This window comes from Narcine bancroftii, chromosome 2 (assembly GCF_036971445.1).
Source record: "Narcine bancroftii isolate sNarBan1 chromosome 2, sNarBan1.hap1, whole genome shotgun sequence".
In the NCBI taxonomy this organism is placed as follows: domain Eukaryota; kingdom Metazoa; phylum Chordata; class Chondrichthyes; order Torpediniformes; family Narcinidae; genus Narcine; species Narcine bancroftii.
Window position 1 is genome coordinate 42316506 of NC_091470.1, and position 71621 is coordinate 42388126.

At 39.0% G+C, this 71621-nt stretch overlaps 1 protein-coding gene across 1 annotated transcript; it reads right to left on the reverse strand.

The window, feature by feature from the left end:
• Positions 1-15854: 15854 nt before the first annotated feature.
• Positions 15855-44957, reverse strand: LOC138752860 (protein delta homolog 1). The gene is made up of 3 exons (XM_069915478.1): positions 44881-44957; positions 16307-16587; positions 15855-16057 (listed from the first exon to the last, which is right to left on the reverse strand). Exons 1-3 carry the CDS (start codon positions 44955-44957, stop codon positions 15855-15857), a joined length of 561 nt encoding a protein of 186 aa, XP_069771579.1.
• Between the last annotated feature and the right edge of the window lie 26664 nt (positions 44958-71621).

A 71621-nucleotide genomic window follows, 5' to 3' on the forward strand; every position in this document is an offset into this window, starting at 1 on the left:
AAGAACATTCATCTTAACACAATTTACTCTACCCATCAAAGTAATAGGTAATATATTCCATTTTTCCAAATCCTCTTTAATTTTCTTTTATAAAGATAAATAATTTAATTTAAATAATTTTGTATCACGAATATCTAAATACTTTATTCCAAGATCTGGCCATCTAGATTCAATTACTTCCTTACATTTCTGATAATCTCTATTAGCTAAAGACAAAATTTCACTTCTCACCCAATTGATTTTCTATCCTGATATGTCTCCATATTCTTTTATTCTAATTTTGTTGTTGCAAAGAATTTAAAGGGTCTGTTAAATGAATCAAAACATCATCTGCAAATAAATTTATTTTATATTCTTGGTTCACTTTAATACCCATAATCTTTGAATCTTGTCTTACTAATTCAGCCAATAGTTCTAATGCTAAAACAAATAAAGCTGGTGACAATAGTGGCAACCTTGTCTACTTGATCTAGTTAATTCAAAAGATATTGAAATATGTTCATTTGTCACTACTTTTGCAATATTTTTTTTTAATACAGCATTTTAACACAATCTATAAATGTTGAACCCAATTTACATTTCTCTAAAACTTTAAAGAGGAAATCCCATTCTAATCTATCAAATGTCTTTTTAGCATCCAAAATTACTTCTACACTCAGGTCTTCCTTTTTTTTTTGAACCAAATGTATCAAACTAAGAAGCCTTGCTACATTATCTACAAATTTCCAACCTTTAACAAATGCAGTTTGATCTATTTTGCCAGTCTATTTGCTAATATTTTAACATAATTTATAATTAACATTTAATAATGAAATTGGTCTATAAGATGTTGGTTTCATTGGATCTCTATCTATTTTTCAGAATTGCTGTAATAATTGCAATTAAAAAAGGATTCCAGAGGAGAATGTACCTTCAAAGTGTAATCTAACACCTCCATAAATGGAGGTATTAAAAGATCTTTAAATTTCTTATAAAATTCTACAGGAAATCCATCTTCTCATGGTGATATGTTATTTTGCATTGAACTCATTACCTCACTAATTTCCCTTGCCGTAAATACTACATTTAAATATTTCTGTTCCCTATTATTCAGATTAGATAAAGTAATTTGAGATATAATCATGTGTTAAAGATATCTAATTCCAAGACAAGCCAGAATCATGGTAATATTGAGCCCTCAAATCATGCATGAAAGTAGACTCCCCAGCACTGAAAAATGCAACCAACGTTCAGAGCACAATTCTGCACAGGAGCACAGAAGGCTCCAGAAGCTAGCAAGCATAGCCAGATCATCATGGGTTCCATTGAAATCACCAATGTGAGGCAGGGCCTCAAGAAGGCAGCCAACATTGTAAAGGACACCCATCACCCTGGTCACAACCTCTCCTCACTACTGCCTTTGGGCAGAAGATCAGAAGCCTGAAGAACAGGACCTCGAGGTTCAAAATCAGTTTTATTCCAACAGCTATCAGTCTCTTGAACACTAATCATGGTCTGCTTTAACACCACAAAAAGATCTGCACTTATACTGTCACTTTTTTTGAACCAATATAATTAAATATTTATAATCATTTTTTATTTATTGTTCCTTTTTTCCAAATTGTCGTTGTTTTAGTTATTTTTATAGTTTTGAGGTTGAAAGTCAACAGGAGCAGAGCAAAATATTTGCTTACCTTGGCCACTAGATGTCAGCATTTCATTCACCTTTCCATCCAAAGGAGACATTTGACTGTATTAGCATCTTTCAGAATAGGGTAATATTCAAAGTCTCAAGGACAAATGTTTTCAAATTGGTTTTGTCATAAACAAATTTGTAATAAATATTCAAAATCATTATCAACATTGCATTGAAAGCTTGCCCTGTTTGATTTTCTCAGAATAGTTATTGATTACTCTCTGAAAGATCTCTTCTCCTGCCTCTTGTTCATGGGCATTTTCTCAGGATTGAGAAAACTTTTTCACTTTTCCTGTCCTTCCAGTTCTTTCACCAACTCAGAGCCCTACCATCCCCCTCTCCCTCATGGCTGTTGTCCCCTCCCTCCTTTCTCCACCTATTATCTCCTGCTTTGCCACCCCCCTCCCCCCCCACACTCTTTTGTTTGGAAGCTTACTGCTATTTTCTCATACTTTGTTGAAGGGCTCAAGGCTGAAACATCAGTTCTGCATTTTTGTCTTTGCTCCAAGAAAAGTGCAGAGAACAAAACAAAGGACTCTACATCACCTTTGTTGACCTCACCAAAGCCTTCGACACCGTGAGCAGGAAAGGGCTTTGGCAAATACTAGAGCGCATCGGATGTCCCCCAAAGTTCCTCAACATGATTATCCAACTGCACGAAAACCAACAAGGTCGGGTCAGATACAGCAATGAGCTCTCTGAACCCTTCTCCATTAACAATGGCGTGAAGCAAGGCTGTGTTCTGGCACCAATCCTCTTTTCAATCTTCTTCAGCATGATGCTGAACCAAGCCATGAAAGACCCCAACAATGAAGACGCTGTTTACATCCGGTACCGCACGGATGGCAGTCTCTTCAATCTGAGGCGCCTGCAAGCTCACACCAAGACACAAGAGAAACTTGTCCGTGAACTACTCTTTGCAGATGATGCCGCTTTAGTTGCCCATTCAGAGCCAGCTCTTCAGCGCTTGACGTCCTGCTTTGCGGAAACTGCCAAAATGTTTGGCCTGGAAGTCAGCCTGAAGAAAACTGAGGTCCTCCATCAGCCAGCTCCCCACCATGACTACCAGCCCCCCCACATCTCCATCGGGCACACAAAACTCAAAACGGTCAACCAGTTTACCTATCTCGGCTGCACCATTTCATCAGATGCAAGGATCGACAATGAGATAGACAACAGACTCGCCAAGGCAAATAGCGCCTTTGGAAGACTACACAAAAGAGTCTGGAAAAACAACCAACTGAAAAACCTCACAAAGATAAGCGTATACAGAGCCGTTGTCATACCCACACTCCTGTTCGGCTCCGAATCATGGGTCCTCTACCGGCACCACCTACGGCTCCTAGAACGCTTCCACCAGCGTTGTCTCCGCTCCATCCTCAACATCCATTGGAGCGCTTACACCCCTAACGTCGAAGTACTCGAGATGGCAGAGGTCGACAGCATCGAGTCCACGCTTATGAAGATCCAGCTGCGCTGGATGGGTCACGTCTCCAGAATGGAGGACCATCGCCTTCCCAAGATCGTATTATATGGCGAGCTCTCCACTGGCCACCGTGACAGAGGTGCACCAAAGAAAAGGTACAAGGACTGCCTAAAGAAATCTCTTGGTGCCTGCCACATTGACCACCGCCAGTGGGCTGATAACGCCTCAAACCGTGCATCTTGGCGCCTCACAGTTTGGTGGGCAGCAACCTCCTTTGAAGAAGACCGCAGAGCCCACCTCACTGACAAAAGGCAAAGGAGGAAAAACCCAACACCCAACCCCAACCAACCAATTTTCCCTTGCAACCGCTGCAATCGTGTCTGCCTGTCCCGCATCGGACTTGTCAGCCACAAACGAGCCTGCAGCTGACGTGGACTTTTTACCCCCTCCATAAATCTTCGTCCGCGAAGCCAAGCCAAAGAAAAGACATAAAGGACACAGTTTGACCTGCTGAGCTTTTCCAGCATTTTGTGTTTTTACTTACACTAAATTAAACTGTTTAATTTTTTTTCACTTTAAAAACTTTTATATAAACACTTTCTGAACCTATTTCACACCCAATTTAACAAAGAGGATAAGGATCATCCACATCATTGTTCTCAACCTCCTCATATTGTTCCACTGGAAGAGTTTCAGGTCCAAAGACCTCCATTGATAAACTGTCACTCTGTGATGCCTGAAGGCTCTTCTTGGGGAGGTGTTGGCTTCTTCAGGAATATGCCCAGTATTCTTTGCTTTTTCTTTATTTCATACATTTTTTTATATGCAGCAAACACTGCATATCAAAGTGTGTGTGTGTGTGTGTAACTTTTTTTCTTACAAAACAACCCTCCCTCCGTCCTCCTTTTTCATATTATAAATCCACACACCGTCAGGACTCAAACTTATGTTGATCATCAAAAATTCTATTTGGGGAAGTCACTTGCGTTTATACTATAGCAGCATTTATTATTGTTCTTTTATTGTTGTAGTTACAATTATAATTTGGCCCCCATATGATCCAAATATGTAATATTTGTTCTTTAAGTTGTATGTAATTTTTTCCATAGGTATACAACTATTCATTTCAACAGTCCATTGTGCTATATATAGAGGGGAGTTGGATTTCCAAGTAATTGCAATACATTTCTTAGCCACTGCAAAGGCTATTTTAACAAATAAAATTTAGTTAGTTTATTACTTATTTCAATAAAATTGCCCAAAAGATAAAGCTCTGGGTCCATTATCCTTGTTAATATTTCAGTAATATCCTGCCAGAAAGGTCTCACCTTCACAAATGACCATGTGGCATGTAAAAGTGTTCCTATTTCTGTCCCACGCATAAAGCACACCTCCAATATTTTAGATATTGATTTATGCAACTTCTATGGTGTGAGATATAATTAGTGTAGAAAATTATAATGCACTAATCCATATCTTGCATTTATAATTGTCATGCTATCCAAACACCAATCAGATCAACATCTTTCCATTATTGCAATACCTAGATATGACTTCCATCTCTCTCTTGATCTTTGTAAACCTGGTTTTGCACTTACATTCTAGAGAACGTATAAATTTAGGTGTATTCCCCAGCCAAGTCACTCGTTCCATTTCACAAGTTTCAGGTGGGGCCTAGCCCCCATTTTTCTCTTAGGAACAATCTTAACTGGAGAAAACAAAAGGAAGTCCCATTAGCTACTCCACATTTATTTCTTAATTGTTCAAAAGACTTAAGAGAACCCTCCATATTAACAATAATTAATATATCTTATTCCTTTGTCAAACCATGAATTCAATACTTTGTTACCAGATTCATAGGTAACCTCTTTAGTACTCTTTAGCAAGCTGTTAAGGTCTGCAGAGGGTTTGGCTAAACTCAAAACAGTGAACCTCTTCTCCACCTGTTCATCTTCTCCTTCTGCTGTTTCCTTTTCCCTTACCTCTTCTTCAGCTACTTGCTCTTGCTCTAGCAACTATTCATTTGTTAGTTCCTCAGGAACCACCTCTAGGAGTTCTTCAATGTCCTCATCATCTATGTCTAGGTTCAGGTTGTGTTTACCATGTCAGCCACAGCTCATCTAATCATCTTTTTCAAATCCCTTAAAGTCATGCACATATCGCTTCAGCAATTTTTTTCTATCAGCCGTTCATGCACTCTTTGTTCATCATCCCAGGCCCAAGCAAGGTTATTTATGCCGTGGTAAATGATGTGGTGTGTGTGTGTGTATGTATATGTGTGTGTTATATAGTACTTATATATGTGTTTACACCTGCGCTGAATAAAGCACGTGAGCATTATTTGACTAAGGTTACTGTGTCTTATGCTGTGACCTTTTCCCTGTCAGGTCTTTGTGATAGCTGATGTATAACAGCTGCCTGCTATTAAAAAAAAACACATGCACAGGCATCATTTTTATTCCACAAATGAAGTTTCATAACTAGAATTGTCAGAATCTTCATGGATAACCAAAACCAACAGATCTAAATTCTGTTATCACAGCTCAGGGACTCAGTTGCTTTGACGTCAACATCGTCACACTGGGGAGACAATATGGCTAGTGATGGGCAGTTTAAAGGATAAAGTAGTGGATACATCTTCTGGAGGGGCCAAACAGAAGAAAAGGGCGCCTTCAAGAAGTGAGCTTCGCTATTATGAATAAACTAGTCCAGAGTCTCACCAACTCATTGCGGAATTAGTGAATGCTTTAGAACACTTACTCACTGTAACCAACACACTACCATCATTAATGCATAGTCTTGAAATTTTGGTCTTGACTTTAAAGGGAAAATAGTTTCTCTTGAGTAACTTTAACATCAGAGAGAGAGAGAAAGGATGCAATTTCTGGCAAGATGTGATTAGTTAGTAAGGAGTGTAGATGGCTGACTGCAATGTGGTTCTTTTCCTAATGAAATTTTTGGAACACTGCGTTATCAAAACAATTATACCATTTCATCATGGAATTAAACACAAGACATTTTGGTGATACTCCTGGAGCAACCACCAACACCTGCTCGACTATGTGATACAAACATGTCCATATCACCCTTATCTCTATTAACCTGGTTCTGAAGATCAGCGTCAATAGACCACTATCAACGGTCTCAAGGACCTCACAAATCTGTCCTTCCTTGACAAGTCTTGATAAGAAACCATCAGCTCTCCATGTTACTCATTTTTATTTAAAGGCTATTTTACCAATTTTGAAGCTAACTTGCCAGAGATTATAACAAACGAGGGTCTGGAGAAAAGATATTTTTTAATTTCAAAAATAAATATTCTTCTATCATATGTTCAGGAAGTATAAAAATGGAGTTTGGCTTCTTTACATTCATGAAAACAGAAGAGACTGCAGATGCTGGAATCTGAAACAAAAAAAAACTGCTGGAGGAATTCAACGGGCCAAGCAACATCTGTGGGGGTAACAGGAGTTAATGACGTTTTGAGTTGACCCTGCAGTGGGACTGAGTGTGAAGAGGAAAGATAGATGAGTGGGGGAGGAGTGAGACTCATGCTGGTAGACTGAGGAGGGTGAAACTGATGAGCTATGCGATGAAGAAGAAAGGGTGGAGTTAGGAGACAGAGGCAGAGGGGTGATAGATGAAAGCAGACAAGAAAGAAAAAGAAGCAGATGGAGCCAGGTGGGGAAGGGGAGAGTGAAGATGGAAGCAGAGGCTAGGGATGATAAGCAGGGTTATAGTTCCTGGAATCTGATAGGTAAGGAAGGTACTAATGGGAACCAGTCTTCCATTTCTTCAACTGTGACTAACAATGATGCAAATATTTATGCCAGAGCCCCAGCAATTTATTTCCAGCTTCCCACTTGGTCAGTCCCTGGGTACTTAACCATCATAAAATGGTTTAATAATGCTGGCACCTTCTCTTTTGTAATTTGAACAAGGCCCATTACATCACTACTTGTTTGCCACATTTCCTTAGCTTCCATTGACCTTTTCCAGAGTAAATACATATGAAAAATATTCATTTAAGGAGTAGAATGAGTCTATTTGGTGTTTAGTCTATCCATGCAGAGGGAGCTATTGATTTTCTAGTTTGTGTTGGTCCTCACACTGGCAGTGGAGAAAGCCAAGAATGGACAGATTGGTGCGAGAATGAGGAGTTGAAATGGCATGAAAGCAAGAGTTTGGGATGGCTGTTGCAGATGGTGTGCAGGTGTTTTACAAACAGTAATCTAGACTTTTGGCCTTGCCAATGTGGAAGAGACCACACTGGGAGCATGAATTGCAGTAGTTGAGGTTGTAGTAGGTGCATGTGAATCATTGCTTCACCCAGAAAAGGAAATTCCAAATAAGAATAGAAATAACGAAGGATAAGAAACAGGTGTGGCAGGACCTAAAATACATAACCTCCTCGCAAACCAAATCTAGTGCAAAGCTTCACTTCCAGATAAACTCAATGCCTTCTACACCCGATTTAACCACCAGAACAAGGAAGAACCACTGCACACCCCATGTTCCCTGATGATCCTCTACTGACAGTATCTGATGATGATGTGTGAGCTGCTTTCAAGAGAGTGAATCCAGGGAAATCGTTCTCTCTGGACAGAGTACCTGGCCAAGTATTGAAAACCTGTCCTGACTAACAGGCCAAGATATCTTGTTTCACAGATATCGCAGATATATTCAACATCTCACTCTGACAGGATGTGGTACTCACCTGTTTCAAACAGGTCTCATTCATACTGGTGGCCAAGAAGGCTATAGTAACCTTCTGCAATGACTACTGACCAGTGGCACTCACATCCACAGTGAAGTGTTTTGAGAGGTTAGTGTTGAAGCATATCTCCTGTCTGAGCGGCAGCATGGATCCATTCCAATTTTCCTGCAGAAACGGGTCCATCTCACTGGCTTGACACAAAATCCTGGACAGCAAAGGTGCTTATATCAGAATGCTCTTTATTAACTATGATTCAGCATTCAGCTCCAGCATCCCCTCTAAACTAATCAACAAACTCCAAAATATGGGGCTCAATTCTCCACTCTAACTGGATCCTGGATCTCCTTTAGTCTGGCAAGAACAGCTGCACAACCTGCATCAGAATCAGAGCACCACACGGCTGTGTTCCCATCACTTCTTCTACTTGCTTTGCACTGTGTGACTCAGTACACGAAAACACCACCATTTACAAATTTACTGATGATACCACAATAGTGCACTGCATAAAAAGGGCGAAGAGGGAGATTGCACTCCAAAACCAAGGAGCTGATACTTTATGGAGGAAAACCCTGAGGCATATGATCCAGTAATTGGGGAATTGGGGTGGAGAGAGTTAGTAAATTTAAATTCCTGGTAGTCACTACCTTGGAGGACCTTTCCTGGACTAAACATACTAATGTTGGTGTTAAGAAAGCACATCAGTGCCTCTACTTCCTCAGGAGTTTGCAGAGGTTCGGTATGACATCGGAAGCCCTGATAAACTTCTACAGAGGTGTTATGGAAAGTATGCTAACCAGTTGTATCATGGCCTGGTATGGGAGTACCTATACCTTTGAGCAGAAAGCCCTGCAAAGGGTGGTAGATGAAACCCAGTACGTCACAGGAAAAACTCTCCCACCATTGATAAAATCTACAAGGAATGCTGCCATTGCAGAGCGGTACCAATCACCAAGGATCAACACTACCCAGGATATGCTCTGTTCTCACTGCTGTCATCAGGAATGAGGTATAGGTGCCACAAGACTCACACCACTAGGTACAGGACAATTGATACTCCTCTTCCAGTAGTCTGTTAAATAACAGACTCAACCAGAAATTCAATGAAGGACTCTTATACATTATTACTGAATATTTATTTTTTCTGTATTGCACAGTCAGTTTGGATACATTTATTTTTTTCTTGAGTACAGTTTACAGAGACCAATAAGTAAAAATTCTGCCTGTCCCACAGGAAAAAGAATCTCGGTTGTATGTGATGCCATGTATGTACTCTGACAATAAATGTGAACATTGAATGGTTGTTTAGATCCCTGGATGGTGTTGAAGGAGGAAGTGTAAGAATCAAGTGTTGCACCTCTTCTGATTGCAGGGGAAATGCCAGGGATTAGGGAGGGGGTGGGCAAGACCAATTAGCAGACCAGGATCCCTGTTTAAGGTGGAAGGGGTTAAAAGATGAGGACTGGAGTACTCAATCTATTCTGTTTGGAGGGAGGTGAAATGGTGGAAATTCAAGGTGATGTTCAGTCGATAAGTTCATAGTATTATGTATTGGTTTTATATATCTGTAGTGTTAGCTCCTTCTTTGTATAAAGCACCATTGCCACTCATGTTGGCCTTCTTGAACAATACAAACTATGTATTTGAGAGGTACACAAAATCTAGATGCTGGGATCTAGTGTAGTACGCAAAATTGTGCTGGAGAAACTCAGTAAGTCACATAGCATCCAATGGAAGTGAAAGGCGACTGCGTTTACTTCCCGTGGATGCAGCACATTTTTGTACAATTATTTGAGAGGCATTTACACATGCCTGGTTTAATAAACCATTATCTGTATAGTTATCATCAGGGCACACCCTTTGGCTGTCTGCACCTGTGGCTCCATCCACAGACTCCTGAATAAAAGTGACTGTTCCACAGCCCCAATCCTACCTCAGTTTTGCATAACTTCCAGTCTTTTGGAGTTATTGATGGTGCATCAATTTTATTCACAATAAATTTTGACAATGGAGCAGATCCTAAAGCCAGAGAAGCTGGAAAACGACCTTCAATTGCCTGAGGCCTCCACCAACTTCGAACTCTGGCTTTGCTACTTCAAGGCGTTCCTGCAGGCATCATCAACTTTCGTTCAGTCAGAGAACGGCAAACTACAGGTACTGCACTCTTGGGTTGGGCCCCTGGTGTACTCGATGACCAGGGGTACTGCGACGTACCCAGAGGCGATGGACATCTTGAAAGACCAGTACCTGAAAAAAAGTAAATGAAGTCTACGCAAGACACCCCCTGGTGACCCGAAAACAACAACCTGGGGAATCAAGTGCGGAGTATCTACAGGCCCTGTGAACTGTCGGACAGGCCCGCAAATGCATGGCTGTGTTGGTCGCAGAGAACACAGGGGACCTGATTAGAGACACCTATGTAGCAGGCATCAGGTCCAACTACACCAGTCAAAAACTTGTGGAGGGCGGTGGAATTGGCAGGCACACTGGAGGCCTACTTGGCCGACAACACAGCCACCTCATGTTTCCCATGGGTGCTGCCAACTTGAGACACACCGCCACCGTCACGTCCTACTGGCGACCCGACCACAGCAGCCTAACTCCACGAGTACCAAACACCATGTCCTATCAGCGACCCAACTTCAGCCACTGTACTCCATGAGCACCCGAATGCTAATTCTGTGGCCTGGGCAAGCACCTGAGAAAATGCTTCCCAGCAAAAGATGCAGTTTACTCCACCTGTGAGAAGAAGAGATGCTAAGGGAAGGTGTGTAGATCCAAACCACCCCTACTCAGCAGTGCCATGTGCATACCATGGGGGTCACCATCTTGGACACCACCATCTCTGGGAACCAACAGCGCCATGAGTGACTTGTGGGGGCTGCCATTTTGGGTGCCATCTTTGAGACCCAACAGCACCATGTGTGAGCCATGGGGGCTGCCATCTTAGATGCCACCATCCCCCGACCAAACACACAAATGCTCTGCTGCATTGATAAAAAGCAACCCGACACTGGCCATTGGACTAGAGTAGTCCTCATCAAGTTACCAGGTCAATGAAGGACATCAGATAAACAGCTACATGACGAGTTGCCTGTTCAATAGTAAGAGCACGGAGAGCTTCATCCACCCTGGCACGGTACAGCGCTTATCTCTCATGGTAAGGCCAATAAGCCAAAAGGTCTCCTTGACCTCAAAGTTGTATATGGCCAATGTCCATGATTACTGCGTTGTGACCTTGACTGTGCAGGGTACGGACTATAAGGACTTCAAATTCCTAGTGATGTTGCAGCTATGCTCTGCCATTCTACTGGGACTGGACTTTCAATGTCACCTTAAAAACATGATGATGGAATGCAACAGGCCCCATGCCCCCTCACTGTCTGTAACCAGTAGTTTTTAATCGACCTACTGCATTATACCAGCAACTATCCTTCAGCTGTTTCCCCCCTCCCCCCCACTGCCCCTAACTGGCCAGCGCACATGACCTGTGGACTCTTCACCGTCAAAATCATCCCTCCACCACTGTTTGCTAACCTTACCCACAACTGTAAATTCGTCACCACCAAAAATAGATAGTACAGTGCTGGGACACGCCCTTTATTAGGGTGGAGGTGCAGCGGTTGCTCAACAAGGGGATCCTTGAACCCAGCACCAGCCCTTAGAGAACACAATTAATGGTTATGAGGAACGGGGAGAAGAGGTTATCGACTACTGACAGACCATTAATAGGTACACACAACTGGATGCGTACTCTCTCCCCTGTATATCCGACATGGTGAACCAAATCGTGCAATATCGGGTATTCTCCACCATCGACCAAAATTCAGCATTCTGGACCACAAGGTAATCTAGTATGAGCTGAAGGCCACATTCCCTTATATAGACCACATCACCATCTACAGACATGACCTGCAGGATTATTACATCAAACTCCAAAAATTCCTACAGACTGCCAGACTCCTCAAATTCACATACAATAAGGATAAATGCGTATTTCACACTATCCGCCTTGCCATTCATGGTTGTGTCATTGAGAAAGGAGTCATTGGTCCCGATCCTGACCACATGTGCCTGTTTTTGGAACTTCCCCCTCCCCCCACAGCCTTGAAGCCCTGAAAAGGTGCCTGGGCTTTTTTTCTTACTATGTCCAGTGGATCCCCAACTATGCGGATAAGGTCCACCCTCTCATTAAATCCACCTCTTTTCCCCTAACACCAGAGGCCCTTGCATCCTTTAGCTGCATCAAGGCAGACATCACCAAGGCTACTATGAACATTGTGAATGAATCCACCCTATTCCAGGTGGAGATCGATGCATTCGACCACCTTGGCCGCCACTCTTAACTATGTGGGCAGACTTGTCACTTTTTTCTTCCGCAACCTCCAGGGCCCCAAAATTCGACAGTTCTCTGACAAAAAGGAGGCCCAAGCCATTGTTGAGGCAGTACGGCACTTGAAGAACTACCAGGCTGGCAAACAATTTACCTTGCTGACTGATCAATGTGCAGTCCTATTTGTGTTCAATAATCACCAGCGAGGTAAAATTAAAAATGACAAGACATTGAACTTTCAACCTACAATTATGATATCAATGAGCCCCCAGATGTTCTATCCAGTGGAACGTGTGCCAGCACACAAATTGACTACTTACAAGTCCTCCACAATGATCTCTGCATTCTGGAATCACCAGGTTCTTTCACTATATCAAGGCTGGCAACCTGCCTTACTCCATCAAGGAGATCAGATCGATGACCAAATACTGCCAGGTCTCTGCTGAGAGGAAACCGCACTTCTACCAGCCAGACAGAGTGCAGTTAATAAAGGCCAGCCATCAACCTTGAATGACTGAGTATCAATTTCAAAAGACCCCTCCCCTCCTTGGACAGCAATGTGTATTTCCTCATTGTTACTGATGAGTACTCACTTCCCCTGCCCAGAAATGACAGCTGTCACAGTCAAAAAGCCCCTATGCAGTCTCTTCACTCTGTTTGACTTCCCCTGCTATATTCATAGTGACTAGGGGCCTTCCTTTATGGGCACAGAGCTGCTCCAGTACCTGCTGGCCAGAGGCATCACCGCAAGCAGGACAATCAGCTACAACCCCCGAGGGAACAGGCAGGTAGAAAGGGAGAATGCCACAGTGTGAAAGGCCGTCCTCCTAGGCCTGTGGTCTAGAGGCCTTCCTGTCTCCCGCTGGCAAGAGATCCTCCCTGAGGTGCTCCACTCGATAAGGTCACTCCTATGTACTGCCACCAGTGCCATACCACATGAACAAATGTTTTCATTTCCTAGGAAGTCCGCTACAGGGACCAGGCTGCCAACGTGGCTGACATCCCCATGGACGATCCTTCTCTGGAAACGTGAGGAGTCATAAGTCCAACGCACTGTCGAAAGGGTCCATCACCTCCATACCAACCTCCAGTATGCCTATGTTAGGGATTTAGCACCCTCAGGGGCTCCGTAAACCATTATTGATTATCTCGCATCCCTTTCACCTTTCGTCATCCAGTATGCACCAGGGCCGTGGCAGGTTACCCCAGCCCCAAAGGATGGCATGCTAGACTGGACACCACGCACTCACCAAGCCAATGTTGACAACTGCGTACAGGCCCACAAACTGTCCAGGTCTCTATCGCTGCACCACAGTCACAGTTGGTACTATGAGAGTTGCAGTGACAAATCAGACTGTCTGAGAGACTTAACTTGTGATTGTATCTGATGCACTTCACCCCACCGGACTCTTTAAAATGAGGGGTGAATGTGGTAAATCACTATCAGTATATTTATCTGTTGGGGCACACCCATTGGATGGCTGCACCTATGGCTCCACCCACAGACTCCTGAATAAAGGTGACTGTTCCATAGCTCCCTCCCCAGTTCAAGACAGTTGACCAGCATGGATGTGCCTCCAGACTTTTGGAGTTTTTGATGGTGCATCACCTAGAGCTGATATTAATCACACACAACCTGCTGACTAGAACCTTGCTGTGGTAGATGTGACGTGCATATGTATTTCTTACTTGAAGTCTCTATTGGTAAAGTGGCGGCCTTAGAGTTGGTATTGCAACTCTGTTATTTAAAGGATAGGATAATGTTATTTAAATGATGGATGGATTATTTGCAGGCCTTGGTTTCAAATTTTGATTTCCAAGGAGGACACATGCTACCTGATGAATTTGCATTTTATGATGCTGGTGGGCAGAGAGAAAAGCAATAAGACAGCACTCACACTTTGATTGCTAAAGCCTTTGTTGGATTAAAGTGTGTATTTGTCTGGTATGCTTTGTCATTCTTGAAAATGTATTTCGAACAAACATTTATGTATTGTACCCTTTGTGGCTAACTCATTAATATTTTGGCCATAATTGTGAGTGATCAGGGGTTTCCTCAGGGAGTGAAGGATGAAATGTAGGAGCAAGGGATCACAAGAAAGATCGACCACTGAACTTCCACAAATGTTGGAAGCAGGCACCATATAATAAAGAGAGAGCATCTTTTCATTATCAGTTTCACTCAGAAGCAATGTTTAAGGTGTGTTCATTCACTCAGGAGGTTGACGCTTAGCTATGGCATCTTCCATGGTACCAGTAAAGAGCGCTATTTGCATGGCCAAGGTCACACTGGTCTGTAGATTTTCTGCCATGTGCTCCTTTCGGCCTACAGCAGGTAACATTAATGATTGTTCATTCACCATGGTCATAACCTATTCCACCTCCTAGTGATGCTGTTTCAAAGGTATTTTAAAGCAAGTACAAGGTGTTTTAAAACAATTACATTGTTTTAACAGCCAGAATGTTTCTTCTTTATTCAAAGCTCTGTTATATGAAGAGATTCAGCCCAGCAGGCCAATAGGAGTCCCTGGCTCTTGACTGCTCATAGTAGGGAGGATGGCATAGGGTATGCCATTGGAAGAAAACAAAAGGAATGTATAAATATGGAAAAGAGTATACAGCTCATAAAATATCCAAATCCCTGTCCCTTCAAGCATTTCATAGTCCCTCTATAGTAGAGTCTGCACTTCAGGGTCACCTCAGAATCCACAGAAGTGGAACAGAAGTAAGTCAACCTCACTTCTGGGCTGAATTTAATGTACTCCCTTAGAAGATGGGAAGAAAGTTGGGCAGGAAAGCTTAATTTGCTTTGACAAAGGCTATGTTTCATCTCTCTGAGTAAGATGAGATGTTTTGAGCTAAAGGACCTATTTCCATGCCACAGAACTGAAATTATGAGGACCACTTTACTAAAGAAGCTTGATGTGCAGTGAGTGTTTGACTGAGATAGGCCAAATTCATCAGTATAAGTTGTTTCTTTCAAATTTCACCTGTTGCATTTGGAAGCATTTGTGATGTCGTTTTTTTTAGTAGTATTCTTGTCTGGGTTATGAATCAATGGAAAAAAATCCATTAGCCCCTTTCAACAATTCAAAGTGAAGACTTGTTGATATGAACAATTATTTTAAGACTACATTTTGTTTTTTTTTTAATTCAAAGCCACTGCATTTTAGCACATTGTATGATAGGCAAAGATAAATATTTATTTGAGTAACAGGTCTTAATTTAATTCATGTACTAAGGATGCCAAATTAATATTGTCACAACACTGAAATAATGCTGAATTGTAATTAAAAAATCAAATTATATAACTACTTATGTATACAGCTAAATATATTTCATCATCTAATATAAATTATGATTTCAGACTAAAACAGGACACAGTTATGCTGCTTCCAGTAAAATGTAGCAGTTAAAGGGGTTTAATTCTTTCCTATCTCCATTCTGCAGGTCACCAAATGATGAGAATTTAAAAAATAACCTCGTCACATAGTTCCCATTTGCGTTGAAGGCCTTGGACTAGCACTTCACATGTTATAATATAGATCAAACCACTTAGATAATACAGTATATTATTGGAAAAATACTTCATGTTGCTGTAACAATGGCAAATGTAATTAAATAATGCAGCATTACATAGATCTATTCAACTAACAAAAAACAATAACAATGTTTTAAATTTATGTCTAATTCCATGGCTTGTAAATTAATTCATGCTTGGAGATATAATTTTGACTGAAAGGTCTTCAGTTTTGTCCTTAAACAGCTGCTTTCTTTGCTTCAGGAGAAGATGTCGATATTTAGCATTTGCTAGCCATATCTTACACTTGGAGAAGAAGACGATTCCTGTTGTTCCCAAGATCACAAGACAAGTCAATAACCCTAGCACCATAAAACAGATTATTTGACTGCTATTGAGCAGAGAGTTGGATGTGTGGATGGTTTCTTCCATTGCGATCTTGATCATATCTCTTCCTTTCTGTGTTGTTGATTTATGAGAGGCATGAGGCAGTGGATGAAAATGCTTTCCGTGTCTGATCCACTTTGCACTTGCATGCTTGGATACATTTAGCTTCGAGGTATGATTAGAATTCTTAAATGCTTTATGTTGGCAGATTTCTCCTGAATAACCAGGCAAACATGCACAATCAAAGCCACCCTCAAGATAATCATGGCATGTGCCTCCATTTTGACATGGATGGCTAAAGCAAGATTTGAATGAATGTTCACAGGATTTCCCAGTGAATCCCCTAAAGCAAAGGCAACTAAAGCTCGAACCCAGATCTTTGCAAGTTCCTTGGTTGGCACAAGGATTTGGTTGACAGTTATCGATGCTTATTTCACAGAAATCTCCAGTAAAACCAGGCAAACATAAGCAGCATTTCTTTACTGCAGTCCTATTATCCTCAAAGCAACTTCCTCCATTCTGACAAAATGCCCTAGAGTCAAACAAATAAGTGAAAATTATTAATTATCTTTGAAACGCTGACACCAATTCCTTTGGCTAACATCTAAATAATGATGTTTGCAATTTTTAAAAAATGTTAACTGTGACTGGGTTATTTAATCACCCTGATGTAGTGAAAACATGAAAAGGTTAGTGAATGTCCCAACAAATCCAACATTTTCTTTTGTCTATTAATTTATTTGGGTCTCTGTGATTTTGGATTAACTGAAATTAAAGATCTCCACCCTAATGCTTCTGATGCAGGTGAAAATAAATCTATTTATCATTTAGATTATCTGCCAATGTTGCTTTCTTCAGTATTATTACTGTAAATACTGAAGGGTTTCTTAGCCTGTTACATCCTCAGCTGAATGTTAAGTCATACTTTACTGATTAATTGTGGGAAAAAATATTAATTTATTACTTCTACTAGTTCCAGTAATTTCAACACTTCAGACATCACTTTAATATATCTTTAGTCAGTACACAGAGAATGATCTGAATATTGTATAATGAAGCTCTAGATTATGAACAAAAAAAAAGGCTCTTGAATCCATTCCAAAATGGCATATCATTTGAGTATAAATTGCACTAAATTGGGAAGGACATTATTGTGTAAACATCTTATCCCTACAGAAACATGAACAGTAGAAAGATAGCCATTATTTTACCTATGTCACAACAGTGGTACTATCTTTGAGCTTTACATTCCAGACAATGTCCTCAATACTATTTGAAGAGATCATTCTTGATTGGTTGCTTCGTTGTTGATTGTCACTCTGCTCTTGCTGTGATTGTACATGGAGCTGCTACATCCTAGAGTTTGGTAAAGTTGCATTATCTGCAGGGAATGGGATCCCAAATACCATAGGATTTTGCCTTTGTTACAAACTAACAACTCTTTTTTTTGTTGTTTGAGACTAAAGGGACTTTGTTAGCACTAACAAAGGAGCAGCAATGGAAAATTCACCAGACAATGGTAAATTCAAAATAATAGTTTTTATTAAACTATCAATAACATAACATTCCTTACTTAACTCAAAATTTAACCCCACCGTGCACAAATGTAAAATGTGCATGTGTGTGATTGAAGTCCCACTCTGAAAAGTCAATTTTTGAAACACCAGCATCATTTTAGTCTTGCTTGAAGGACTTAAATTCTCATTTCAGAAATAATTAAAAAGTACTTTTAAACATTATATCTTCAGGCCTCTTTACTCACCATTCTTTTGATGAGATGTCTTGAGAGATATTCTTTAAATAGAAATTACCATGTTTAGAGACACCAATGTACGTTCTGTGAAAAAGAAAATACAATTCCTGTCTTCCTAGGATCAAATCTTCTTCTTGTTACTGAAGATTTTGGAATCTGTTTTCCACATGAAGAATCTGCCCTCTTTTCAAAGAGAGAGCAAATGTGGCTATTTTCTTCCACAATTAATTCAAATGAGACAAGTGTTAAACGAAGTGGCCATACAAAAATTTACCCAGTAGAATTCTATCCTCTTTACCAAAGACACAGTGAAGTGGTCCTCCTTATTTCAAAAGCCACTTATTCTGTGTTGCACTTTTCCCAGGAGTAACACACAACAGGAGCTATTCTGGTCCCTGTAATTCAACTCTGTCTTTCACAAGATTCCATCCCTTTGTGTGTCACTAGGTTTTGACTTCTGTACTCTCCAAAACAAACTGATCCAAAAATATCTGAATTCAATAATATATTTCTCCAAATTATGTGACAGTTACATCATCAAAAGGTCAGTCCCAATTCTTGGAAACCACATGACTATCAGTTTTATGTCTACCAAACTTTTCTTCCTTTTTCAAAATCATTCCATAATCTACAACAATCTCTTTCCTCATCTCTGTTCAAGAGGCTTAAGTGGTTTTGTTTAAAAACAGATGGCTTCCTCAGCAGTTCATATTGAGTACATAGATACTTCAATTTTTAATAAAGCAAACACTCCATTGTTCTTGAATAATTAAGAACCACTTCAGATCTATTGGCTCTTGTCTTTCCAATGTGCTGTGACTATGAGAGTGAACTCATTTTTCTGAATACAATAGTTCTCTGTAAATGTGCTGTGACCTGTGTGTGACCCTGTACAAGCACACAACTAACTCACTAAATACACAATATTTTAACTCTGTAATTTACTTTATGAAGACATTTTTATCAGAAGTATAACTTAACCTTAACCTAAATATATTACTATTCTTATGAACCCAGAGGACCCCAAAACCCAGCTGTAATAGATATTCACCGACAAATGGTTACTTAAACAAAAGTTGCTTTTAATTATCTTTAAACATGAAAACAGAATCATTTTAACTTAATCACTATTGTCTTATCTAACCTAACTTAACCCCCTTCTAATTCTAAGTGCATGTGTATGTAATATGTGTGTAAGTTCAGAAATGTTCTTTGATTCACAGTCCAGTCTCACTCTCCAAAGCTTCTGCAAAGTTTCTGGGGCCAATATGTCTAGCATTAGCAGGGCTCCAGTATTTTAAATAAGATCTATTTTAAAGTGTTTGTATGTGACCTACACTAACAAACCTGCCCCAATTTATCTCCCAAAAACATCTATATACTGTCACACTATTAACATAGATCCATAACACCTGATAACTTCTGCTCAAAGCAGCTACAAGGAGAGGGAGGAAAGACCATCGTAGCATTCATCAGGCCAAGTAAAACATTTCCAACAAATTTATAAATTGAAAGTAAAAATAAAAACCTAGAAAGCTAATTGCAGATGTCATTAATGCACAACTAGACGTGCACACTCATTTCTTACTTGAATTCTGCCTTGGGCTGTGTTGGTGAATGTGGCTGCCTGGAATTACAAAATGTTAGTGAGACTACATGGAGTGTCACATGCAGTTCTGCTCACTCAAGTATAGGGAAGATATGAAGCTGGAAGGATGCAGAGAAGATTGATAAGAATGTTACTGGGACTAGTGGGTTTGAATTATAAGGTGAGGCTTTTCTTCCTGGAGTGCAGCAGGCTGAGAGGGATGTTATGGAGGTTTATGAAATCATGAGTAACATAGGCATAAATAAGGTAAAATAGTCATAGGCTTTTTCCAAGGTAGGGGAATCTAAAACTAGAGGGCGTAGAACTAAGGTGAGAAGGGAAATTTTTAAAAGGGCCCTGAGGGGCACTATTTTCAAACAGAGGGTGCTCAATATACGAATAAATTAGCAAGCAGAGGAAATGGTAGAGGCAGGTACATGAATAGGAAAGGTTTAGAGCAGGGGTGTCCAAACTTGCTTAATGTAAGAGCCACACACAATAAACGGATCTTTGAGAGCCAGAACAACCATTTAATCACACCCACTATAACTACCATTGTGAGCAGTGGCTCATACAATTCATGTCTCAGCTGTTGTATAGGACAACTCATGTATAGGACGACGCCCAGAATTTACACCTAAAATGTTGGTTCTGAGCGATACTAATTGAATAAGACTATCCCACCCCACCCCCATACCCCAAAATCTGGCACTTAACGCTGACCAGTGGATGAAGTTAAAAGCAAATCAAAATATTTTAATAACAAATTATCTTTTAACAGTTTCAATTTTATTTGGATATTTTGAAATAAACCACTGTAGGCTCCTGCAACAGGCCGTTTAAAGCCTCTACAGAGCCGACGGCAGTCGAACCAGGCAGATGACCCTACGAAGGAGAACTGAGACGTTGCAAATAACTTATGGGGCATACATGAGATGCATCAGAGAATATAGTGATGGTGTTGTGACTTCGTCGTCAAGGTAAGAATTTTAGACTCGTTGTATAGATTGGCCCTGATTTTAAGGTGAACATTTTAAATTTCGAGGTTCATCCTCTACAACAGCTGTATTTCCGTGAGCAGCACATTATATGTCAAAGAGCCACAAGTGACACACAAGCTGTAGTTTGGCCACCCCTGGTTTACACAGGAGCATTGTTTAAAGTGCTTTCACTCACCTTGCAGGTTAACAGTTCGTTTTATCACCTTCCATGCAAATAACTTGAGCATGGATAGAACTATTTTGAAAGTCAAGGTCACTCTGATCTTTAACCTTTGTGTGATATACTCCTTTCAGGCTGGAACAAATGTCATTAATCATTGCTCCTCCAAAAGAATTATCAGTGGGGAAGGAAATGAGTTATGGTTATTATTTCTTCGGAGGACCAATAACCATAACTCATTTGCTTTCCCCTCTGATACTGCTGTAATTTTGTAAAGTGCCTTTAAAGATCCTGCTATGTTTAAGGTATTTTAAAAAGTTGATGTTGTAAAGATAGTATGTTTCTTCCATGGGGAAGATAATTAGGCCAGTAAACTTATCCTCCTTATATGATACAGATTGCATAAATCAAAGATAGCACATTAGTTACTATCTTCCCATGTGTTGGAAGGGTAGAATGTGGTTAATAAAATTTCTGGCCAGATTCATCATAATCAACCCATCTGACTCATCTCAATTCACCATTCATCACTGGACCTTCCCTCCATTGTTAACCATCGCACCATCACTCCACTTTATCATAGTAAGTAAGCATTAATTAAATATTTCAAACAAATCTATAAGTCAAATTAATAAATTACAGAGTAATGGCGACTTAACACCTTATCACAACATTAAACAGGAGAGATACATGATGATTTTCAATTATATGAGTTTATGTAATTTTGGTATACTTTTGATATCGCCTCAAACCGTGCATCTTGGCGCCTCACAGTTTGGCGGGCAGCAACCTCCTTTGAAGAAGACCGCAGAGCCCACCTCACTGACAAAAGACAAAGGAGGAAAAACCCAACACCCAACTAATTTTCCCTTGCAACCGCTGCAACCGTGTCTGCCTGTCCCGCATTGGACTTGTCAGCCACAAGCGAGCCTGCAGCTGACGTGGACATTACCCCTCCATAAATCTTCGTCCGCGAAGCCAAGCCAAAGAAAAGAATGACAATAACCAGAAGTGCTTTTTACTATGGAAATGAGAAATTACTTGAATGTCATGAACATTTTACCTGAAAAGGTAAAATCTCAATGTGAAATGAATTTTTAATGGACAGAATTTTTTTCTAATATTTATGTATATGCTCTCAAAATTGCTTGCTCAGAACTACATGACAAATAATCAAGCATAACGTAATCTTACAAATAAAATTTATACACCTAAATTGTGTATAAGTCAAACCAAATTATATACGTTTAATATTGAGGTGTACAGCACTGTAAAAGGCCCTTCTGGCCCACAAGCCCATGCCACCCAATTGACCTACCTCTGGTATGTTTTGAAGGGTGGGAGGAAACTGGAGCATGCAGAGGAAACCCACGTAGACACAGGAGAACGTACAAACTTCTTACAGACAGTGCTGGATTTGAACATGGGTGCAACCACCACATGGCACTAACTGCTTCGCTAACTGAGTAAGCAGATATTTTAACCTCAATCAGAATTCTGTGCTTTTGTTGCACATCCTTTGTGGCAAGTATATCCTTTAGCAAGTAAGAAGATTAAAACTGCACATTGTTTTTCCAATCATTGCATATTATTTGTAATTATGAGCCGCACTTGTAAAACTGAGTCCTGTGAGTCAGCATTGGTATGGCACAGGGTAACTACTAGCCTAACACAGCAATCAATGCTTGGCTTCAGCTTGTCACCACATACTTCAATAAATTGGATGAAGGAACAGAAGATATTATTGTGGATGATACGAGACCAGGTGGGAAAGAGGCTTCAAGCTGATTTAGACGAATTGATCAAGTAGATGAATACATGGTTGATGCACTTGAACATGGATAAATTTGAAGTTATCCACTTTCATAGGAGATGTTGATGTATAAAAAAAATCTGTCTTTGTACCAATCACTGAAAGTAAATATGCGGGTGGATCAAGCAGTTGAGTAAAGCAAATGGCATGTTGGTCTTTCATGTAACATATTTTGAGTACAAGAGCAACGATGTACCAAGGGTCCTGAGAAGTTCAGTAAAACAGTGAGCAGTTTTAAACCTTCTTTCCTGAAAAAAGGTACTTGCCATACAGAAAGTGCAACAAAAGCAGCCCTGTCTCATCCCTGTGATAGCAAGATTTTAATACGAGGGGAAGGTAGATTGACTCGACTTGTAGTAACTAGAGTTGAGAACAATGAGAGAACATCTAATTGAAAAATACAAAATGCTGCCTGGAATCCTCAGTCTGGATGCAGGGACAGGCAGGATTGAAGAAGAATGTTTTGCCTTTCCGGTTGGGGGTGGGGGGGAGATGGGGGTTGGTCAATGGGAAAGATGTGTCCAGAGTCAGATGTCACAATCACGGGACAATTAAGGCTGAGATGAGGAGAAATGTCTTCACTTAGAGGAGGTAAACTAACAGAATTCTTTTGCCACAGAAGGCTATGGAAGTCAAGTCACCGAATATATTTAAGGAGGAGATGGGTAGATTTTATAAATACAGAAGATATCAATGGGTACAGGAAGAGAACAGGGGTTTGTATTGAGATCATTGTAAGTATCAATCTTGATCATCACAGAACAGGCTTCAAAGGCTGAACAGTTTATTCCTGCTCCTATTTTTCGATGGGTATAAATATAGATCTAAAAATTTAGGGACAAGAGAAGGGAAAATGCTGTGCTCATCACCTGCAGTAGTTGAAGCTATTATTGGCAGTTGTGGAAGCTGTTCTTCTTGCTTATTATAATTGTGTGTGCAGACAATAGGTGGCACAATATTAGGGACAAGATTGGAATCAGTGCTTAAAGAGAGTATTCACTTCTTAAAAGCTGCAGGGTAGACCTTTGGTACAAGTAAACAAAAATGGCTCACTGAAGCAACTCCTGTTCTTGAAGTTGTGACACCATTTAAAAAGGAATTAGATTGAAAACTTTGAAAGGAACATAAAATAAATTAGTTTGGAGCCACCTCAACACCAATACAATCGGTTGAAAAGGGTTCCTCTGTTTTAGTTCCAGGTTTACACAAACCATCTCTTACCCAATGGCGTAGCAAGGGCTTTTCCTGGTTTGGCATTGAACTCCTGTGAACTCCTGTCCACATGTGCACATAAAGCTACCATCTTCATTCCTTATGCACATAGAGTTATTGACACAAGAATGTTCTATTGAACAATTATGGGACACTGCAATAAAAATATAACTCATTAAAAAATAAACCATTATAAATAGTATGAGATTAATAGTGTACAGTAGGTAAAACACAGAATTCTGTTGACACCGTGATTAAGTGCAAAAACACACAAATGCTGGAGAAACTCAGCATTTATGTAGCTCAAGCCTGAAACATTGGTGATGTATCTTTACCGTTGCCATATAAAGGCACTGTTTGATCTGCTGAGTTTCTCCAGCATTTCTGTGTTTTTTCAACATTGTATCGTAGTTCATTTATATTATTTTTGTGTGAAATATTATTCAGAAATTACAAATACATTGCACTAAAGACACGTGAACACATAATCACAGTTCAATATGAAAATAAAATTGCATACAGGACGATTTTAAACCGTGACAGGTAGGTGACTATCAGACTCTAAATAGAAAAAGCATAGATTGTTGGTGTTCGGAAAGTCAGTAATGATGGCAATTGATTGGGGGATTGTAGATATTAGAGTGTCATAGAGTCTAATTCCAAGAAGTATCCTCCTGGATTTTTTTATTAGCCTGAAGATTAACAGACCCGTATATAGCCACATTCTCAGCAAGAAGTATTTGGGCAACACACTAAACCTGTGAAGATGAAAGAGATTAGGGACTTTCATAATAAAACTAGGCTTCACAGGAATAATCATCTAATGATTGTTTTGGAGTGCCAATTGAGTCATAAACTCAAGATTATCAACAGAATAATAAAAGTAGATAGAAAATGTATTCAAGTAATACTAGAAAGATATATAACCTTCAGGGCGGAATTACATCACTAAAATATATTTGGAGTCATCGGAAAAGGGTAGAGTTGCTCCAGCTAAGGTTTCACAAATATATCTCCATAATTCATAAGTATGTATAATTTGTTGAAAATATGGAGGAAGATATCCAAACATAAAATAAGATAAAACAATTCATCACATAAGTAGTTCAAAATATTTCAGTTGTCAAAATTTTTAAAATACTCTTAATTTAAATTTACTAGTAGGTTTGCAGCACCCACATTATTTCTTAGGCTTGGGTATGCCCCTGCAGTTTATCCAGCTGTTTTTAGCTGATTATCTCAATTTCAGTTTTGCCTTTGAATGTCACTTCATGGATTAACCAACCTGTGCTGCAGAGACTGCCTGTCCAGCATTTTTTACAAACACATTCCCAAGGTTTGATGCACATCCCATGTAAACAGCCAGGAGAAGGGATGCACTTATCACACAGCTCTCCCTGCCAACCAAACTTATACCTGCAAAAAAGAAAAAGAATCATCAGATTCTGGCAATGTGTGGATTTCTGGTTGCCAGCTAAAAAACAGGCAACCAACATTTGTTCTTCAATAGAATTTATCAACATAAGTATTAGTCCCAGAATTACTTCCATTCTTTCCTTATCCATCGGTTGCATCAATTGTGTTTTGCAGGTAAGACAGCGAATTAACATTGTTCCAGATATGTCCTTACTCATGAGTTATGTATACTGCAGTGGCTGTCAACTTTTCCTTTTCACTCACATACCACCTATGGCATATGCCATTGGTGCTCTATGATCAGTAAGGGATTTCATAATGTGGTGTGTGAGTGGAAAGAAAAAGTTGAGAACAAACTATACAAATATCTGGTCAAATTCCTTTGCTGCTTGTTAAATCGTAATTATTTTTCTATATGGTTGTATTCTGCTTGAAGGCAACAATAGGTTTGCTTCCTAACTAGCTATCCCATTTAACCATTTATTTAAACATGTGCTTTTACATTTATTGTTAATTGTTTACTGTTTATTTACTGTGACTAACACTGAGATATAGCAAAACATTTGTCTTATATGCTATCCCAGCAAGTCAACCTATTATTAAACACAACAGATTGAGAAAAAAATAAACAAATTGCAGAGCATTGTGTTACTCTGGTATGAATGAACCTTCACTAGTAAAATTATGTTGCTTTTTTGAATATTTTATTTAGCAATTTTTAAACCACAACCATAAATACATATCTTTCAATAAAAAAACTTCAAAAGTTATACATGTGATATACAAAATCTCCCCACCCCCCAAAAAAGAAAAAGAAAAATCAGAAATAGAAGAAGGAAAAACTGGAGAATGTCAAAAGAATAAACTGTTTAACATACAGTTTTTAACAATGTAATGATGCTGGACTTACCAAGAGATGGGATCTTCAGAGAGTCTGTTAAACATACCCACATTTTGCAAATATGGGTGTCATATTTTCCAAAATATTTGATATTTATTTTGTAAATTATTTAATTTCAAGTGGAATATAGCTATGAAATTCTGCATGCCATCTCTCCATCCCTAAATCTGTATCTGATTTCCAAGTAATAGCTATACACTTCCTAGAAACTGTTAAAGCAATTCATATAAATTCATTTAATTTACATCTTATAGTCATAATTGGATCCTATGGGAACTTAACCCCTGTTATTCATTCCAAAAAATGTCCAACTTCCAACCAGAAGTATTTAATTTTAGGACACTCCCAAGTAGAATTGAGAAATGATCCAACTTCTTGACCACATCTAAAACATAAATCTGATAATATTAGGTTCAATTTTTTTAATTTTGAGGAGTTAAGTATAACTGATGCAGAAATGTAATAACCTTTGTCATATTATCGCTACATAACTGCATCCAATCTTTTTCATCCATTTGCCTATTCATATCTGCTTCCCATCTTAATCTCGATTTATGTACCCCTATGTACTGGGAAAGGTTGTGGCTGTCATGTGATGGTCCTGCTCCCTACCTAGTCAGAGGACACACCAGCTGCTAAGGTTTTATCAAGTTTGGTTCTGCCCCACCCATTAGTGCACACCTTGCTGTTGTGCCACGTAAATTACCTGGACTGAACTCTCCAGCCTGTCTCTTCTTGACCTTGGGCCATTGGCTGTTGTAATTGGATTAACCCTCCTGGCACTGAGCCATTTATTCTTGCTAATGACCTGGGTTGTACCCTCCAGCATTATAAAGGTGCCATGTGTTTTGTTCTCTCTCTTTGCTATGTTGGGACTACCCTGATTCACATCCAGGCCTAGAAATGTGGAAGGGTTCTGGAGAAACTGTTGGTAAGATGTGCACTGTTAAAAGAGTTGGGAGTGTTTAATTAGTGTCCCTTGTAGAAAAGAGCCATGCCTGCACTGAGTTAAGGGGTGGTGGGTCATTATAGTGATTTTTCTTTAATCTTTGTATGTACCAGTTCATTGTATGTGTGTATATTTTTCCCTTTTTCATTATTAATTGTCTGCTATTAATTTCCCATGGCTGCTGTAAACTGTGTGTGCTGCAACTGTTACCATTTCCCAAACTTGCCTTCCGTAAATAAAATCCTTCTCCATCAAAACTGTGTCCAGAGTCCTTACCTTTGAGACCTACCAAACTGTTTTTCACTCACAACATCCTATTTTAGGGGCTTTCTTTTGAAATAAATTATACATTACAGAGATAAATTTATTCACATTACTATTATGAATCAATAATTCTAATTCACCCAGACTAGGTAATGTCAAACAGGACCTATCTTATCTGTCAAAAAAGCCTTAACTTGATAATAACAGAATAAAGTTATATTTGCACATTAAATTTATTCATCATATGGTCAAAAGTAATAAATCTTTCAGCTTCAAAACAATCTTCTATTCTCTCAACACCCATTTGATTCCAACTCCTCAGAAATTGATTATCCATAGAAAATGTCATGTCTATTTTGACATAAAGGCATTTTTTCCTGAAATTAAACCTTTTGCACCCATTTCATAATTATTTCATAATTCAATCAAATGTTTCAAAACATCGGTATCTTTACTTCCCACCAATAATTTTGAATTCCACATAAATAAAATCCTGTATATTAATTTCTCCTATTTCACTAAGTTCTATATTAGCCCAAGCAGCAATGCTTTAATAAATCTCAATTGTGCTGCCTTATAATAATTTTTAAAATGGGGAAGCTGTAAACCTCCCAATTCAAATTTCCAAGCTAATTTTTCAAGAGACCCTCACCATTTTCCCTTTCCACAGAAACTTTTTAATATTCATATTAAAATATTTTTAAAATTTTTGCAGAATTGAAATAGGAATTGACTGGAACAAATATTGAGCACTTGGGAAAATATTCATCTTAATACAATTAACTCTACCTACTAAAGTTATAGGTGAATTATTCCACATATTCAAATCTTATTTAATTTTATTAATTAATGGTAGATAATTCAATTTATATAAATTATTTAAATCAACTCTAATACCTAAATATTTAATTTCAGTATCTGGCCATCTAAATTGAGTAGCCTTTTTACATTGAGTATAGTCACCTTTAACTAAGGGTAAAATTTGACTTTTATCCCTATTAATGTTATACCAAGATACCTCACCATACTTTTCCAATCTTATAAGTAATTGATGTAACAAATGTATCCAGTTTGTCAAATAAACCAAAACATCATCAGCAAACAAATTCATATTATATTCTTCTTTATTAACCATTATTCTGAACCAACTAATCTCCCTCTGAAACTCTGCACATATGTGCTTTACTTGTTGTATTATGTTTGGGATCTCCAACTTGAATGCTTGCACAACAATCTTACTCACTGCATGTTGGTACTTGTGATAATAAATGAACATGAAATTTAGATCAAGAGACCATCTTTTGTAAATGCAAGGTTCATTCAAAAGTCAGATAGTGGAAACAAAACTTTCCCTGAATCTGGTGGTGTGGGTTTTTTTTAAACTCATGTATCTTCTGCTCAATAAGAGGGAGTTGAAGAAAGTGTGATTTGAATAGGAAGGGTCCTTTAATAGGTTACATGGTTTCCTAAGGCAGCTGGAAGTGTAAATGAAGTTGATGGAGGGGAGATTGGTTTCTGTGATGGCCTAAGTTGCATTCATAGTTTTCTGCAGTTTCTTGCGGTCTTGAGTAGAGCAGTTCCCGTACAAAGCTTTGATACATCGGGTCAGAATACTTTCTGTGATGCATCTACAAAATTTGTTAAGAGTCATTGAGGACATGTTGAATTTACTTAGGCTTCTCAGGAAGTAGAAGTAGAGGCATTGGTGCACTTTCTTGGCTGTCGCCAACATGTTAGGACAAGGATAAATCGTTGGTGAGATTTACACCAAAAAACTTAAAGCTTGCTACCATCTCCATTTCAGCACCATTGATATGGGGTTTAGTGTGTGCTGTGTTATGGACCATGGACTGTGGACTGTCATTATAAAGGATGGATTTCTGCTAAGAACTCTGTGCAACTTGTGGTACAGCTGAGTACACCAATTGCTTGGAACTTTTGAAAACAAAGGGAGAATTCAGCTGTGAAGCAGAGCGGCAGTTGGAGCAGCTGAAAGGCAGTTGGAGAGGCAGAGGGCAGCTGGAGAGCTGTGTGAAATGCACATGCCTCCAAAGTGAGGATTCGTAAGTTTACTGCAATGAAATGTCAGTCATTTATCTCTCCAGCGTTCAATTTGACGTCCTTTGTTATCAGTTAAAGAACTGAACTTGGACATTGAACTTTGAGATTGAATTCTGTTGGACTGACTGATCTGGGGTTTTGGGGGATTTTTCCTTGAATATTGGACACAGATTGCATACACACTGTTTCTGAAGATATGCTATCTGTATATTTGCTATAGATGCTTATAGTGGGGTAAATTGTGTTAAGACATTATATTGTTAATAGTCATTAATAAATATAGAAGTTAAATTTAACCCTTTGAATTGTGTCTTCTGTGCTAGTTTGAGATGTAACAGCTGCACCCCACTTCCTGAAGTCGATAACCATTTTTCTTTATTTTGTTGACATTGGGGAAGATCCCTATCTCCTTCCTGAACTCTGCCTGGATATTGTTTGAGATCTGTACTCCTATTGTTGTGCCATCTGCAAAACTTTTAAATTAAGTTAGAGCATTATGTGGTCACATATTGATCAGTGTATGTGCATAGAAAAGGACCAAGTGTGCAGCCATGCAGCATATTGTTGAGGATTATTGTGAAGGAAATATTGTGGCCAATCTTCACTGATTGCAATCTGCAGGTAAGGAAGTTGAGGAAGCACTGAGTCAGTCCTTGGTCCAGAAATTTGGAGATTAAGTTTTTGGAACCATGATGTTGAAAGCAGAGCTATACTGAATAAATAAGCCTGGCATTATTTGCCATGTCAGTAAGATTTTATTTATATTTCCTTTGGAAATTCGTCATATTAACTGGGCAGAAAAGTGAGCATCCAAAACATGCATATTAGGATCAGAACTGTGTCACTTGGGCCCTTTGAGCCTTTTAGTGTGAAAATGACTGATCTGATTGCAAGCTCAACTTCACATTCCCATTTCTCTGCAGTAACCCTAGAGAAAATCTAGCTACCTCTGCTTAAAAATATTCAAAGATGTCTTCCTTTCTCTTTACATTTGATGCCTACCTCTGTGAAATACAAATCTGGAGAGAGGCTGAACCACGAAGGGAGAGAATTGATCGAGGTATGGCACTACATGTTTGGTCAATATCACTAACATGGAAGTTTGCAAGCTCCAGGCAGAGCTAAAATTGTAGATTTAATTTATATTGGAGAGGACAGAGATAGAATTCCTAACAAACAAGGAACGCAAAGAAAAGTGCAGGAGTGAAGAACCATATTAGTTACAGAAGGAAGAACAAGTTCATATACTCAAACCCTCACTCAAGTGGGAAGGCTAATTATAATCAATTTGATTTAGAAGGCAGAAAAATAGGGTCTTTTTAAAAATCTATAAAATTACAAAAAGGTATATGGCTTCACATGAGATAAGACCATAAGACATAGGAGAAGAAATAGTCTATTCAGCCAATTAAATCTGCCCGCCATTTAATCAGGAGCTGATCCATTTTCCCACTCAGCCCTAATGCCTGGCCTTCTCCCCCATAACCATTGATGCCCTGGCTAATCAAGAACCTATTAATTTCTGCCTTAAACATACACAATGACCTGGCCTTCACAACCACCTGTGGCAACAAAAAATTCCTATGCATCTCTTCAAGTGCTTATCATCCACAAACTTGGCTACAAAGCCTTTGTTCCATAATCAAAATCAATATACAACATAAAAAGAAGAGGCACCAACACCAACCCCTGTGAAACATCACAAGCAACCAGAATATAATCCCTGTGTTCTGACTCTATGCTTCCTGCCAATCAGCCAATGCTCTACCCATTGTTCCAATTATACAATGGGGTCTTATCGTGTTAAGTAGCCTGATGTGTAGCTCCTTGTCAAAGGCCTTCTGAGAATCAAAATACACAACATCCATTGCATTTCCTTTATCTAGCCTCTTGTCACTTCTTCAAAGGATTCCAATAGGTTTGTCAAGCAAGATTTTCCCTTAAGGCCTATTTTGTCATGTCCTTCCAAGTACTCCATAACCTCATCCTTGGCAATGAACTTCAACATCTTCACTGATATCATAGGAACATAGGAAGTAGGAACAGGTGTAGGCCAAAAATGGCCCATCGAGCCTGCTCTGCCATTCAATACGATCATGGCTGATCTAATTTATGACCTAACTCCACCTACGTGCCTTCTCCCCATATCCCCTAAATCCTCTATCGTGTAAAAATTTATCGAACCGAATTTTAAATATGTTTAATGAGGCAGCCTCAACCACTTCCCTGGTTAGAGAATTCCAAACATTCACTACTCTCTGGGAAAAACTATTTTTCCTCATCTCTGTCCTAAATCTACTCCCCCAAATCTTGAGACTGTGTCCTCTGGTTTTAGTTTCCTCGGCCAACTCAAAAAACCTTCCTACATCTATCCTATCCATACCCTTCATAATCCTAAATGTTTCTATAAGATCTCCTCTCATTCTTCTGAACTCGAGCGAATACAATCCTAGATGATTTAATCTTTTATCATAAGTCAACCCCTTCATCCCAGGGATCAACCTAGTAAACCTCCTCTGGACCGTCTCCAAAGCCAGTATATCCTTCCTCAAATATGGAGACCAGAACTGGACATAGTACTTCAGGTGCGGTCTCACCAGTACCTTAAACAGAAAGGATCTATAATTTCCTTTCTATTGCCTCCCTTCCTTCTTGAAAATTTGCGATTTTCCAGTCCATCCATATCAGAATCCTATCTTACCAAATATAGAACCGTGTAGCACAGGAACATCCCTTCAGCACACAAGATCTGTGCCACACATGATGCCCACTAAACTAAAACTGTGCTGTTTACACTTGATTCATATGCCTTTATTCCCTGCATATTTATGTGTTGATTTGTAAGCCTCTTAAATGCTATTACTATATCTGCTACCATCATGTAAAGATTACATATAGGAATGACTAATAATGTTATTGCATCTGGCTGTACATGTATGCATAAGTTGAACTAACTAAACAATTTAGGGCTAACTTCTATTCAAGACATTGAAATTAGGAGAGATGAGATCTAAAGAGTGACATGCTAATAATATTTTATTAATTTTTAATCAGTTTTTGGGATGTGGATATTATCCTGAGTTGATGGTGATGAATCTCCTATTTCAACTGCTGTTGTTCTTCAACCAAAGTATTCTCACAGTGCTGTTGACAAGGACTTATAGCGAGGAGAGATGACAATATATTTTGAGGTCAAGATATGTTACTTGGAATGGAATAGTGGTACAAATATTGCAAGCTCAAATATCTTAAAAAGGTTTTCCAGGAACATATGTAAAAAACATGCTAAAGGAATAAAGGAACAAAGATCAAGATGAATTTTCACATCAATTTTCATTCATGTGGCAATGAATTTCTGGCAGATGTACATCTGTTTACATACAGCTTCAGCAGGAGAGCTAAGGAAATGTCAGAGAATCGTGATCAGGAGTAATCTTCCAAAAAGATTTACCTTAAGATTTTGTGAATATTATAATATTGATTATTAATTGTCCTATGTACAAAAAAATAAGTAATGTGCTGAACATCCTGAACTAGCCCCAAATATTTGAACAACTACTTGATATATCTATCATCTTTCAATATCTCAGGACCCCTCAAAATGAAATATTTATTTTAGCATCGCTGTAGTTGGAATGTAGGAAATGCAACAGGCAATTTGCAAGCCACAGACTTCCACTAACAGCAACAAATAAGCGATAAATATCATCTAGTTTACCAGCAAAAACTATCCCAATCTTCAGTAAAGTAACATAATGATCTCTAGTTAGGATTTTATATCTCTCTTGTCTAGGATAGGTGGAGCGGTGAAGAAGCAGGATTGATGATATTCAGGGTTGAACCAAGGTCTTCCACTCACAGCATTGGGTCCGAACAATGAATGAAAGTAAATGGATTACCCTACAAACAAATATTTCAGAAATGGCTCAATAAAGCCTTCTAATCACTACAAAAGTAAAATAATCTTAATATAATAATGAGTTTATTGTTAAATACATTGTACAGTCCCTGAAATTCTTACTTGCTGGATCTGAGCAGGTACTTTGTAAAAAAAACCAGAAAAAGTATACTTAATTGAATTTAAAAGAGACAATAAAAAATCATAAATATTCAGTTATGCCAGTACAAAAAAAAGTGACTGCAACAGGAGCAGACAGTCCTTTCGTGGAGTTGAAAAGTCCCTGATTAGTAAAACAAGGGGAATTTCTTGAGCCTGATAGCTGTTAGAAAGAAACCTAGAGGTACTAATATAATTTTAACATGAGGTTTTAATTATTATTGAGGTATGTTGTAATGAAATCTCATTAGTATTTGACAAAAAATATTTCTCCTTTTTTATTAAAATCTTCTGCTTAGCCAATTCTTCTCCAGCCGAATATATCATCAAATTTCTACCTGCATTTTCCGGTGATCCCACAGAATCCATTTAATGAATGACAGCCGGGTTGGCAGTCAATCCCTAAAGGCACAGAATAAAAATGCCAATTATTAAATAATCTACCATGTAATGTACAATGTTACCTTCTATGTGCAGCAAGCATAATCTTGGCAGTTTTCAATAAATTTTCATTTTCTATCTGGTAATGTAAAAAAGGTATTTGATGGAACAGAGAGTAAAAGTGCAATTATTTCTGGTATACTGGGTGAAGATATATCGCTAAGTAGTATTCCCAACTAGCTCCATTTCCATTTGATTGTATAAATTTCTTGTGAAAAAAAATCATTTTGAATTTAATTGATGGACCCTATTGAAAATACGCTTGCCATGCATAGAAGGTTGATATTCTTATGCCGATGTTTCTTAAAGAAAAAATAAACTTTTATCAATTAATTACTTGCATTGAAGTTTTCTGAGCATTCCTGTACTTCAGAAACAGAAGTTAAAAATACCATTCTAATATAACATGATAAAGGTTGTTAATGAGGAATTCTAACCACATTCACGTTAAAAAAATCATTCCAGCTCAAGTGTCACTAGAGAAAGTGAGATGCAGGACAGAAAATGGAAGAGATGAGGGTATGGCAGATGGTAGGGCAAGCAAGCCTGAAAAGGACAGGAATGGGTAAGTGAGGGACTGAAGTGAATTTATTTTAATGCAAGCAGCATTACGGGTAAGGAAGATTATTTGAGAGCCTGAATCAGTACTGGGAATTGTGGCTATTACATAGACCTGGGTAGATGAGGGACAGGATCAGAGGTACAATGTTCTACAACATTGTTTTAGATGGGATAGCCACCAGGGGCTGAAGGAACAGATATGTAGACAGATTATGATCAATTGCCATAGTCGAAGATTTTAATTTGGCCAATATTGACTGGGACATCCTTAGTGCCAGAGGCTTAGATGGAGCAGAATTTGTTAGTGCATCCAGGAGAGTTTCTTGAAGAAGCATGTAGGTAGCCCAACCAAGAAGGAAACCATAGAAGACCTTGGTAAGTAAGCCCAGCCAGATGATTGGAGTTTCATTGGGGGAAAAAATATTGGAACAGTGATCATACTTCCTTATCTTTCAAAATAGTTATGGACAAGGATACCCTAGGGCATTGTTGAAAAGTACTAAATTTAGGGAGGGTGAATTATGACATGATTAGACAGGAGTGAGGGGGAGTTAATTGGGACCAGCTATTATCTGGCAAGTCCACAGCTGACATGTGGCAGTGGCTTAAGGACCAATTAATAGAATTCAGGACCAGCATGCTCCAGTGCAAAGGAAGGATAAGGATGACAAAGTAAGAGAAACTTGGATGACGAGGGAGGTCATGAATTTAGTCAGGAAGGAAAAAGAGGCATATGCAAAGTTCAGGAAGCTACAATCAGGTAGGGCCCAGAAGGAACATAAAATTACAGGAAAGAGCATGTCAGTATTAGGAAGGCCAAAAGGGGCCATGAGATGTCCTTACTGAGTTGGATTAAAACCCAAGGCATTTTATACTTGCATTAAAAACAATATCGTGTATTGAATACAATATATTTACCTTCTACTCATGCAATGGAATGTGTCCTTTCTCTAGGTTGATCGGATTCAATGGAAATCTTTATTTGCTATATTAAAGAAATTAAATTTTGGTCCAGATTTTATTAACTGGATTGAACTATTGTATTTACATCCTATGGCTTCAATCCATTCTAATTTATAACAGTCGAGAATGTTTAGGCTATTTAGGGGAACATAAGGATGTCCATTAAGTCCTTTAATGTTTGATATAATACTATAACCATTAGCAGTAGCCCTTTAAGAATCTGTAGAATTTAAAGGATTAACTAGAAATGGAATTGAACATGAAGTATCTCTTTACGTGGGTTATTTATTGCCTTTTATTTCAAATCTGGAGGTTTCTGTACCAAATATATTAAATATGTTCACTCAGTTTGGACAATTTTCAGGATATAAAATAAATTTTCATCAGAGTGAACTTTTACCTTCAAAAGGATACTCTTCTATGTATTCTAAATTTCCATTTAAAATAGTTCATGATCAGTTTCAATATTTAGGAATCACTATTACAAAAAGTCATAAGAATCTTCTGAAATTTTTTTATAATATTACTTAATTGGATTAAAATATTATTATCGGGATGGTCACCATTTTCAATTACATAGATTGGACATATTAATTGAATTAAAATGAATATTTTACCTAAATATTTGTATTTTTTCCAAGCCTAACCAATTTTTATTCCTAAATCCTTTTTTAATTTATTAGATTCGGTCATTTCTTCAAATATATATGGCAGGGAAACAATCATTTATAAATAAAGCTCTTCTTTAATATAATCTAAAATTTAGAAATGACATTCCCTCATTCCTAATAGTTTTCTGATTTTATTACTGGGCGATTAATATACACAGTTACTTGTATGATTAAAATTTGATAAATTAGCAAATCACCCTTATTGGGCAGAAATAAAACAGAATTTTTCAAGAAATCGTCTATGTTGGCAATTTTTGGTTCTGCTTTACTTTTTTAATTTTGATACGAGCCCAGAGGACTCCAAAACCCAGCAGCAATAGAAATTCACCAAGACAATGTTTACTTAAAAGTTGCTTTTAATTTTATTTAAACATAATAACAAGATCACTCTTTAACTTATTACTATTAACTTAACCTAACTTAACCCCCTTCTAATTCTAAGGGCACGTGTATGTAATGTGTATATGTTCAGAAAAGTTCTCTGTTTCACTGTCCAATCATTCATGGTCAGATTAGGGATAGCATGGATTTGTGAGGGGAGATGACAAAGATGAGTAATGAGAATAGTGAATGTTGTATGCATGGACTTCAGTAAGGCATTTGACAAGGTCCCTCGTGGTAAAGTGATTCAGAAGGTGCGGATACGTGGGATCCATGGCAAGTTGATGGTCTGGAAACAAAATTGGCTGGCTTATAGGAGACAGAGATAGAAAGGTAATATTTGGGCTGGAGGTGTGTGAATAGTCATGTCCTGCAGGAATCAGTGCTGGGACCTTTGATATTTGTGATATACATAAATAACGGATGAAAACGTAGGTTAAAATAAGTGATCAGATGATGTAAAGACTGGTGGAGCTGTGGACATTATCGAGGGTTATCAAAGAATATAATAGGATACACATTAGTTATAGATATGGGCAGAGAAATGACAGATGGAGTAAAATCTTGACAAGTGGGAGGAGTTGCACTTTGGGAGGTCAAATATGTGGAGAATGTTAATGATAGGGCTCTGAAAGGTATTGATGGACAGATAGATTTGGGGGTCCAGGTTCATAGTTCTAAAGTGAGCATGCAAGTAAATAAGGTGGTATGTTTAGCTTCATTGGGTGGGGTATTCTGTATAATAGTAAGGAGCTGTGCAAAACTTTGATTGGGCTGCACTTGGAATCCTTGTGCAATTCTGGTCACCCATTACAGGAGGCTTTGGAAAGGGAGGAGAAAAGGTTTACCAGGATGTTTCCTGGTTTGGAGGGTTTGAGTTATGGGGAGGGATTGGACAAACTTGGATTGTTTTTTCTGAAGTTCAAGAGATTAAGGGGTAATCTGATATAACATAACATAACATAACATAACATAACAATTACAGCACGGAAACAGGCCATTAGGCCCTTCTAGTCCACACCGAACCAAACACCCCTTTCTAGTCCCACCTCCCTGCACAATGCCCATAACCCTCCATCTTCTTCTCATCCATATACCTGTCCAACCTTTTCTTAAATAATACAATTGACTCCGCCGCCACTATTTCTCCCGGAAGCTCATTCCACACGGCTACCACTCTCTGAGTAAAGAAGTTCCCCCTCATGTTACCTCTAAACCTCTGCCCCTTAATTCTTAACTCATGTCCTCTTGTTTTAATCTTTCCTCCTCTTAACGGAAATAGAGGTGCATAAAATCATGAGAGGCATGGGTAGGGTGGACAATCAAGATATTTTACCCAGGCCAAAAGCTTCAGATACTAGAGGACATGCATTTAATGTGAGGTTGAAGAGGTTTAAAGGAGATGAGCGAGGCAATCATTTTACACTAAGCTGTCAGCGCCTGGAGAAGGCTGCCAATAGTAGTGATGGAAGCAAACACAATAGTAGCTCCTAGAACGCTTCCACCAGCGTTGTCTCCGCTCCATCCTCAACATCCATTGAAGCGCTTTCATCCCTAATGTCGAAGTACTCGAGATGGCAGAGGTCGACAGCATCGAGTCCACGCTGCTGAAGATCCAGCTGCGCTGGGTGGGTCACGTCTCCAGAATGGAGGACCATCGCCTTCCCAAGATCGTGTTATATGGCGAGCTCTCCACTGGCCACCGTGACAGAGGTGCACCAAAGAAGAGGTACAAGGACTGCCTAAAGAAATCTCTTGGTGCCTGCCACATTGACCACCGCCAGTGGGCTGATATCGCCTCAAACCGTGCATCTTGGCGCCTCACAGTTTGGCGGGCAGCAACCTCCTTTGAAGAAGACCGCAGAGCCCATCTCACTGACAAAAGGCAAAGGAGGAAAAACCCAACACCCAACCCCAACCAACCAATTTTCCCCTGCAGCCACTGCAACCATGTCTGCCTGTCCCGCATCGGACTTGTCAGCCACAAACGAGCCTGCAGCTGACGTGGACTTTTTACCCCCTCCATAAATCTTCGTCCGCGAAGCCAAGCCAAAGAAAAGAAAAAAAAAGATAGAGATACATGAAATGAAGAGTATGGAGGGATATCTACCAGGTGTAGGCAGCAGATTCTTAGTTTGTTTGGCACAGGTTGTACTGTGGTAATGCTGTACTGTTCTATTATAGGGTGAATGTAGAAGGGCAAAAAAAAAGGTTAGAATTCTCCAAGTTTAAACACATCAAATTGTCAGAACAAATCTATCACAGGACAAAAAAATCTCAGTCTGCTGGAAAAGAGGCAACTGTGTGAGAATGATATCAGAGCAATGACTCAAAGTTCATCCTTACTGGAGTGCTGCCACTAGATTCACTAGGAGAGAGAGAGAGGGCAGAGGGCCAGAGGAAACAAAGGGTAGGATTTATTTTGGCTCCATACAAAGCCAACCACTCTGATCTTCGAAAGGACCAATTTTGTCCCTTATTATCCTTTTTCTCTTAATATACCTGTAGAAACCCTTAGGATTTTCTTTCACATTACCTGCCAAAGCAACATGTCTTCTTTTAGCCTTCCTGATTTCTTACGAGATTTTTCTTGCATTTTTATACACCTCAAATACCTCTTTTGCCTATACTTGCTATACACCTCTTTCTTCTTCTGAACCAGATCCCCAATATCTCTCAAAAATCAAGGTTCCCTATGCCTGCTAACCTTGTCTTTAATCCTGTCAGGAACATACAAACTCTGTACTCTCAAAATGTCACCTTTGAAGGTCTTCCATTTACCTCACATATCCTTGTCCAAAAAGAACTTTCCCAATCCACACATTCTAGATTCTTTCTCATTTCCTTAAAATTGTCCTTTCTCTAATTTAGAATCTCAACCCAGACCTATCCTTCTCTATAATTAACTTGAAACTAATGGGCATTATGATCACTGGACCCAAATTGTTTCCCCTTTTGTCACCAATCCTGTCACATTCCCTAATAGCAGATCCAGTTTTGAACACTCTATTGATTTAGAAAACGTTCCTGAACACATTTGGCAAACTCCAAGCCATCCAGCCATTTTACAGTATGGGAGACCTGTCAATATGTGGAAAATTAAAATCTCCTGCTATCACATCTTTATGTTTCCTGCAGCTGTCTGCTATCTCTCTACTGATTTGCTCCTCCAATTTTGGTTGACTATTGGGAGGTCTATAATGAGTGTAGACATTATCTTTCCTGTTCCTCAGCTCCAACCATATAGCCTCAGTAGACGAGGCCTCTGTTCTGTCCTACCTGAGCATGGCCCTGATGAGTAATGCCACTCCTCCCCCTTTCATCCCCCCACCCCCATTCTATTGCATCTAAAGCAACAGAAGCCTGGAACATTGAACTACCAGTCTTGCCCCTCCTGCAATCAAGTTTCACTAATGGCCGCAACGTCATAATTCCACGTACCAATCCATGCTCTAAGTTCATCTGCCTTTCCTACAATACTTGCATTGAAATAGATGCACCTGAAAACATTTCCACTATGTGTACAACCTGTTGACTTCTAACAGTGCATGCAATTTTCACATCTCTTTTTCCTCCACTCCTCTATCTGCTCTGGCACTATGGTTCCCATCCCCCTGCAAATCTAGTTTAAACTCACTGGGCAGCATTAGCAAAGAAGGATATTAGTCCCCCTCCAGTTCAGCTGCAAACCATCCCATCTGAACAGGTCCCACCTTCCCTGGAAGAAAGCCCATTGATCCAGAAATCTGCAGCCCTCCTCCTGCACCATGTCTTTAGCCACTTGTTAAGCCACATTATCCTCCTCTTTCTAATCTCACGTGGCAAGGAATCCTGAGATCACCACTCTGGAGGTCCTGTCCTTCAACCTAGTGCACAACTCCCTGAACTCTCCTTGCATGACCTTCTCAGAGAGGCTGTGATGTCTCTGGCATTCTCGGTCCTGAGGGTTGTGGAGGCTGGATCACTGAAGATATTTAAAGTGGAGGAAGCTGGGTGTGATGTGGAAGTAACATCGAAAATAAGTGGAGGGCTGTTCAGATCAGCCATAATTATACAGAACGATCAGGTAGACATGAGGGCAAGGACATCTGGTCTTGTGTTTGCACATGGAGTACCCCTATTACATGAACTGTAGGGTCTGATTTCTTAAAAAAAAAGGCCTTTCTTCCCAATTGCTCCTTGAATCATTTAATTTTTCTATTGCAGCCATCTCGACTGGATTTTGGGAAACTGATGGTAATATTACTCCTTTTTGGAAGTGTGGAAGTTCAGGACCATAATTGTCTTGTGTCAATAGGAGTGTGATCACACCTACAATCCTGTTTGATTCCAGTGAATAATATTATGTTGCAATGAGAGAGAACTATGTTTAATCGCATCCATTTTTAAAATTTATGAAGGAGGGCGTGACCATATTTACAGATAGACATGGGCCAAAATCAAGCGAGGGTTAGGGATTCCAAAGGTTGCAACATTGACACTGAAATATTAGAAAATAATCATCCCGGCGGTGGAACTGCAGCAAGGCGGCACCACATTCCATGGCAGAGACACGAGGCTGCACAGAGCCATTGTACAAGTTCCATCAGCAAATGATCTCACCCATTTGTAGAACAATTCTCTCCCGTGAATGAACATTATCCCCGCGTTTTCTCCACTGATGCCTCCTCCTTGCTTTTTTATAAAAAACACACACACAGTAATGATCAGCAGATTGTTTTTCAGGCAAAATCTTTCATTGGAAAGCTCGTTCTATCGACTCTTGCCCTGTTTAAAAGCTACTCAACTGGGTTCAATTCTTCAAGCAATGCTGGTTTCACTCGCGTCTGCCCGCTGCCCATAATCGTAGGCAGTATTTTAAAAGTTTTTTTTTTAAATAACAATGTCTTAATGAGTCGGTTTTGGCCATGCATAGATTGAATGGTGCATCCTGGAATTCCTCGGATCATCACTGAACGCGAAGGTTTGAACAGACCCAATCTCATCTCTCAACTTCATGGTCAAATCCTTGCTAAAATTATCATCTGTGATCGATGTTCCTTCAGCGATCTCATCAGGTAACGTAAGAAAAGAGCTTGCATCAACTTTAATCCAAGATTTGCTAGGAATGCCTACGTTATTTTTTCCATTTTGCATGCGAACTGTGTAATATATTTCTAGATGTGAACTATGTGCCGAAATGAATCCGAATACAAATACAGTTGGACCGTCTCTAGACTATATATATATATATCCCACGGCCATGGGAAACAAATCGGTGGAAGGGCGACCAACAGCATCGTTAATCAACCACTTCTTGTTTTGTACTGGCTTCTTCCCCCCCCCCCCCAACTGGGTAAAAAATAAATCTCGGTTTTACCTTGGGCAAATCCGCCAAAAGCGAGGAGCAAGATGCAGCCGGTTAATATGGAATAAACGGCGTGGTGATCCATTCTTGTTTCCTCGCCGAGGGGTTCTAGTCTTCTCACAACCGAGGCAGTAGTTAGAAAGATTTATAATTCAGATGGTACCACGTCCACCATCCCGCACCGAGCCGTCTGACCAATTCCGACCGGCTCTTTGAGATAGTAAAGTTATATATTCCTCTGCGAATCGACGGCTCGGTGGCGGGGGGATCACCCTTCAAGACAAATTGTGCTCTATATAGGTGAGGCAAGAGCGCTCGACTATAAATGAGAGGGGAATTGATTCTCAAGGCATTTAGATGCGGTTAAAGAGAACCAGCCATTGAAATGCATTCGTAGTCGCCAGGCGGGTAATATATAGAGATATCCTCCTTTGACCCCAATATTCGGGGGCTCATAAATCAAAGCCAACATCAAAAAATGGTGAAAGGAAGGTTTATCCGAAACTTCATCAGTTCCTCCTGGTATTGGGTTAGAGTGGTGTGACCAGTTGAGTTGTTTTGTTTGACTTCTTGGCTGGATTAAGTTTTACTTACATAGAAACATAGAAGGTAGGAGCAGGAGTAGGTCATTCGGCCCTTCGAGCTTGCTCCGCCATTCAATGAGATCATGGCTGATCTTAAAGTTCAGTACCCCATCCCCGCCTTCTCTCCGTAACCCCTAATTCCCTTATACTTGCCAAGCAATATGTTACATTCCGGAATAGAAAAACCTATTGGCCTTAGCTGCTCAACCTTAGAAGAGGCAAACTGAAAGACGCATGCTTCCACTCCAACTGGAGCTCTCTCTGTATCAAAGCACAAACACCTTCGTCAAGGAGGCTTGGTGTGCGAAATCAGTTATCTTTTCAACAAAGGGAAAAGAGGGCTGGGGGTAGGACTTGATTGTCTTTACAAGTATGGATTTTGGTAGAGGAGATAGAGAGAAATGTTCCTCGTTGTGGAGAAGGGACAGATGACATAATACGGCCATTAGTATCAAATTAATTATGGAGAAGGATAGGTCTGGGCCTCGGGATGAGATTCTAAATTGGAGAAAGGCCAATTTTGAGGAAATGAGGAAAAAATCTAGAATGATTGGGTTGGGATAAATTGTTTTTGGGCCAGGATGTGTGAGGTAAGTGGAGGACTTTCAACGGTGAAATTTTGAGAGTACAGAGTTTGTATGTTCCTGTCAGGATTAAAGGCAAGGTTAGCAGACATAGGGAACTTTGGTTATTGAGGGATATTGGGGATCTGGTACAGAAGAAGAGAGATGTTACGGCAGGTATAAGCAACATGGAGCAAATGAGATACTTGAGGTGTATAAAAAATGCAAGAAAAACCAAGAAAAAAATCAGGAAGGCTAAAATAAGACATGAGGATGCTTTGGTGAACAATGAAAAGGAAAATCCTAAGGGTTTCTACAGGAATATTAAGAGCAAAAGGATAATAAGGGACAAAATTGGTGTCCTTGAACATCAGAGTGGACAGCTTTGTATGGAGCCAAAAGACATGGGGGAGATCTTAAATGGTTTTTTTTCAAGCAGTATTCGCTCAATATACAGGCACAGAGTCATAGGAAGACATGAAAACAAGGAGTGAGGTCATGGAACCTATAGTGTTTAAAGAGGAGGAAGTGAAAGCAAATAAGGGTGGATAAATGCGAGGAGCCTGACAAGATATTCCCTAAGACCTTGAGGGTGGCTGGTGTAGAAATTGCAGGGGATCTGGTAGAATTATTTAAAATGTCTTTAGCCACAGGTGTGGTGCCAGAGGATTGGAGGGTAGCTCACGTTATTCTGTTGTTTAATAAAGGCTCCAAAAATAACCTTGTAAATTATCGGCCAGTGAACCTGACATCAGCAGTAGATAAATTATTGGAAGTGTTCTTAGTGATCAGATGTACAATTATTTGGATAGCCATGGACTGATTAGTGATAATCATCATGGCTTTGTGCGTGGTAGATCACGTTTAACCAATCTTATAGAATTTTTCGAGGAGGTTACCAGGAATGTTGATGAAGGAAAGGCTGTGGATCTTGTCTACGTGGACTTTAGTAAGGCCTTTGTAGTAGTGGATGGTTGTTTCTCAGACTGGAGGCCTGTGACTAGTGGTGTGCCTCAGTGCTGGGACCATTGTTGTTTGTCATATGATCTGGATGATCATATGTTAAACTGGATCAACAAGTTTGCAGATGACACTAAGATTGGAGGAGCTGTGGACATTGAAGAAGGATTTCAAAACTTGCAGAGAGATCTGGATCAGCTGGAAAAGTGGGCTGAAAAGGGATCTTGGAATACAGATATATAAGTTCCCTGAAAGTAGATAGGGTTGTAAAGAGAGATTTTGGCATATTGGCCTTCATAAATCACAGTATTGAGTATAAGACATTGGTGAGGCCAAATTTGGAGTATTGTGTGCAGTTTTGGACACCTAACTACAGGAAAGATATCAATAAGATAGAAAGAGTGCAGAGAAGATTTGATAGAGCTATTTAAAATTATGAGAGGGAGAGACAGTGTAAACGTAGATAGGTTTTTTTTCCACTGAGGATAGGTAAGATGCAAAACAGAGGACATGGGCTGAGAGTAAAAGGGGAAATGTTTAGGTGGAATATAAGGGGGAATTTCTTCACACAGAGTGGTAGGGATGTAGAATGATCGTCCGGCTGAAGTGGTGAATGCAGGCTCATTTTTAATATTTAAAACGAATTTGGATGGGAGAGATAGGGAGGCCTATGGACTGGGTGCAGGTCAGTGGGATTAGACAAAAAAAATAGTTTGGTAAACACTAGATGGGCTAAAGAGGCCTGTTTCTGTGCTGTAATGTTCTATGGTCTTAATTGGACAGTATTAGTATAAGATAGTCACCAAGAAATCAAAAGGAAAAGCAGAAGAAACCTGCACACAGAAAGTGTGGACAATGTGCTACTACAGGGAGTGGCTAAAATAACATGTATAGAAATGTATGAAGAAGAAGCTGATAGATTTAGGTGAGGAAAGAAGAAAGTTTCCAGGAATGGGTAATAAACACCAATATGGGCTGATTGGGTCAAATGGGCGGCTTATGTTTTATAGATCATTTGTAAGACTACGGCTTCTGCAGTTCTATTAGTATTATGTGCCAGCCCAGAAGAAGGAGGACATTCAGCCTATTGTGTCTGTGCTCTCTTTGAAGGAGTAATTTTATTTATCCATGGGCCTGCTGTTTCACCATAACCCCAAAAACTTTCATGCAAACATGTACCTGATTTCTTTTGCACTGTCAAAATAGTTTCCAACACTGCTTCCAGGTAATGTGTTCCAGACTAAGACAATTACCATGCTAATCATCTGCCATTGCCTCTTTTTTGATAATTATCATAAATCCGAACCTCCCCATTATTAAACAATAGAATATTCTGCCCCATAAATGGTGTCTTTCATGTTGTTCAGTGTAACAACACTTGTTATCATTGTGACCTCAGAATCCTGCATAGCCCACCACAATGCGTATTTATGTAAAATAGATTATGATGAGAGTTTATTGTCATATGCATAAGTATAATGTACCGATTCCCTGAAATTCTTGCTTGTTGGAGCTACTGTATATCAGTCATAAAACACATAGACAATAAGTAAATTTAAATTAACGCCATGAGCCACACAAAAAAAATATAAAAAGATGTATAAATATTCATAGTTGCAGTTGGGCAAAAATGTATTGTTTCAATGGTGCAGATCATTTGTGGCCTTAGAGTAGGCTTATGCCTGTAACTTGTTCTCAAAAATTCCCTAAGTCCACCCAAAAAGACTTTTCCTTGAGGCATGACCAAGTTGAATGCAAGGAAGTTCCTGTCTCTTCACCACACCTAAAACATTGATCTGATAAATCTGATTTCATTCTATTCAATGTTTGTGGTGTCAAATATAGCTGATGTAAAAAATTATATTGAACTAATCTATATAGTATTTGTCATATAATCTCGATAGAGATCTGACCATCTATGCTCATCAATTGTAATATTAATCCAGCTCCCACCTCTGCCTAGATTTATTGACTGCATGTTTAGTAGTTCCTGTTTGTAATAAAAGATTCATTACAGAAGTAAATTTCTTAGTATTTCCCCTCCTAATAAGAATTTCCACCTCACTACAAGTAGGTAACAGCATCACTGGACCTAATTTTTCCCTCAAATATCCTCTCAATTGAAAATAACAAAAAAGAGTATTATTAGTTATTTCATACTTATTCCTTAGTGTTCAAACGACATCAAATGGCCTTATTCCCATTTCCTTCTTACAGTGAAAACATCTGTCTGATACTGTTGGGTCCCATTTATTTAACTTTTGGGGCGTGGCGTATAGCCTGTGTAACCAATTATATTGTATCATGCGTAACCTCGTGGTTATTGTATTTCTCATAGTTCCAGAGCATAGCTTTTCCCATGTTTCATTCTTTATCGTACATGCAATTTGGGCATGTGAGAAAGTGGAAAAGTTTTGGGAAGATCTAAACCAGGTATTAAATAAAATCACAAAAAGCAACATACCAAAAAATCCAGAGATCTTTCTTCTAAGTAATATAAGAAGTAAAGAACTTGGACTCGATTTGGATGGAGCACAAAAAAGATTTATTATGATAGCCTTAGCTGTAGCAAAAAATGCATTATGTCAACCTGGAAATTAGAAGATAGCCTGAGAATACAGCAATGGTACATAGAAATGAATAAATGTATACCATTGGAAAAAATAACATAATTTAAGAAATAACATCACAGTATTCAAACAAATTTGGGAACTGTACATGGAACACAACAGAGAAGTCCTACTGCGGACCTCCACCACCTAAAATGACAGAAGGAGAAGAAGACGAAACGAACTGACCCAGTATGTAAAAGTAGAAGACACAAATTTCTTGTTTATTTTCATTGTGTGATGACATTGTTTAATGGGGTTTAATGTATCATATATGTTGAACGTTGAGTGGGTGGGGAGGGGGGTGAAGGAGGGAGGGAAGGGAGGGGGAAAAAGGGGAGAAAATGAGACTGTGTATATTCAAGAGGGAAATGTTTGTGTGTCTTTTGGTCAGTATGGTTCATAGTGTGAAAAATTTTAAAAAAATTTTTAAAAATGGCCTTGTTCATAACAATCTTCAATATTTTTAATGCCTTTACAAAACCAAATAGTTAAAAATTGATTATCCTTTGAAAGAGGTACAAGATAGTTTTGAATCAGAGGCATCTTGGGTAATATACTTCATTTTGTTCTAATTTCATCATTTATCTGCTCCAAACAGTAATCAAGTGTTTTAACAATGGTGTTCCTTTAACACTAATCATTGATTTTGAATCCCATTTGTATATAAATTCTTCTGCTAATTTCTCTCCTATTTTATCCAATTCTACTTTAACCCATGCCAGTTTTTCTGCTCCTTCAAAAAAAAGTGAGAAATCTCATTTGAGCCACTTGATAATTATTATTAAAGTTAGGAAGCTGTAGGCCTCCCAATTCATATTTCCATGTTCATCTTTCTATAGAAACTCTTGATATTTTACCTTTCAAAAGAAATTTCCTTACATGTTTATTTAATTCTTGAAAAAAACTTTTGAGGTAATAATATAGGTATGGTTTGGAAAAAGGCATTGTATTCTTGAGAATATATTCATCTTAATGCAGTTAACTGTTCCTACTAACATTATAGGTAAAATCCATTTTTTCAAATCTTCAACCTTTTTGAGTAATGGCAAATAATTCAATTTATATAATCTTTTTACATTATTATATACACAGATCCTTAGATATTTAATCCCATCTTTTGGCCATTTAAATTGAATATTTCTTTGACACTAAGTATAATCACCTTCCATAAGGGGCATAATTATTTTTTGAAAATTTTATTTATAGTTTTACAGAGTCATATTAGCCAGATTTTATAGGGGAATAATCCTCCCCTTTTACAGGTCATTGTTTGCCAAGTCCTCTCTTTTTCATTTCCCCCTCCATATCACTAACCATGGAAGAGCCATAGACGGACCTAATTTGTCCCTTAAAAAGGATCTTAATTGAAGATAGCAGAAGAAAGTCTTGTTTCATAGGTCGAATTTGTTTTTTTAATTGCTCAAATGACATGATCTTCCCCTTCTCATAACAGTCCTCGATGCACCTGATCCATATCTATTTGTCGTGGGTTAGGGGGATTTTAGGAAACAACTCTACTTTTAACCCAATAATCTGGTTTATTTTGTGCCATGTTTGGATTATATACTTCAGTATCTGTTTTTCTGTTTTTGTATTATTAATTTAGAATCCCATTTGTAAATAATTTCTCCTGCTATCTCCTCCTTTACAGTTGTAGACTAATTTGTGCCCAGGTGGATAAACCATCCCCCTCATAGAATGAGGCGATAAGTCTCACCTGAGCCGCCCATAATATTTTTTAAAGTCCGGGAGCCTCATTCCTCCCAAACTATAGTCCCAAGTCAATTTCTCCATGGAGACTCTAGCTACTTTATTTTTCCACAGGAATTATCTGACACATCTGTTAAGTGACTTGAAAAAACTCTGGGGCAGCGGTATGGGCAAAGATCAAAATAATTATTGTAGCCTTGGCATCATGTTCATTTTAATGCAGTAAACCTTGCCTATCAACATTATAGGCAGGTGTGTCCACCTTTGAGGGTCCTCCCCAATTTTTCCAAGTAGGGGGAGATAATTCAATTTTTATAAATTTTGTAAATTCTTACCTATCCTTATTCCCAATACTTTATCCCCTTTTGTAGCCACTTAAATTCACTCACTCTCTTTGATATTTCTGATAATCCCATTTTGTTAGCCCCATTATTTCATTCTTATCATAATTAATTTTATATCCTGAAATTTTGCAATAGTCCTTCATTACAGTCTGCAACCTTGCCAATGACCCATCTGGCCATGAGTTTGTGGTACAGGGCTTTAACCCAATTTATGAATGAATGTCCCAACCCAAATTTTTCCAGCATTTTCACCAAAAAATCCCACTCCAGTCTATCAAAAGCTTTCTCAGCATCTAGTGACATGACTATACTTGGATCTACCCTTCACTGTGTCAGATGAATTATATTAAGTAGCCTACTTATATTGTCTGCCAATTGTCTCTTCTGCACAAACCCCACCTGATCTAGATTTATTAATTTTGGTAGATTGGAAGTCAATCTATTTGCCAAAGCTTTGGCTATTATTTATAATCCATATTCAAAAGTGAGATTAGTCTATAAATGGACACCTTTAGTGGATCCCTATCCTTTTTAGGAATTACCATAATTATTGCCATCGAAAATGACCATATGGACCACATCCATAGCCTTTCCTTCATCAACTTTCCTGGTAACCTCCTCGAAAAACTCTATAAGTTGGGTTAAACATGACCTACCAAGCACAAAGCCATGTTGACTATTGCTGATTCAAATAATTGTATATCCAATCATTAAGAACACCTTCCAATAATTTATCAACTACTGACGTCAGGCTCACTGCCCTATAATTTACAGGGTTAATTTTGGAGACTTTTTTAAACAACAGAACAATGTGAGCTACTCTCCAATCCTCTGGCACCACACCCATGGCTAAGGACATTTTAAATATTTCTGCCAGAGCCCCTGTAATGTCTATACTAGCTTCCCTCAAGGTCTGAGGGAATATCTTTTCAGGCCCCAGGGATTTATGCACCCTTATTTGCTTTAAGGTAGTAAGCATTTCCTTCTTTTTAATTTGTATGGGTTCCATAATCTCTCTGCTTGTTTTCCTTACTTCTTACGACTCTGTGCCTATTTGCTAAGTGAATACTGATGAAAAAAAAATTAAGATCTCCCCATCTCTTTTGGCTCCATACAAAGCTGTCCACTCTGATTTTCTAGAGGACCAATTTTGTCCATTACTATCCTTTTGCTCTTAATATACCTGTAAGATTTTCCTTCACCAAAGCAACCTCATCTTTTTTTTGTCTTCCTAATTTCTTTCTTGAGGTTTTTCTTGCATTTTTATACTCCTCAAGTACTTTATTTGCTCCATGTTGCCTATATCTGCTATACACCTCTCTTCTTCCGAACTATATCCCTAATATCCCTCTAAAACCATAGATTCCTATACCTGCTAACCTTGCCTTTAATCCTGACAGGATTAACTGTACTTTCAAAATTTCACCTTTGTAGGTTCTCCACTTACCTTGCACATCCTTGCTTGTAAACAACTTATCCCAATCCACACATTCTCGATCCTTTCTCATTTCCTCAAAATTAATCTTTCTCCAATTTAGAATCTCAACCTGAGGCCCAGGCCTATCCTTCTCCATAATTAATGAAACTAATGGCATTATGATCACTGGACCCAAAATATGCCCCTCCACATACTTCTGTCACCTGTCTTGTCTCATTCCCTAAAAGGAGATCCATTATTGCATTATCTCTATACATCTATATACTTCCCTGAATACATATGCAAACTCCAAGCCATCCAACCCTTTTACAGTATGGAAGTCCCAGTCAATATGTGGAAAATTAAAATCCCCTACTATCACAACCTTATGTTTCCTGCAGATGTCTGCTATTTCTCTATAGATTTGCTTCTCCAATTCTCATTGACTATTGAGCAGTCTACAATACAACCCCATGAGTGTGGTCATACCTTGCCTGTTCCTCAGCTTCGCCCATATAGCCTCAGTAGACGAGCCCTCTCTTCTGTCCTGCCTGACCACAGCTGTGATATTTTCCCTGATGAGTAATGCCTCTCCCTTTCATTTCCCCCCACCCTCCTCCCCCATTCTATCACATCTAAAACAATGGAAGCCCAGAATATTGAGCTGCCAGTCCTGCACCTCCAGCATCCAAGTTTCACTAATGGTCACAATGTCATAATTCCATGAGCCAATCCACACTCTAAAGTCATTTGCCTTTCTTACAATACTTGCATTGAAATAGATGCACTTTAGGAAATTTCAACCATGCATTGACCTAATGGTGCATGCAATTTTCACATCATTCTTTCCCTCCTCTGTTTGCTCAGGCACTCTGGTTCCCATCCCCCTGCAAATCTAGTTCAAACCTACCAGAGCAGCACTGGCATATCTTCCCACAAGGATATTAAACCCCCTGATTAAAGGGATAATAGATAGGACACATTTTGCATTGGAACATAGGAAACATAACTTTGGATAATTTCAAGTTATGAAGGAGAAAGGGTTGCGGGGTGGGGTGGGGGGGCAGGCGGCGGTGTTGGTGGAGGACTGGTCTAGAATGTTTTGGAATGATCTTGTGTAGAGTTAACCAATGTATGAACAAAGGTTTCATCAGGCAGGTGGGCAAAGGCATGGGCATTCAGTAGTATGGTAGATACCAGACAAACATTCAGACAATTTAGAAACTGCAGAAGGGATAAACGATATGTTGGTGAAAAGGAATTTGGTATCATCAACATATTTACACAGTTATACAGCATGAAGACAGGCCATTTAACCTATAAATTCTATGGTGATCTGTGGTAACTGTTGGAACCAAGGGGTTAAGTAATCATGGCAAATATGCCTATGTACTATTCATTATGTATTCATTAATCCATTACTATGTAACAATTTACCATTTACTTCAATTATACTGTTTAAGAGAAATATTAATGCAATTAAAGAACAGCCACAGTATGTAGAAAAGTTGGCTGATTATAGAATGTGTAGAATTTGCTGCCTCCAAATACAAAAAGAGAAAATACTTTCATCCCCAAGGTTACACTGCTAATTGTAAAGCACACCTGGGAGAAAAAGGATAGCAGATAGGAGAAGTTAGACAGGATGAGGTTGGAGGAACCATAGAGACAGTGATTTATTCTGAAACAGGCCAGTGACAGGAAGATAAGTGGATTGCAAGGATAAGTGATAAGAGTACTATGACTGAGAATGTCAGAGACAAACAAAATGGATAAACCAATTTAGTAGGAATAATTAAGTCATAAGGATACACGGGAGGTGTTGATTAGAACAGAAGACTATGGCCAGATGAGAACAAAGGAATAATTAGAAATATTTGGGGTATGAATTGACTTCTGATCAAAACAACAGGATGTTCTGGCCTTGGGGATTAAGATAGGAGGTCTACACCATCGATAAGTGCAGAGCAGGAAATTGCTTGAGATAAATTTTATGCAAGGAGTTTATCAAAGAAAGCCAACTCGTGGTCAATGTAACAATGTTAATCTATATAAACAGAAGAGACTGGACAGTAGAAGTCAGTCTTGGGGAATAGCTCACTGAGCAGGTGACCTATGAACTAACGACTGAACCAGAGCTCTGTTAAGCTTTATTCTTGTACTATGTAATAAACTGATTGTGAAACCGAATACCTTCTCCTATCACTTCATTCAACGAGCATGCTGGACTCAGATGACACATAAACCAAATTGAGGGGAGGGTAAAGCCAGACTCCGACATGACACATCCTTATTAATGCAGTCTTTACCAAGAGTTAACAGGAAAGTCTGCAGATGCTGAAATGTTACACAAAAGTGCTAGAGAAACTTGGCAGGTCAGACTAGATGCAGACTGGATGACCAACTTTGCTCTGTCCATTGTTATTACAGGGACCTCCCAATGGCCAACCATTTAAATTCCACACACCATTCCCTCAATGACATGCCTATATATGGCCTCATGCACTGCCAAAATGAGGCTACCTGCAAATTGAAGGTACTGTGGTGATATAACCACTAGTCTACTGCAGGGGGCGATCTCTGTACCTGCAGAAGGACCACCTGGGGGCTGACTCCACCTGGCCGGCTGTCAATCAGCCGACCTGAATATAAACCTGAGCCAGCCCCTCCTGAGCCAGTCACTAAGGAGCCACCACATCTGAAACTGGTGTGTACAGACTTAGCAGAATAAAGCCTGTTCTTCTTTGGCTTGGCTTCGCGGACGAAAATTTATGGAGGGGGTAAATGTCCACGTCAGCTGCAGGCTCGTTTGTGGCTGACAAGTCCGATGCGGGACAGGCAGACACGGTTGCAGCGGTTGCAGGGGAAAATTGGTTGGTTGGGGTTGGGTGTTGGGTTTTTCCTCCTTTGCCTTTGTACAGTCTTTTGTATTTTGTGTCTACATGCTGCTACCACAGCGTGTCACAGGTACAAAATCTAATATTCCAATTGACCTCTCTCCAACCAAATGGCATTAACATCGACTTCTCCAGTTTCCATTAAAAATATCCTCCTATGACGTCTTACCTGTTAGCTGAACTCCCTTCCCTGTCCCTTCCTCCCTTAAGTCAAGTCAAGTCACCTTTTTTTATTGCTTATACCATGCTTGCACAGTAAAGATGAGATAGCTTTTCTCAAGGACCACAGACCATATTTACATAAATATGTTAGAATAGAAGTTAAACACATTTAAAAATTAAGACATATACAGTAAAGGTCCACGTAACACTATCCACATATGTTCTGGGAATTCAGGAGCCTGATGGCTTGGGGGAAAAAAACTGTTGCCCAATCTGGACATAAGGGCCTGAGAGCTACAGTACCTCCTACCAGATGGCAGAAGGGAGACCAGTTTATGTGGGGGTGTGTCGAGTCCTTCACAATGTTTATTGCCTTTTGCCTGCATCAAGTGTTGTAGATGTCCTTCATGTAGGAACAGAGCCCCCAATGATCTTTTCCATTGACTTCACTAACCTCTGTAGGATCTTGTGGTCTGAGGTGGTACAATTTACAAACAGAATGCTCTCAATACATTCTCTGTTGAATGTAGTGAGGATGGAGGGTGGGAGATTAACTTTCCTCAGCCTTCGCAGGAAGTAGAAGCGCTGCTAGACTTTCTTGGCTATGGAGCTGGTGCAAGGGACCAGGTGAGAGTTTCTGCCAAGTGTATTCCAAGGAACTTGATACTCTTGACAACTTCAATGGTCGAGCTGTCAATGTTCAGTGGAGCGTGGTCCCTGCGGGCCCTCCTGAAGTCAACAGCCATCTCTTTTGTTTTATTAACATTCAGATACAGGTTGTTGTCTCTGCACCAGTCTGTCATTGACAGACTCCTCATTCTTACTAATAAGACCCACCGTGGTCCTTTCGTCAGCAAACTTGATGATGTGGTTCGAGCTGTGAATAGTTGCACAGTCATGGGTCAGCAGAGTGAACAGCAGTGGATTAAGCATGCAGCCCTGGGCGGGCCCTGTGCTCAGTGTGATGGTCTTGGAAGAACTATTACCAATCCAGACTGCTTGAGGTCTCCCCGACAGGAAATCAAGAATCCTATTTCAGAGGGAGGTGTTTAGACCCAGCAACCTCAACTTCCTTATCGGGTACTGTGGTGTGATTATGTTGAATGCTGAGCTGAAGTCAATAAACTGCATTGAACATATGAGTTTTCCACGTGGGTGAGGGTTAGATGAAGGGCAGTTACAATGGCATCGTCTGTAGACCGATTGGGTCTGTATGTGAACTGCAGGGAGTCTCGTGACCAGGAGGTTGATGTGATCCATGAAGAGCCTCTCGAAATATTTCATGATGATGGATGTGAGTATGACAGGACGTTAGTTATTGAGGCAGGACATAGCTGACTTCTTCGCATCAGGGACAATGGTGGTGGCTTTGAAGCATATTGGAACCACAGCGCTTCTCAAGGAGATGTTAAATATGTTGATGAGAACATCCACTAGCTGAGCCACACATCCCCTAAGCACTCTGCCGGGAATGTTTTCCGGTCCAGCAGCTTTCCGTGGGTTGGCCTTGCTTAATTCTGTTTTTCATGTCAGCCACTTCAAGGCACAGCACCTGGTTATTTGGAGGAGAAGCAGTAAGGATATTGTCAATGGGCTTTACTGAATTGCATAACAATCTGTTGAATCTGCCTGCTGGTGATTAGGTGTTGAAAGCAATCCTAATTTTCAAGACCTAGTCTGCTGTACCAGCCCGTCAACACACTTTCCACTACACATCTGTAGAATTTTGCCAAGGTTATATCAAACCTCTTCAAACTCCCAAGAAAGTAGAGGCGCTGACATGCTTTCTTCACAACGAGAGTGCAGCAGTTTAGAGAGGTGGGGCTACAGGAGTCTCAAAATTGTGGTCTTCTGTAGTGTTGAGCTTTAATTGTAGTTGACCTGCAGGGTTATGGGTGGGAATATTCCACTCTCTTTTGGAGAGTGGTAATATGTTGGCACAACAATGACGTTTCTCCTGGGAGTACAACCCATCACGTGTCTCCTGGTCCATGTGCAATTATTTCCCCCTTTTTAGGTGGACCCTATGGCTGTTGCACCTGCACTCTACTGGAATCCTCAGGGTCCTGTAGGTCAACTCTGTCTGTTTTCTGTAGGTCTGAAGAGGCCAGATGTCGTGAAAGGAGGGATCCCTCATGGGCAGTTGGTTGTGAGTTTAACTGGTCCACTGCTTCTTGCAGCACATTGAGCCATCCCTTCAAAGTGTGGTTGGGTATCAACATGCACAGTTTTTGTTTGAGGAGGCCATTCATCCCTTCTATGAGTTCTGATGCATGTGGGTGGTAGGGAATGTGCAACAGCCATGAGATACCAGCCTCCACTGCCCAATTCTGTACTTTGGCCCCCATAAAGCATGAGCCCTGATCAGACTGTACCATCTATGGGACTCCATCAATGGAGGAGAGATTCTTCAGTCCTTGGATAGGGTTGTCCTGGCCAGCCCTCTCGCAGGGCACTGCCACAAGGACACCAAAGTAAGTGTGCAGCATCATCAGGAGGAAGCTCTTTTTATTTTATTGTGGGAGAGAGCTGATATAGTCTATTTTCCAGACTTGGCTGCTCTTGTGCCATGATGGATGGGCTCCAGTGCACCCATCGGCTAGCCACATGGTTTAGCCTGCTGGCAGTTGGGGCAATTATCCACTGCCTGTTCACACCTCCATCATGTGTAAGAGCCACCCCTAAGTCCTCTGCCCACCACGTACTGTGCTGTAACTAAATATAATTGGGGTTCCTGTCATATGAAAGTGATTGACTATAATCATATTGAAAGGATTTTAGGAAAACAAGAAAATACTAAAGTTATTTTGCGTCATCCACATTGTGCCATTAATTTTAAGACTGAAGAATGTAATTATGCTGGTATGCTAGGTAGGTGATATTGTAAGCATGTTGTGATGAAGGTACATACCTCTGCAATTTACTTATAATATTGAGCCTTGTGTTTTCTTCAGTTTACAGTTCATATTGCTTCTAAAATGCTCCATCTGTTCTAAGAATCTGAGCACCACATTGCATTCAATATTTATGTGACTGAGAATTGGATATAAGTATGAATTAGTTTAAAATGTGCTCTTTGTTGTGATATACTTTAAATGACATGCCTGCCTGGACAACCCAATGCTGGATAATGTATCCTTGGTTGATTATTTTGCAAATAGAGATGTTCTTTCCCAAAAGCCAAAATAATTGCATTTGTTCAAATCTGGTTTTTAAGAATCACGAATTGTTGAAATCTTTTGACCTTTGCATGTGAGAAGGTTTTCAGAATACAGTCACCAAGAAGAAAGAAATCAAGAAACTTCAAGGAAGGAAGTTTTGGTGTGGTCTGCATTTCTCTAAATACAAGTTATATTGAGAGAAATACAAAACTAATTGTGTCAATATCTCAAATTTCTGGCTGACCATCAAATATGAGTTGAAACAAACTGATCTTCCTGGTAAATAAAGTGTCTCTATGCTCTTTGTGATTTTAAATACCCCAGAAGGTCACCCTCCAGAGAGAAAAAAGAGACTAGTCTATGTAGACTCTGTTTATAACTCAAGCCCGTCAGTCTAGGTAACATCTTTCCTATCGCAGGATGACCAGACTGCTCACAATACTCTAAATGTGGCCTTATCAACAACTTGTCAGTGATAATATAATGTCTCAATTCTTGTGCTCAGGACTCTGACTGATGAAGGTAAATGAACCAAATGTTTTCTTCACACCACCCTGACTACATGTGTCACCACTTTCAGGGAACTATGGACTTGTACTCCTAGATGTCTGTTCTACAGTACTCTTCAGGGCACTGTCATTTGTGTGTCCTGCCTTGGTTTTACTTCCCAAACTGCAACACATTGTACTCAAACCCCACTGGCTATTCCTCATCCTACTTACCCAGTTGATCAATATCCTGTTGTAGCCTTAGATAATCTTTTTCACTGTCCAATGTATTATCAATTTTAATGTCATTCACAAAATTACTAACAATGCCATATGGTTCATATCAATGCTGAATAACAGTGGACACAACACAAGTCTCTGCGGCACATCACTTTTCACAGGCCTCTAATCTGAAAAACAATCCTCATCCTCTGTCTCCAGCCACCAAGCCATTTTTTTTATCTAATTGGCCAACTCACCCTGGATCCTATGTGATCTATAATTACAACATCTTGTACCAACCAGGTAAACTCAACGATCCCCCAGGTGCCCTATCCCGGTGGATGTGCGCCAGCATGCATCTTGACCGCCTCCAGGCCCTCCTCAACAGTCTGTGCCACCCTGGAGTCACAAGGTTGTACCACTTCATCAAGACTTGGAACCTTTTGTACTCTGTTGAGGACATCCGGTCCATGACCAGACACTGCCAGATCTGCAATGAATGTAAGCCACAGTTCTACTGGCCCAAAAAGGAACATCTCATTAAGGCCACACGACCTTTTGAACTGCTCAGTGTCGATTTCAAGGTTCCCCTACCCACTACAAATAGGAATGCCTACTTCCTGACGGTGGTGGATGAGTTCTCCAGGTTCCCTTTGCTATTCCCTGCCCGGATATGACCTCGGCGACGGTAATCAAGGCGCTGTGCAGTATCTTCACCCTGTTGGGGTACCCCAAGTATATCCACAGCAATCGGGGGACCTCGCTCATGAGTGAGGAACTGCGACAGTACTTCCTGGCCAGAGGCAAAGCCACCAGCAGGACCACCAGCTATGACCCCAGGGGTAATGGCCAGGTGGAAAGGGAGAACGCCACCGTCTGGAAGGTGGTGCTCCTGGCCCTTAGGTCCAAAAACATGCTGATGTCCCATTGGCAGGACGTTTTGCCCAAAGCGCTTCACGCCATCTGATCGCTCCTGTGCGCCGCGACTAACACCACCCCACATGAATGCTTGTTTGCTTTCACTAGGAGATCAGCGAATGGTGCCTCCATTCCTCCTTGGCTGGCAACCCAAGGGCCAGTCCTGCTATGGAGATACGTGAGGGGTCCACTGGTGGAAGCAGAACACCTCGTACACACCAACCCCCAATACGCGTTTGTGAGGTACCCCAATGGCTACGAGGACACTGTGCCTATCCGAGACCTGGCAAGGCCCGGGTATCTCGAAACTGCCCTACCTGCCACAGCCCATCCTGTGGAGCAGATCATCCCACATGGGAGTGCAATGCTGGAGGCCGAGCCACCCAGTTCTCCTCTCCAGGAGTTGGTCCTCCGAGAGGCATCAAACTCCCCCTTCCTCCTGGGAGCCCTCAAGCATCACCCCGACCCAGACTGTTCCCTCCCCTGTCCCCCCCCCCCCGGTACCGCTTCCCCTCCCAAACAGCAGAGCACATACACGCCTGTCCCCCGACAGTCCCGCAGAAAGAGGAAGTCGCCGGTGCAGCTAAACTTCTCGTTAAGTAATTTTTTTTTCTTCTCTCTTCTCTCTTGTGACAAAAGAGGGGGGGTTCTGTTTAAAAAGTGGGGGGGTGAATGTAATGGTATGGATTTTGTGTACTAATTAGCCAGTAATGGCTTGGGCTGGCCCGCCCCTTGATGACACTCTCACCTGGACTCCTCCCCTGGGACCCAGACCATAAAGGTCGGGCCACCTCTCCCTTCCCAGCACTTTCCTAGCTTGGATCTGAGCCAGCTCAAGTCTTCTGTACAATGAAACCTATCGATCCCCTCAGTCTTTACCCTTTGTGATTAATGGGGCAACTCTATCAGTTAGTTAAGGTAGTAACAGATGGTTGCTTAAGAGTAGCAAGCATACAGTTCAGTAGATGCTTGCAAATCTTTATTTCCCTCTGAATAAAATCCTGAAATCTCAAAAGGATAAACCCTGTAAACTGGACAACTCCTTTCCCTAGTGCTTGGCAACTTACTTCATGATATGGAATTTTGAGATCTGAAAGAACCAACCACTTAATCCTATGCTTCTAGCATAACCTGTTATCTTTTCAGTTTTTAAAACTATTATAGATTCAGCCTCCTTTTTGATTTTTATCTGTTATCTTCAACTTAGCAACCCATCAGTGGAATTTTTTAAAATGCCTTTATTTAATACACCAATCAAATTTGCCTAATGTCGAGATAAATGCATAATCTGAATTTATTATTTGTTATAGCAAATTTTCTTTAATACCCTACCCATAAAAATTTGAGCAGGGTCCTCAGGGGCCATAACCAAAAAAAATGTTGAAAATAGCTGCTCTGTACTATTAATCTTTCAGAAAGCCATGCCTGAAGTGTGGTGATGCACCACTGGCCTACTGCAGCGGGCGATCTCTGCACCTGCAGGAAGATCTCCGGAGGACGGACCACACCTGGCCGACTATCAATCAGCCGACCTGAATAGACCTAACTCTACATGGCCAGCTGTCAATTAACTACCCGAAATATAATCCTGAGCCGGCCCCTCCTGAGCCAATCACTCAGGAGCCACCAATACAGCTACCGATGTAGCAGAGACTTTTAACTGAATAAAGCCTGTTGTACAGTCTTTCTCAAGTTTTGTGTCTGCTTCCTGCTGCAGCCATGCATCAGATGAAGTATAATTGAAATTGTACTTTTAATATATTTCTGAAGGGACACCAATTTATATTCTGCAAGTTTTAAAACCTATTACATTGTAGAACACTGAAATTTCTTCTCATCTGTTATAGGAGAAGGAATATTCAATCAGATCAACAACATCAGACCAGAAGTGATGTTAATGAAAAATGGTAGAAGCAAGTTCAAGGGATTTTGATATTGCATGCATATTCTGCATCGGAAGACTTTGATGATAGCTTCAGTTAAACTCCATTCCAAGAATAAAAGAGTGGAATTCCAGAGGTGAGAATGACAGCCCTTGACAATTCAATAGCATTTGTAGGAATGTGACATGGCAGAGATTGGTAGATTGGAGTGCCAATCAAGTGTCCTGCTTTGTTCTGGGTGAAAATAAGCATTTCGAGTATGACTGTTTTTCCACTCATCCAGCCAGTTGTTTTATAAATGGTGAATATGTTTTAGGATGTCAAAAGGTAGTCAGACACCCAGCCTCTGATCAATTCTTCTTGACAAAGTTTTTTTTAATTGTGTGACTGATCTAATTAAAGCTCTGGTCAAAGATGGCACCATTGGGATTCAGCTGTGGGCATTGCCACTGAATGGCAAGGCTAGATTGTCAGAGAATCCAGTGCCAAGCACTTTTCCAGGACAAATGTGAATGAAATTGAATTATCATTCATGAAAATCTGCATTTCTAGCTCATGATGGAAGTGTTTAGTAATGAATCCAGTGCTGAAGTGTGTAGTCCAGAACTCTCAAGTGATGTCCTGGGTGAAATGATTGCCCTCCACAACTATAATCATCTTTTTCTCTGCAAGGTATCACCTTAACCATTGGGGTGTTTTCTCAATGGTCCAAATACCAAAACAGAACATCATTAAGTAGTTTATTGGACAAGAAATGCTGCTTGTTAGCATCTTTTGAGGACAACTTCCATCATTGTTTTGATTTAGAATAGAATGATAATTATCTGGATTAGATTTATCCTGCTTTTTGTGAATAAGATACACCCAGGAAAATTTCAACACTGTGATTCCATGATCTTGATGGTTGGAGAACACAGAAAGGGTGGAAATGGCAGCGCAGCCACTGGTGTGGATAAGCGGAGACACAGTGCTCCCGCAGGGCCCAACTGCCCATCCCGAATGCCATCAGTCTCATACAAACTTGTTAATGGAGCTGATGATCGTTTTATTTAAAAAGTCTATGACCATGGGTCTGCGCCTATGATTGGCAGCAGCCATGAGGGGTTGCAGACTTTTGGAAAACAGAGGACTGGCGCAGGGCACCAAAAAATGGGGAGACCATCCCCTCGCTTGAGAAGGAGAAGCAGAGAACTCAACCCATGGGACAGTGACCGTGGTGACAGACCAATGAGGGATTCTGCAGCTGAAGCAGAAGCGAGCTGTTGGCTACTCAAGGGAAGGAACCCATGCAGGCTGAAGGCAGCTGGTGACTGAGGTCAAGAATGGCTGAAGGGGTATCAGGGATTGGAACCAGAATGTGAGAGGGTCCGAGAAGGCTGAAGGTTTCAGAAGCTTGTTAAGTTTACTCCTGACTCCTTTACAAATCTTCCACTTACTAACATCCTTATGCTTCTTGTTTCTTTATCCACGACTATTTTAAAGGTGACTACAAGAAGTGCTAAAGGTGGAAAGAGAGAAGAAATTTCCTCATCTATAGAGAATAACACTTCTTTGTTGGAACACAGAAAGTCACAGCTAATGATATTAAAGGATTTTTAGATCAAATTGATTTTAAACCAGATGCTTTAAGAAAAAAAAGATGACGTTGATGGAACGGATTTCTGCTGTTGATAAAACTATGGAAGCAGCTGATGTGAGAGTTGATGATCTGGAGGTTATCTGGAGGTTAACTAATACTGTTAAGTTAACGCAGAATCTTATGGACTTAGAAGGAAGAAGTAGGAGACAAAGCATACAAATCCTGGGCTTAAAGGAATATACAGAAATGGGGCAGCCTACTAAGTTCTTTGCTGACTTACTTTTTGAAGATTTTGGATTGGCAGTCTTGCCTTCTCCTGCAGAGTTGGACCATGTACAGTTCTTTAATGCCTAAACCAGCTTCTGGGCATGGATCCCATTCAGTTATTCTAAGACTGCACCATTACAAAATAAGAAATCTTATATGTGAATCTCATTGTAGAGGGACACTTGTATATCGAGGTCGATGTATCAGAATTGTGGAAGACTTCTGACCTGAGGTTTTGAAGGAGTGTGCTGCTTACAAAGAAGTTATATCAGAACTGTATAAATGTGATTGTAAACTGCATTGTTGTACCCTACGCATCTTCGAGTTATACTTCCTGATAAAGCTATGTTCATTCAGTACAGGAAGCCCAGGAATATTTGGAAGGCCTTTTATTTATTTGTTGACCTTAGTAACTGGACTGAAACAGTCTGATAACTGATTTTTAAGTTCCCTTAAAAATCAATACAGGATTTTTTAAGTATGTTTCAAATTTTCTTTTCTTTGCTGTTTCAATAATAATATAAGTAATAAGAATTTATTTAAGACAAGGACATTTAGGTAGTGTTCAGTTTTTATTCAATCTTGTGAAAGAATTTCAAACAGTCATAAATTGTCCTTGGGCTTTTTTTGATTGTGAAACACAAACTGTTTGTTTAGTCTGAAAGTACTATCAAGTTTACATTCGAATTGGAGCTATGCCAGGAGGAAATTTTAAGGTTAGTTCAGTTAGTTTATAGCATGTTGCGCTTCTATAGGACAACTTTCTGGTTTTGGGTGGTGGGTGGGTGGAGAATTGTAATTTCTTTTGAGAGTTGTATTGCACTTTAATGTACATGTTTATCTTAGTCCTTTATGGCTTACTTTGATTTCTCTGCTAATGTTAGCCACTCAGAATTTGTGTGTGTTTATATCAGAACAACTTTCATTATTAATTAAAGATAATGAATATATGATAGTAACTTAATTTATTGGAATATTAATGGCTTTAACCATCCTGTAAAAAGAAGCAGAATATTTGCACATTTTAAAGAGTTGAAGTTTTTTTTTGCAAGAAACCCACATTCAATGTGGTGATAATTTGTGGCTTATCAGAAATTGGAGGAGGCAGCAATCATCATTTCAAGCTAAGCCAGAGAGGTGTTGATCATTATGGACCAAACCATTCCCTTTGTTCAACATAATGTTGTGTCTGATACTAATGGTCATTTTGTAATCATATCAGGCAAATTATATAATAAGATGGTGGTTTTTGCCAATGTTTATGTTCCTAATATTGATGATATGGAATTTTTTTGAACATTTTTTTTCTTTTTGCCTGATTTTAGTTGAGTTGACTTGTGCGGGGTGGAGACTTTAATTGCTTGCTTGACCCTATCTTAGACCATTTGTCCTCCAACCCAGTAGTTCTGAACAATTCAGCTTTATTTGTTCATTCCTTTTTATTAAAATGTGGCATTGTAGATGTTTGGCAATTTTTCCATCCAAAAGACAGGGAGTGTTTTTTTCTTTGTCTATCATACTTATTTATGGATCGATTACTTTTTTTTATTGACAATCAGATGGTTCCATTAACTCAATCTTGTCAATACAAGACCATACTAATTTCTGTTCATGCTACCATGTTATTATCATTAAATTTTCCTGGTTATACCTTAAATTAAAGTCTGATAAAGACTTCTTGAAATTTTTACAAGAACTAATCAGTTTTTTTTAAACTATTATCTCTGAAGAATCTTCTAGTCTGATTGTCTGGGATGCTTTGAAGGCTTACCTCAGAGGCCAAATTATATCTTATACTGCAAATGTTAAGAAAAAGGCTAATTGGGGAAAAAATGAATTAACCGACAAATTGAAACAATTAGATCAACAATATGCTTTAGCACAAAATCCTGATTTATATAAGAAGTGTATTGAGCTTAAATCTAAATTTGATCTTTCTTTTGGCATATCCAATCAAAAGTCAACCAGAGTTAATTTTATATCCATGGAAACAAATCTGGAAAACTTTTGGCTAATCGGTTAAAAGGGTTTGCTGCTAAATGACAAATTACAGAGATCTGGAAAAGCAAATATCACTATTGACCATGCAAAAATAAATGATACATTCAGGAAATGTTGTTCTAAACTGTATACTTGAATTTCCTAATTTCAGATAACCAAAAACGGTTAGATGATCCTATATCACAAGAGGAGATAGTGAAGGTAATTTTTTCCTTACAAACTATGAAAGCACTGAGCCTAGATGGATTCCCTTGGGGGGGTTTTCAAGGCATTTTCTCTTGTACTTGCAACCCTGCTTATGCTCTGTCCTATCTTGCTCTTTGAAATTGGACAAATTGCCATTTTATGAAGCCTCAATCTCTCTAATTGCGAAAAAGAATAAAGACCTGTCTAATTGTGCCTCTTCTAGGCCAATTTCTTCATTAAATATAGATGTTAACATTTTAGCTAAAATTTTAGCCCACATATTAGAGAATATTATGTCTTCTATCATTTCAGAAGACCAGATGGGTTTTATTAAAAATCGTCTCACACTTTAATATACATCGGTTATTGAATATATATTCACCTTTCACTGTGGTCCCGGAATGTGTTATTTCTTTAGATACAGGGAAAGCTTTTGACTGGGTTGAGTGGAAATATTTGCTCAAGATTTTAAAAAAGATTTAACTTTGCATCTGGTTTCATTACATGGATTAAGCTATTATATTTATTTCTGACAGAATCTAATCTTATCAATTTTCAACAATCTAAACCTTTTCCTCTTCATTGTGGTACTAGAAAAAGCTGTCCTCTTAGTCCTCTACTATTCGATTTGGCTTTAGAGCCTTTAGCTATTGCATTCTGAGAATTTGAGAGCATTTCAGGAATTTGTAGGAAGGAGACTGAACATAAAGACTCTCTTTATGCAAATGATCTGCTTTTCTATTCCTTCTAAGTTATCCTTGCTTTCTCAATTTAGTCAATTTTCAGGCTATTAAATCTTCATAAAAGTGAACTTTTTCATTTAAATACCTAAGTATCTACTTATACTGATATTCCTTTTAAGTTTGTAAGAACTTAAATTAATTTTAAGTTTTTAAGTAAATTTATCTTGGTATTATAATTACAAAAAAATTTATAAACATCTATTTAAAGAAATTTTTCTTTACAAAAACAGGTAAGCAGCTGTTACTGGTCACCCCTTTCTTTGTCTTTAGTTGGATGAATTAATTCTATTAAAATGAATATTTTACCTACATTTTTTTTCAAGGTATACTAACCGTTATTCCTAATTTTTTTTTAATTTACTTAATTCTATTTTATTGTCATACATATGGAATAATAAACTTCCTCATTTAAATAAAACCCACCTTCAAAAATTTAAAAGAAATGGAGGTTTGGCTTTACCTAATTTCAGATTTTACTATTGGATAGTTAACATACGTAATATCACATTTTGAACATATTACAATAATCAAATGGATTGCCCAACATAAGTCACACTAGAATTAAAATCAGTAGGAAAATTTTCCATTACTGCACTTCTTGGAAATGCACTACTTTTTTCTTTAACTAAATTATATAAATTGATTGATAATCCAGTAGTTAAACATACAGAGAGGATCTGGTTGCAATTCAGAAAACATTTTGGTTTTAAGCGGATTTTCCCTTTTCAGTTCTATTTTATCCAATTACTTTTTTTCGATCTTCTCTGAATGATTTAACTTTTTACAACTAGTATAAAACAGGTATTACAAGTTTTAAAGATTTACTTATTGCCAATAGTATTAATTCATTTGAAGAATTGGCAACCCAATTTGCTTTACCTAAAATTCATTTTTTTAAGGGTTTGCAGATTAGAAATTTTCTCCACATTCAGTTACTTGAGTTTATTAATGCTCCTGATCCAAATATTATTGACACAATTTTTAATTTACAACCTTCACAGAAAGGTTTAATGTCTACTATTTATGATATGTTGATGAAATTTTGTCAAGCTCCTTTACATAAAATTTAAAAAACATGGGAACGGGACCTACATTTTTCAATATCTGAAGAGAATTGGGATTTTATCTTTAAATTTAATCTTTAAATCATTATGTGCTCATCATTCTCTATTTTAATTTAAAGTAGTCCATAGAGCTCACATATCCAAAGGTAAACTTTCTCGTATCTACCCGAATATGAGTCCTCATTGTGACAGATGTAACAAAGATGCTACATTAATTCATATGTTTTGGACTTGTTCAAGCCTTAGAAGATACTGGACAGAGGTTTTTCAGACTTTATCAATAATTTTTAACTTAAACTAATCCTTTAGTTGCTCTTTTCAGCACTACTGGAGAGAACAGCATGATTTTAATGTCAACTAAACATCAAATAATATCCTTTAATTTCCTTATGGCAAGACGTGCAATTCTACCTTGGAGGAAGGATGCTGCTCTATCCACTCATGCTCAATGGTTATGTGAAGTTAATGTCTTGCCTTAATTTAGAGAAAATCTGATGCTCTATAACTGATGCGAATATGAATTTTCAAAATATGTGGGGGCCACTTTTGAACTATTTTCAGAATTCTAGAATAGTGGTTTTCAAACTGCCCCCTTAAACTCACATTCCATCTTAAGCAATCCCTATCCCATAAGTACTCTGTGATTAGTAAGAAATTGCTTAGGGTGCTAAATGAGTAGGAAGGGAAGGTTGAGAACCACTGCTCTAGACCCAATTGTTACTAAAATATGTTGCTTGAGAAAAATTGTCATTGGCCCATTTCCTTTAGAGTTATGAAACCATGCACATCATCAGTCAATTAGGAACAATTAAAACAGTGGTTTTCAAACTTTTTCTTTCTACTCACATACCACCTTAAGCAATCCCTTACTAATCCAGAGCAGTCATGGCATAAGGATTGCTTAAGGTGGAATGTGAGTTTAGGGGGGAAGTTTGAAAACCACTGTTCTAGCATAATTACAATTTTGATGATAATTTTATATTCTTTTTCGCACTTTCTTTTTCTGAAGCCGAGTATTAATCTTTTCACCATACAACTCCTGTCTAGGTAATGGTGATAGATATTATATATTATAATAAAATATTTAATTATGTTATGAACTAACTGACCCTGTTATTACCAACACAGGAAAAGCAATGAAAGAGTCACCAAACAGTGGTAAATTAAAACTAGTCATTTTTATTACACTATTAACCATATAACAGTTCTCACTTAACTCTAAACTTAAACCCCATTATGCGCGAATGTAATTGTATAAATGTGTATGTATATCAAACAATTTCAGTTAAAACTTGAGTCTGAAATGTTAATTTTAAGGCCCAGTATTTTAAAGTCTTGTTGAACTTGAAGGTCTTTTAAATTGTAGTTCAAAAGTGATTATGAAAAATTAAGTTCTTTAAATTGTTGCTTAAAGCAGTAATGAACTGTTTGTTAACACTGACTTAGTCCTTATAGACTGTTCAAACTCATAAATCTTGCTGAGTTATTTCCCTAGTAAGAGATTTCTTCTTTAACTCTCACACTGGTGATCTTCAACTCCCTCTTAGCTTCTTAAAAGCTCTGGAGCTTCTTTCCAACTTGAGGCTGCCTTCCAATAACAAAAAGAGACTGTTAGAAGTGGTCTGACTACTTTAATGCCACTTAGAACAGAACCTCCTCCTGCTCCAGAGAGTACTGTCAATCTTCTTTTCCTTCTGGTTTCTTCTTCTGGTTTTTGCTTCTTCTAAGCTTCTAAGCTCCTGTCCTCAAGCTGCTTCTGCCTTCAGATAATGCTTGAAGCCGTCATTAAAGATGAAATAGTGAAACTTTTGGAATATAAGGGTTCAATCAGGCAGATGCAGCATGGTTTTAGAAAGGGAAGATCTTGTTTAACAAACTTGTTAGGATTCTTTGAGGATATAATGGGTGTGGTGGATAGAGGGGAACAGGTTGATGTTGTATATTTGGATTTCCAGAAAGCGTTTGATAAGGTGCCACACAAGAGACTTATCAGTAAGTTACAGGAAAGTGGAGTCCGGGGAAGTATATTGGCATGGATTGAAAATTGGTTGTCTGACAGGAGGCAGAGAGTCGGGATAAGTGGGAGTTTTTCAGGTTGGCAGAGAGTGGTAAGTGGAGTGCCGCAGGGGTCAGTGCTAGGCCCACGACTGTTCATCATTTACATTGATGACTTGGAGGAGGGGACAAAATATGGTGTAGCCAAGTTTGCGGATGACACCAAATTGAGTGAAAGAGAAAATTGTAATGTAGATGTGGAGAGTCTGCAGAGGGATAGAGTTAAGCTGGATGAGTGGGCAAAGGTCTGGCAGATGGAGTACAATGTTAGTAAGTGTGAGGTTATCCACTTTGGCAAGAAAAATAAAGGAGCTGAATATTATTTAATGGGTGAAAAACTACAGCATGCTGTTGTGCAGAGGGACTTGGGAGTGCTTGTGCATGAATCGCAAAAAGTTAGGTTGTAAGTGCAGCAGGTTATTAAGAAGGCAAATGGAATGTTGGCCTTCATCGCTAGAGGAATTGAATTCAGGAGTTGGGAGGTAATGTTGCAACTGTGTAAGGTACTGGTGAGACCGCACCTGGAATACTGTGTCCAGTTCTGGTCTCCATATTTGAGGAAGGATATACTGGCTTTGGAGATGGTCCAGAGGAGGTTTACTAGGTTGATCCCTGGGATGAAGGGGTTGACATGATGAAAGATTAAATCGTCTAGGATTGTATTTGCTCGAGTTCAGAAGAATGAGAGGATATCTTATAGAACTTTATAGAAACATATAGGATTATGAAGGGTATGGATAGGATAGATGTAGGAAGGTTTTTTGAGCTGGCCGGGGAAACTAAAACGAGAGGACACAGTCTCAAGATTCGGGGGAGTAGATTTAGGACAGAGATGAGGAAAAATAGTTTTTCCCAGAGAGTAGTGAGTGTTTGGAATTCTCTAACCAGGGAAGTGGTTGAGGCTGCTTCATTAAACATATTTAAAATTCGGTTAGATAAATTTTTACATGATAGAGGAATTAGGGGATATGGGGAGAAGGCAAGTAGGTGGAGTTAGGTCATAAATTAGATCAGCCATGATCTTATTGAATGGCGGAGCAGGCTCGATGGGCCATTTTTAGCCTACTCCTGTTCCTACTTCCTATGTTCCTATATAATCCTTTAGATTCATATGAAATTACATTACCAATTAGGTCAGTGTTAATTCCTGGAAAACATGATCAGTTATTGGAATTTTAAACAGTTGCCAACCCCAGTTTCTTGTAAACTATGTGAACTTCTAACTCTGGTTTGTAGACAGCACGGCTCCAAAAGATTACCTCATTTCTGTTTCAAAGGCTTAAGTATATCAATCACATGGCTCTGAGTTTCCTTTCTCTTGTTCAAGAGGCATTAAGTGGTTTGGTTTAAAAACAGATGGCTTCTTTCAGCAGTTCTTATTGAGTACTTAGATACTTCTGTTTTTAATAAAGCAAACACTCCATTCTTCTTGAATAATTAAGACCCGCTTCAGATCCATTAGCTTTGTCTTTTCAAGACATATCAACTCCAAAAATGAACACTCTTTCTGATTTCTGACCTGTGTGTGACCCTGTACCAGCTCACAACTTACTAAGAGTACATATAAAATATTTTAACTCTGTAATTGACCTTACTAAGGCATTTTTATGAAAAATATAGCCTAACCTTAACCTAAGTATTAGTATTAACTCAGATTCATTACAATATCATTCCTTAATTTAATGTTTAGTGATTAGTGATATGGGTACTGATTATAATAGCTTTGATTTACTTTCTGTTCCTATTATGTATTCATATACACTATATACTTATAAGTTTTATTATTATAAAATCAATAAAAAGATTAAAAAAGAAAAGGAAGTTCGGATATGGACCTTGGGCTGCTGATGGTTTAGAGAGGACTCTGTGTGGCTGTAGGGGCTATGGCAGCACTGGAGGCAAATCTATGGACACTCATTGATTCTGAGGGGACTATTTTTTGCTTCTATTTCTCTATAAAAGGCGCTTCATGTAATTTTTTGCCAATGGTGAATCTGTGTGTCTTACAACACACAAAAACAAATTCTGTGTAATATTGCTTTGATTTTATTACATGACAATAAAAGTTTCTGGAATCATGAATTTTGTAAACATTAATGTTGTTAAATGTCAAAAGACTGTCTCTCATAGGATGCTGTCATTTCTGGAATTTGAATGGAATAAATACATTTAATTACCACAAATCTGAAGTTGTCCAAATGTTCTGCTTATAATCAAAGGCGTTTTGATCATAGCTGAATTATGATGGCCTCAACTCCTCTTCTGTGCCCATTTCTATTACCATGCATTCCTCGACTTTTCAAATATTTATCTGGCTCGAGCTTAAATACTTCTGATGATGCCACTTTCCACTGTCCTCTGGGCAAAGAATTCCAAAGATTCAGAATTCTGTTACAGAAGAAGTTTCTGCACATCTTTGTTTTAAATGACTGGGTAATATGTTTATTACAGATACAGGCAGAATCCAGGTTAAATAAGAGTTCAGGGAACTGTCTGAAAGCTGATTTCTCTGTAAGTCAGAAATGTCCCTTTTCTATAATAACTAACATATCATTCTATATACACTTGCTATAATTCCCCCATATCTTTCAATAACCAACCTAACACTACCCATAAGTAAATTAATGACTATCAGTCATAAATACCATGAACCATTAATCTTAGTGCTAGTTTTTAAAATATGCTTTAGAAAGGTTTGACTTGCGTTGGAGTTCCATGAGTCATTTGCAACCTGTGGAGCCTTTTTACTTTACATAACTTTTCTATGTGAGTTTGGAATTAGTCAAAATTCTGTTGATTATTACCAAAATTGCATCAAAACCCATTTTTGTCCACTCTTCCTTTGTCAGGCTGAATGGGACAGTACAGTGTTTTGATTTTTAATTTCTCATCCTTGTACTCAGGCCTTTCTGTGGACTTCCCTCCCACTCTCTAATCTCCTCTAGCTCTACAATCCTTTGCAAATATTATATTCCTTCTTGTACATTTTACCATGATGTTTGCCCCATTATTGCCAGTCATGACTTCAGCTGCCGAAACCTAGACTCAGGAATTCCCATCTCTCTGCACCTCATCCTTCAGCTTCTCTTCCTTAAAATACTGCTTAAAATTTACTTGTACATCTTTACAATCATCCATCCTTCTACTTCATTTGGCTCAATGTTGTTTCTCTGTCTCATTCAAGTGCTCAGGGACATTTCCCTGCATTAAAGATGATATGAAATACAAATTGTTGACTCATTTTGGAGGAAATTGAAAATAATTTAAGACCAAGGAACCTAATTAACCAAGTGTTCTTAGCATGTGAGGCACGTATTATGTAATGTGGTGTAAAATGTGTCTTAAATGAATAAATCTTTATAAATATGCTAACACCTCTATGCATACAAATACCTTAACACTTTGTAATATCAAAATTCATCCCTGTATAAATTGTATTTTATTGTCAAATGGAACCAGAAATTTGAGGCTAGTCTGCAAAATATGGCACAATATAAAAAGTTACATTCAGAAAACCATGAAGGTTAATTGACATGGGAGTCACTGTGCTGAAGACCTTGTATAGAAACTTGTTACCATGGTTAAGGGAGCATTATTGCCTAGCAACTGGTTATTGATACATCTCTTTTGTCTTTTTAAATTCATGTCTTAAACACTGAAAGGTCCAATAATTTACACACCAGCTTCATTTCCATTTCAAATAATGGAAACTGCTTTTGATATCACACCCCGACCTTTCAGAAAGTTAAATCATTCTTTGATAATTTAGTTTTATCATCATTTTATAAATGCAAAAAAAAACTGCTTGTATGCAGTATTGAGGAAAAAAAAGCATTTTCAGTTACAGATGAGATTGATGTAACCCAGTTTGCCTAATGGAAAACTGATACGATTGGATTAGTCCTCTATTTGTATAACCTTGAGTTTAATGGTCATTGTAATTGGACTTAGTTTGAAATAGGGAATCAAGCATGTGAAACATTTTTCAATTAATTCTAAATTACAATATGATCAGGTTTGTTCTAAAGGTATACAGGCAGTCCTTAGGTTAAAGATGAGATCCATTCCTAAGTCTATCTTTAGGTCAAATTTGTGGGTAAGTCAGCACAGATACATACGGTTCTTATTTAGCGTCAGTTAGTCAAATGTTTATCTTAGTATATGTACTAACCATCCTATTCATTCCCCTCATTATGCTGTAGATCTCTATC

Excerpts from the sequence above, each read along its gene's own strand:
- LOC138752860 (XM_069915478.1), bottom strand. The coding sequence starts at position 44,957 with ATGGTAATTGTCTTAGTCTGGAACACATTACCTGGAAGCAGTGTTGGA. Across the intron at positions 16,588-44,880 it reads GACAGTGCAAAAGAAATCAG|GGCATTTTGTCAGAATGGAG; the intron begins GTACATGTTTGC and ends GTTTGACTCTAG. Across the intron at positions 16,058-16,306 it reads ATGCCATGATTATCTTGAGG|GTCAAATAATCTGTTTTATG; the intron begins GTGGCTTTGATT and ends TGCTCAATAGCA.